Below are 72,089 nucleotides of genomic sequence, written 5' to 3' on the forward strand. Positions count from 1 at the left end.
CTACTCCCATCATCCCCGACACCGGAGCTCACAATCTAATCTCCTATCACACAGTGTATCACTACTCCCATCATCCCTGACCCCAGAGCTCACAATCTAATCTCCTATCACACAGTGTATCACTACTCCCATCATCCCTGACCCCGGAGCTCACAATCTAATCTCCTATCACACAGTGTATCACTACTCCCATCATCCCTAACCCCAGAGCTCACAATCTAATCTCCTATCACATAGTGTATCACTACTCCCATCATCCCTGACCCCGGAGATCACAATCTAATCTATCACACAGTGCATCACTACTCCCATCATCCCCGACACCGGAGCTCACAATCTAATCTCCTATCACACAGTGTATTACTACTCCCATCATCCCTGACCCCAGAGCTCACAATCTAATCTCCTATCACACAGTGTATCACTACTCCCATCATCCCTGACCCCGGAGCTCACAATCTAATCTCCTATCACACAGTGTATCACTACTCCCATCATCCCTGACCCCGGAGATCACAATCTAATCTCCTATCACACAGTGTATCACTACTCCCATCATCCCTGACCCCAGAGCTCACAATCTAATCTCCTATCACACAGTGTATCACTACTCCCATCATCCCTGACCCCGGAGATCACAATCTAATCTCATATCACACAGTGTATCACTACTCCCATCATCCCTGACCCCAGAGCTCACAATCTAATCTCCTATCACACAATGTATCACTACTCCCATCATCCCTGACCCCAGAGCTCACAATCTAATCTCCTATCACAGAGTGTATCACTACACCCATCATCCCTGACCCCAGAGCTCACAATCTAATCTCCTATCACACAGTGTATCACTACTCCCATCATCCCTGACTCCAGAGCTCACAATCTAATCTCCTATCACACAGTGTATCACTACTCCCATCATCTCTAACCCCAGAGCTCACAATCTAATCTCCTATCACACAGTGTATCACTACTCCCATCATCCCTGACCCCGGAGATCACAATCTAATCTATCACACAGTGCATCACTACTCCCATCATCCCTGACTCCAGAGCTCACAATCTAATCTCCTATCACACAGTGTATCACTACTCCCATCATTCCTGACTCCAGAGCTCACAATCTAATCTCCTATCACACAGTGTATCACTACTCCCATCATCTCTAACCCCAGAGCTCACAATCTAATCTCCTATCACATAGTGTATCACTACTCCCATCATCCCTGACCCCGGAGCTCACAATCTAATCTCCTACCACACAGTGTATCACTACTCCCATCATCCCTGACCCCAGAGCTCACAATCTAATCTCCTGTCACACAGGGTATCACTACTCCCATCATCCCTGACCCCGGAGCTCACAATCTAATCTCCTATCACACAGTGTATCACTACACTCATCATCCCTGACCCCGGAGATCACAATCTAATCTCTTATCACACAGTGTGTCACTACTCCCATCATCCCTGACCCCAGAGCTCACAATGTAATCTCCTATCACACAGGGTATCACTACTCCCATCATCCCTGACCCCGGAGCTCACAATCTAATCTCCTATCACACAACATATCACTACTCCCATCATCCCTGACCCCAGAGCTCACAATCTAATCTCCTATCACACAGTGTATCACTACTCCCATCATCCCTGACACCGGAGCTCACAATCTAATCTCCTATCACACAGTGTATCACTACTCCCATCATCCCTGACCCCAGAGCTCACAATCTAATCTCCTATCACACAGTGTATCACTACTCCCATCATCCCTAACCCCAGAGCTCACAATCTAATCTATCACACAGTGTAACACTACTCCCATCATCCCTGACCCCAGAGATCACAATCTAATCTCCTATCACACAATGTATCACTACTCCCATCATCCCTGACCCCAGAGATCACAATCTAATCTCCTATCACACAGTGTATCACTACTCCCATCATCCCTGACCCCAGAGCTCACAATCTAATCTCCTATCACACAGTGTATCACTACTCCCATCATCCCTGACACCGGAGCTCACAATCTAATCTCCTATCACACAGTGTATCACTACTCCCATCATCCCTGACCCCAGAGCTCACAATCTAATCTCCTATCACACAGTGTATCACTACTCCCATCATCCCTAACCCCAGAGCTCACAATCTAATCTATCACACAGTGTAACACTACTCCCATCATCCCTGACCCCAGAGATCACAATCTAATCTCCTATCACACAATGTATCACTACACCCATCATCCCTGACCCCAGAGATCACAATCTAATCTCCTATCACACAGTGTATCACTACTCCCATCATCCCTGACCCCAGAGCTCACAATCTAATCTCCTATCACACAGTGTATCACTACTCCCATCATCCCTGACCCCAGAGATCACAATCTAATCTCCTATCACACAGTGTATCACTACTCCCATCATCCCTGACTCCGGAGCTCACAATCTAATCTCCTATCACACAGTGTATCACTACACTCATCATCCCTGACCCCGGAGCTCACAATCTAATCTCCTATCACACAGTGTATCACTACTCCCATCATCCCTGACCCCGGAGCTCACAATCTAATCTCCTATCACACAGTGTATCACTACTCCCATCATCCCTGACCCCAGAGCTCACAATCTAATCTCCTATCACTCAGTGTATCACTACTCCCATCATCCCTGACCCCGGAGCTCACAATCTAATCTCCTATCACACAGTGTATCACTACTCCCATCATCCCTGACCCCAGAGCTCACAATCTAATCTCCTATCACACAGTGTATCACTACTCTCATCATCCCTGACCCCGGAGCTCACAATCTAATCTCCTATCACTCAGTGTATCACTACTCCCATCATCCCTGACCCCGGAGCTCACAATCTAATCTCCTATCACACAATGTATCACTACTCCCATCATCCCTGACCCCGGAGCTCACAATCTGATCTCCTATCACTCAGTGTATCACTACTCCCATCATCCCTGACCCCGGAGCTCACAATCTAATCTCCTATCACACAGTGTATCACTACTCCCATCATCCCTGACCCCGGAGCTCACAATCTAATCTCCTATCACACAGTGTATCACTACTCCCATCATCCCTGACCCCGGAGCTCACAATCTAATCTCCTATCACACAGTGTATCACTACTCCCATCATCCCTGACCCCAGAGCTCACAATCTAATCTCCTATCACACAGTGTATCACTACTCCCATCATCCCTGACCCCGGAGCTCACAATCTAATCTCCTATCACACAGTGTATCACTACTCCCATCATCCCTGACCCCGGAGCTCACAATCTAATCTCCTATCACACAGTGTATCACTACTCCCATCATCCCTGACCCCGGAGCTCACAATCTAATCTCCTATCACACAGTGTATCACTACACTCATCATCCCTGACCCCGGAGATCACAATCTAATCTCTTATCACACAGTGTGTCACTACTCCCATCATCCCTGACCCCGGAGCTCACAATCTAATCTCCTATCAGACAGTGTATCACTACTCCCATTATCCCTAACCCCAGAGCTCACAATCTAATCTATCACACAGTGTAACACTACTCCCATCATCCCTGACCCCGGAGCTCACAATTTAATCTCCTATCACACAGTGTATCACTACACTCATCATCCCTGACCCCGGAGATCACAATCTAATCTCTTATCACACAGTGTATCACTACTCCCATCATCCCTGACCCCAGAGATCACAATCTAATCTCCTATCACACAATATATCACTGCTCCCATCATCCCTGACCCCAGAGATCACAATCTAATCTCCTATCACACAGTGTATCACTACTCCCATCATCCCTGACCCTGGAGCTCAGAATCTAATCTCCTATCACACAATGTATCACTGCTCCCATCATCCCTGACCCCGGAGCTCACAATCTAATCTCCTATCACACAGTGTATCACTACTCCCATCATCCCTGACCCCGGAGCTCAGAATCTAATCTCCTATCACACAATGTATCACTACTCCCATCATCCCTGACCCCGGAGCTCAGAATCTAATCTCCTATCACACAATGTATCACTGCTCTCATCATCCCTGACCCCGGAGCTCACAATCTAATCTCCTATCACACAGTGTATCACTACTACCATCATCCCTGACCCCAGAGATCACAATCTAATCTCCTATCACACAGTGTATCACTACTCCCATCATCCCTGACCCCGGAGCTCAGAATCTAATCTCCTATCACACAGTGTATCACTACACTCATCATCCCTGACCCCGGAGCTCACAATCTAATCTCCTATCACACAATGTATCACTACTCCCATCATCCCTGACCCCGGAGCTCACAATCTAATCTCCTATCACACAGTGTATCACTACTCCCATCATCCCTGACCCCGGAGCTCACAATCTAATCTCCTATCACACAGTGTATCACTACTCCCATCATCCCTGACCCCAGAGCTCACAATCTAATCTCCTATCACACAGGGTATCACTACTCCCATCATCCCTGACCCCAGAGCTCACAATCTAATCTCCAATCACACAGTGTATCACTACTCCCATCATCCCTGACCCCGGAGCTCACAATCTAATCTCCAATCACACAGTGTATCACTACTCCCATCATCCCTGACCCCGGAGCTCACAATCTAATCTCCTATCACACAGTGTATCACTACTCCCATCATCCCTGACCCCGGAGCTCACAATCTAATCTCCTATCACATGGTGTAACACTACTCCCATCATCCCTGACCCCAGAGCTCACAATCTAATCTCCTGTCACACAGTGTATCACTACTCCCATCATCCCTGACCCCAGAGCTCACAAGCTAATCTCCTATCACACAGTGTATCACTACTCCCATCATCCCTGACCCCAGAGCTCACAAGCTAATCTCCTATCACACAGGGTATCACTACTCCCATCATCCCTGACCCCAGAGCTCACAATCTAATCTCCTATCACACAATGTATCACTACTCCCATCATCCCTGACCCCGGAGCTCACAATCTAATCTCCTATCACACAGTGTATCACTACCCCCAACACCCCTGACCCCAGAGCTCACAATCTAATCTCCTATTACATAATGTATCACTACTCCCATCATCCCTGACCCCGGAGCTCACAATCTAATCTCCTATTACTCAGTGTATCACTACACCCATCACCCCTGACCCCAGAGCTCACAATCTAATCTCCTATCACACAGTGTATCACTACTCCCATCATCCCTGACCCCGGAGCTCACAATCTAATCTCCTATCACACAGGGTATCACTACTCCCATCATCCCTGACCCCGGAGCTCACAATCTAATCTCCTATCACACAATGTATCACTACTCCCATCATCCCTGACCCCGGAGCTCACAATCTAATCTCCTATCACACAATGTATCACTGCTGCCATCATCCCTGACCCCGGAGCTCACAATCTAATCTCCTATCACACAGTGTATCACTACTCCCATCATCTCTGACCCCAGAGCTCACAATCTAATCTCCTATCATACAGTGTATCACTACTCCCATCATCTCTGACCCCAGAGCTCACAATCTAATCTCCTATCACTCAGTGTATCACTACTCCCATCATCCCTGACCCCGGAGCTCACAATCTAATCTCCTATCACACAATGTATCACTACTCCCATCATCCCTGACCCCAGAGCTCACAATCTAATCTCCTATCACACAATGTATCACTACTCCCATCATCCCTGACTCCAGAGCTCACAATCTAATCTCCAATCACACAGGATATCACTACTCCCATCATCCCTGACCCCAGAGCTCACAATCTAATCTCCTATCACACAATGTATCACTGCTGCCATCATCCCTGACCCCGGAGCTCACAATCTAATCTCCTATCACACAATGTATCACTACTCCCATCATCCCTGACCCCAGAGCTCACAATCTAATCTCCTATCACACAGGGTATCACTACTCCCATCATCCCTGACCCCGGAGCTCACAATCTAATCTCCTATCACACAGTGTATCACTACTCCCATCATCCCTGACCCCGGAGCTCACAATCTAATCTCCTATCACACAGTGTATCACTACTCCCATCATCCCTGACCCCGGAGCTCACAATCTAATCTCCTATCACACAATGTATCACTACTCCCATCATCCCTGACCCCAGAGCTCACAATCTAATCTCCTATCACACAGGGTATCACTACTCCCATCATCCCTGACCCCGGAGCTCACAATCTAATCTCCTATCACACAGTGTATCACTACTCCCATCATCTCTGACCCCAGAGCTCACAATCTAATCTCCTATCACACAGTGTATCACTACTCCCATAATCTCTGACCCCAGAGCTCACAATCTAATCTCCTATCACTCAGTGTATCACTACTCCCATCATCCCTGACCCCAGAGCTCACAATCTAATCTCCTATCACACAATGTATCACTGCTGCCATCATCCCTGACCCCGGAGCTCACAATCTAATCTCCTATCACACAATGTATCACTACTCCCATCATCCCTGACCCCAGAGCTCACAATCTAATCTCCTATCACACAGGGTATCACTACTCCCATCATCCCTGACCCCGGAGCTCACAATCTAATCTCCTATCACACAGTGTATCACTACTCCCATCATCCCTGACCCCGGAGCTCACAATCTAATCTCCTATCACACAGTGTATCACTACTCCCATCATCCCTGACCCCGGAGCTCACAATCTAATCTCCTATCACACAGTGTATCACTACTCCCATCATCCCTGACCCCAGAGCTCACAATCTAATCTCCTATCACACAGGGTATCACTACTCCCATCATCCCTGACCCCGGAGCTCACAATCTAATCTCCTATCACACAGTGTATCACTACTCCCATCATCCCTGACCCCGGAGCTCACAATCTAATCTCCTATCACACAGTGTATCACTACTCCCATCATCCCTGACCCCGGAGCTCACAATCTAATCTCCTATCACACAGTGTATCACTACTCCCATCATCCCTGACCCCAGAGCTCACAATCTAATCTCCTATCACACAGTGTATCACTACTCCCATCATCCCTGACCCCGGAGCTCACAATCTAATCTCCTATCACACAGTGTATCACTACTCCCATCATCCCTGACCCCAGAGCTCACAATCTAATCTCCTATCACACAGTGTATCACTACTCCCATCATCCCTGACGCCAGAGCTCACAATCTAATCTCCTATCACACAGTGTATCACTACTCCCATCATCCCTGACCCCAGAGCTCACAATCTAATCTCCTATCACACAGTGTATCACTACTCCCATCATCCCTGACGCCAGAGCTCACAATCTAATCTCCTATCACACAGTGTATCACTACTCCCATCATCCCTGACCCCGGAGCTCACAATCTAATCTCCTTTCACACAATGTATCACTACTCCCATCATCCCTGACCCCAGAGCTCACAATCTAATCTCCTATAACAGAGTGTATCACTACTCCCATCATCCCTGACGCCAGAGCTCACAATCTAATCTCCTATAACAGAGTGTATCACTACTCCCATCATCCCTGACCCCGGAGATCACAATCTAATCTCCTATCACACAGTGTATCACTACTCCCATCATCCCTGACCCCGGAGATCACAATCTAATCTCCTATCACACAGTGTATCACTACTCCCATCATCCCTGACCCTGGAGCTCACAATCTAATCTCCTATCACACAGTGTATCACTACTCCCATCATCCCTGACCCCAGAGCTCACAATCTAATCTCCTATCACACAGTGTATCACTACTCCCATCATCCCTGACCCCGGAGCTCACAATCTAATCTCCTATCACACAGTGTATCACTACTCCCATCATCCCTGACCCCGGAGCTCACAATCTAATCTCCTATCACACAGTGTATCACTACTCCCATCATCCCTGACCCCGGAGATCACAATCTAATCTCCTATCACACAGTGTATCACTACTCCCATCATCCCTGACCCCGGAGATCACAATCTAATCTCCTATCACACAGTGTATCACTACTCCCATCATCCCTGACCCCGGAGCTCACAATCTAATCTCCTATCACACAGTGTATCACTACTCCCATCATCCCTGACCCCAGAGCTCACAATCTAATCTCTTATCACACAGTGTATCACTACTCCCATCATCCCTGACCCCAGAGCTCACAATCTAATCTCCTATCACACAGTGTATCACTACTCCCATCATCCCTGACCCCGGAGCTCACAATCTAATCTCCTATCACACAGTGTAACACTACTCCCATCATCCCTGACGCCAGAGCTCACAATCTAATCTCCTATCACACAGTGTATCACTACTCCCATCATCCCTGACCCCAGAGCTCACAATCTAATCTCCTATCACACAGTGCATCACTACTCCCATCATCCCTGACCCCAGAGCTCACAATCTAATCTCCTATCACACAGTGTATCACTACTCCCATCATCCCTGACCCCAGAGCTCACAATCTAATCTCCTGTCACACAGTGTATCACTACTCCCATCATCCCTGACCCGGAGCTCACAATCTATTCTCCTATCACACAGTGTATCACAACTCCCATCATCCTTGACCCCAGAGCTCACAATCTAATCTCCTGTCACACAGTGTATCACTACTCCCATCATCCCTGACCCCAGAGCTCACAATCTAATCTCCTATCACACAGTGTATCACTACTCCCATCATCCCTGACCCCAGAGCTCACAATCTAATCTCCTATCACACAGTGTACCACTACTCCCATCATCCCTAACCCCAGAGCTCACAATCTAATCTCCTATCACACAATGTATCACTACTCCCATCATCCCTGACCCCAGAGCTCACAATCTAATCTCCTGTCACACAGTGTATCACTACTCCCATCATCCCTAACCCCAGAGCTCACAATCTAATCTCCTATCACACAGTGTATCACTACTCCCATCATCCCTGACCCCAGAGCTCACAATCTAATCTCCTATCACACAGTGTATCACTACTCCCATCATCCCTGACCCAGGAGCTCACAATCTAATCTCCTATCACACAGTGTATCACTACTCCCATCATCCCTGACCCCAGAGCTCACAATTTAATCTCCTATCACACAATGTATCACTACTCCCATCATCCCTGATGCCAGAGCTCACAATCTAATCTCCTATCACACAGTGTATCACTACTCCCATCATCCCTGACCCAGGAGCTCACAATCTAATCTCCTATCACACAGTGTATCATTACTCCCATCATCCCTGACCCCAGAGCTCACAATCTAATCTCCAATCACACAGTGTATCACTACTCCCATCATCCCTGACCCCGGAGCTCACAATCTAATCTCCTATCACACAGTGTATCACTACTCCCATCATCCCTGACCCCGGAGCTCACAATCTAATCTCCTATCACACAGTGTATCACTGCTCCCATCATCCCTGACCCCGGAGCTCACAATCTAATCTCCTATCACACAGTGTATCACTACTCCCATCATCCCTGACCCAGGAGCTCACAATCTAATCTCCTATCACACAGTGTATCATTACTCCCATCATCCCTGACCCCGGAGATCACAATCTAATCTCCTATCACACAGTGTATCACTACTCCCATCATCCCTGACCCCGGAGCTCACAATCTAATCTCCTATCACACAGTGTATCATTACTCCCATCATCCCTGACCCCGGAGCTCACAATCTAATCTCCTATCACACAGTGTATCACTACTCCCATCATCCCTGACCCAGGAGCTCACAATCTAATCTCCTATCACACAGTGTATCACTACTCCCATCATCCCTGACCCCAGAGCTCACAATCTAATCTCCTATCACACAATGTATCACTACTCCCATCATCCCTGACCCCGGAGCTCACAATCTAATCTCCTATCACACAGTGTATCACTACTCCCATCATCCCTGACCCCGGAGATCACAATCTAATCTCCTATCACACAGTGTATCACTACTCCCATCATCCCTGACCCAGGAGCTCACAATCTAATCTCCTATCACACAGTGTATCATTACTCCCATCATCCCTGACCCCGGAGATCACAATCTAATCTCCTATCACACAGGGTATCACTACTCCCATCATCCCTGACCCCGGAGATCACAATCTAATCTCCTATCACACAGTGTATCACTACTCCCATCATCCCTGACCCCAGAGCTCACAATCTAATCTCCTATCACACAATGTAGCACTACTCCCATCATCCCTGACCCCGGAGCTCACAATCTAATCTCCTATCACACAATGTATCACTACTCCCATCATCCCTGACCCCGGAGATCACAATCTAATCTCCTATCACACAGTGTATCACTACTCCCATCATCCCTGACCCCGGAGCTCACAATCTAATCTCCTATCACACAGTGTATCATTACTCCCATCATCCCTGACCCCGGAGCTCACAATCTAATCTCCTATCACACAGTGTATCACTACTCCCATCATCCCTGACCCAGGAGCTCACAATCTAATCTCCTATCACACAGTGTATCACTACTCCCATCATCCCTGACCCCAGAGCTCACAATCTAATCTCCTATCACACAGTGTATCACTACTCCCATCATCCCTGACCCCGGAGCTCACAATCTAATCTCCTATCACACAGTGTATCACTACTCCCATCATCCCTGACCCCGGAGCTCACAATCTAATCTCCTATCACTCAGTGTATCACTACTCCCATCATCCCTGACCCCGGAGCTCACAATCTAATCTCCTATCACACAATGTATCACTACTCCCATCATCCCTGACCCCAGAGCTCACAATCTAATCTCCTATCACACAGTGTATCACTACTCCCATCATCCCTGACCCCGGAGCTCACAATCTAATCTCCTATCACACAGTGTATCACTACTCCCATCATCCCTGACCCAGGAACTCACAATCTAATCTCCTATCACTCAGTGTATCACTACTCCCATCATCCCTGACCCCGGAGCTCACAATCTAATCTCCTATCACACAATGTATCACTACTCCCATCATCCCTGACCCCGGAGCTCACAATCTAATCTCCTATCACTCAGTGTATCACTACTCCCATCATCCCTGACCCCGGAGCTCACAATCTAATCTCCTATCACACAGTGTATCACTACTCCCATCATCCCTGACCCCGGAGATCACAATCTAATCTCCTATCACACAGTGTATCACTACTCCCATCATCCCTGACCCCGGAGATCACAATCTAATCTCCTATCACACAGTGTATCACTACTCCCATCATCCCTGACCCCGGAGCTCACAATCTAATCTCCTATCACACAGTGTATCACTACTCCCATCATCCCTGACCCCAGAGCTCACAATCTAATCTCTTATCACACAGTGTATCACTACTCCCATCATCCCTGACCCCAGAGCTCACAATCTAATCTCCTATCACACAGTGTATCACTACTCCCATCATCCCTGACCCCGGAGCTCACAATCTAATCTCCTATCACACAGTGTAACACTACTCCCATCATCCCTGACGCCAGAGCTCACAATCTAATCTCCTATCACACAGTGTATCACTACTCCCATCATCCCTGACCCCAGAGCTCACAATCTAATCTCCTATCACACAGTGCATCACTACTCCCATCATCCCTGACCCCAGAGCTCACAATCTAATCTCCTATCACACAGTGTATCACTACTCCCATCATCCCTGACCCCAGAGCTCACAATCTAATCTCCTGTCACACAGTGTATCACTACTCCCATCATCCCTGACCCGGAGCTCACAATCTATTCTCCTATCACACAGTGTATCACAACTCCCATCATCCTTGACCCCAGAGCTCACAATCTAATCTCCTGTCACACAGTGTATCACTACTCCCATCATCCCTGACCCCAGAGCTCACAATCTAATCTCCTATCACACAGTGTATCACTACTCCCATCATCCCTGACCCCAGAGCTCACAATCTAATCTCCTATCACACAGTGTACCACTACTCCCATCATCCCTAACCCCAGAGCTCACAATCTAATCTCCTATCACACAATGTATCACTACTCCCATCATCCCTGACCCCAGAGCTCACAATCTAATCTCCTGTCACACAGTGTATCACTACTCCCATCATCCCTAACCCCAGAGCTCACAATCTAATCTCCTATCACACAGTGTATCACTACTCCCATCATCCCTGACCCCAGAGCTCACAATCTAATCTCCTATCACACAGTGTATCACTACTCCCATCATCCCTGACCCAGGAGCTCACAATCTAATCTCCTATCACACAGTGTATCACTACTCCCATCATCCCTGACCCCAGAGCTCACAATTTAATCTCCTATCACACAATGTATCACTACTCCCATCATCCCTGATGCCAGAGCTCACAATCTAATCTCCTATCACACAGTGTATCACTACTCCCATCATCCCTGACCCAGGAGCTCACAATCTAATCTCCTATCACACAGTGTATCATTACTCCCATCATCCCTGACCCCAGAGCTCACAATCTAATCTCCAATCACACAGTGTATCACTACTCCCATCATCCCTGACCCCGGAGCTCACAATCTAATCTCCTATCACACAGTGTATCACTACTCCCATCATCCCTGACCCCGGAGCTCACAATCTAATCTCCTATCACACAGTGTATCACTGCTCCCATCATCCCTGACCCCGGAGCTCACAATCTAATCTCCTATCACACAGTGTATCACTACTCCCATCATCCCTGACCCAGGAGCTCACAATCTAATCTCCTATCACACAGTGTATCATTACTCCCATCATCCCTGACCCCGGAGATCACAATCTAATCTCCTATCACACAGTGTATCACTACTCCCATCATCCCTGACCCCGGAGCTCACAATCTAATCTCCTATCACACAGTGTATCATTACTCCCATCATCCCTGACCCCGGAGCTCACAATCTAATCTCCTATCACACAGTGTATCACTACTCCCATCATCCCTGACCCAGGAGCTCACAATCTAATCTCCTATCACACAGTGTATCACTACTCCCATCATCCCTGACCCCAGAGCTCACAATCTAATCTCCTATCACACAATGTATCACTACTCCCATCATCCCTGACCCCGGAGCTCACAATCTAATCTCCTATCACACAGTGTATCACTACTCCCATCATCCCTGACCCCGGAGATCACAATCTAATCTCCTATCACACAGTGTATCACTACTCCCATCATCCCTGACCCAGGAGCTCACAATCTAATCTCCTATCACACAGTGTATCATTACTCCCATCATCCCTGACCCCGGAGATCACAATCTAATCTCCTATCACACAGGGTATCACTACTCCCATCATCCCTGACCCCGGAGATCACAATCTAATCTCCTATCACACAGTGTATCACTACTCCCATCATCCCTGACCCCAGAGCTCACAATCTAATCTCCTATCACACAATGTAGCACTACTCCCATCATCCCTGACCCCGGAGCTCACAATCTAATCTCCTATCACACAATGTATCACTACTCCCATCATCCCTGACCCCGGAGATCACAATCTAATCTCCTATCACACAGTGTATCACTACTCCCATCATCCCTGACCCCGGAGCTCACAATCTAATCTCCTATCACACAGTGTATCATTACTCCCATCATCCCTGACCCCGGAGCTCACAATCTAATCTCCTATCACACAGTGTATCACTACTCCCATCATCCCTGACCCAGGAGCTCACAATCTAATCTCCTATCACACAGTGTATCACTACTCCCATCATCCCTGACCCCAGAGCTCACAATCTAATCTCCTATCACACAGTGTATCACTACTCCCATCATCCCTGACCCCGGAGCTCACAATCTAATCTCCTATCACACAGTGTATCACTACTCCCATCATCCCTGACCCCGGAGCTCACAATCTAATCTCCTATCACTCAGTGTATCACTACTCCCATCATCCCTGACCCCGGAGCTCACAATCTAATCTCCTATCACACAATGTATCACTACTCCCATCATCCCTGACCCCAGAGCTCACAATCTAATCTCCTATCACACAGTGTATCACTACTCCCATCATCCCTGACCCCGGAGCTCACAATCTAATCTCCTATCACACAGTGTATCACTACTCCCATCATCCCTGACCCAGGAACTCACAATCTAATCTCCTATCACTCAGTGTATCACTACTCCCATTATCCCTGACCCCGGAGCTCACAATCTAATCTCCTATCACACAATGTATCACTACTCCCATCATCCCTGACCCCGGAGCTCACAATCTAATCTCCTATCACACAGTGTATCACTACTCCCATCATCCCTGACCCCGGAGCTCACAATCTAATCTCCTATCACACAGTGTATCACTACTCTCATCATCCCTGACCCCAGAGCTCTGCATGTGAAGAGAGGGAGGATAACTTTAATAGAGGAAACTGCAGGCCTGATACTCTCACTCCCATTATACTGCCTGGCGCTGTCTTCTCTTTCTGTGGGCATCTGCAGCTGTCATCCACCTGTCCCTGTCACTTCTGGCAACTGCAGGGTTAATCATCTTCCCGTGCAGTTGCTAGGGGCGTGGCAGATCCGCCCCCTTGTTTCCGACAGCTGTCTGGCTGAGTCACGTGGTGCAGGGTTTGCGGCTTCAGAAGTTGGAGGAAAGTGACGGAATCTTAAAGAAGAAGAACTTAGAGTCCGAGGGAGACGAAGGCAGATTCAGGAGCCCCGGTGGCCACAGGACAGAGGTGAGGGGGCTACACGGAATCCTCTGGGGTCAGAGGTGAGGGGGCCACAGACTCACACTGAGAACAGAGGTGAGAGAGCCACAGACTCCCCCTTGGGTCAGAGGTGAGGGGGGCCACAGACTCCCCCTGGGGTCAGAGGTGAGGGGGGCCACAGACTCCCCCTGGGGTCAGAGGTGAGGGGGCCACATACTCCCCCAGGGGTCAGAGGTGAGGGGGCCACAGACTCCCCCTGGGGTCATAGGTGAGGGGGGCCACAGGTTCCCCCTGGGGTCAGAGGTGAGGGGGGCCACAGGCTCCCCCTGGGGTCATGGGTGAGGGGGGGCCACAGACTCCCCCTGGGGTCATGGGTGAGGGGGGCCACAGACTCCCCCTGGGGTCATGGGTGAGGGGGGCCACAGACTCCCCCTGGGGTCATGGGTGAGGGGGGCCACAGACTCCCCCTGGGGTCATGGGTGAGGGGGGCCACAGACTCCCCCTGGGGTCATGGGTGAGGGGGGCCACAGACTCCCCCTGGGGTCATGGGTGAGGGGGGCCACAGACTCCCCCTGGGGTCATGGGTGAGGGGGGCCACAGACTCCCCCTGGGGTCATGGGTGAGGGGGGCCACAGACTCCCCCTGGGGTCATGGGTGAGAGGGGCCACAGACTCCCCCTGGGGTCATGGGTGAGGGGGGCCACAGACTCCCCCTGGGGTCATGGGTGAGGGGGGCCACAGACTCCCCCTGGGGTCATGGGTGAGGGGGGGCCACAGACTCCCCCTGGGGACCGAGGTGAGGGGGGGCCACAGACTCCTCCTGGGGACCGAGGTGAGGGGGGGCCACAGACTCCTCCTGGGGACCGAGGTGAGGGGGGGCCACAGACTCCTCCTGGGGACCGAGGTGAGGGGGGGCCACAGACTCCTCCTGGGGACCGAGGTGAGGGGGGGCCACAGACTCCTCCTGGGGACCGAGGTGAGGGGGGGCCACAGACTCCTCCTGGGGACCGAGGTGAGGGGGGGCCACAGACTCCTCCTGGGGACCGAGGTGAGGGGGGGCCACAGACTCCTCCTGGGGACCGAGGTGAGGGGGGCCACAGACTCCTCCTGGGGACCGAGGTGAGGGGGGCCACAGACTCCTCCTGGGGACCGAGGTGAGGGGGGCCACAGACTCCTCCTGGGGACCGAGGTGAGGGGGGCCACAGACTCCTCCTGGGGACCGAGGTGAGGGGGGCCACAGACTCCTCCTGGGGACCGAGGTGAGGGGGGCCACAGACTCCTCCTGGGGACCGAGGTGAGGGGGGCCACAGACTCCTCCTGGGGACCGAGGTGAGGGGGGCACGCGCAATCGCTGGGGGACAGAGGTGAGGGGGGCCACAGGATACCTAGCAGTGTGGTCAGGCATTGTGATCGGACTACAACTCCCTGCGTGTCATCTAGTCTAGTGTTTGAGGTCCCTCCCCTTGGACGCCCAGAGCTCACAACCCTGGTGGCACTGTATGTGTGGAGCAGGGTGAGCATCCAGCCGTGCTCTGGTCATCACCTTTCATGGGGGGGCAGAATGACAAGGTGGGGCACTGTGTATGGGTGCCACCAAGCATTATTTTTGGGATGGCTGCAGAGCCATGTGTGTATTTGCGCCTGTGGATCACCCACGGAGACTGACATGCGGCATGTCAATTTCTTCTCCGCAAGAGAATTTACATCAGTAGAATGTATTAAATGCTGTAAATCCGCAGGGTTCATTGAACACATGCGGATTTACTTGTGTTCAATAGAAGGCAGCGAACATACGCTCTCTCACTTCCGAAGTTGTCAGAGGAAGCGGCTCTAACCCTGCTGCATCACTCTCTACTGAAAGCCTAAGAGGCTCCCTTGCTCTAAGAAGACTGGTCAGCGGGATCGCGCCACTGTAGGAAGGCTGGTCAGCAGGATCATACCGCTGTAGGAGGGCTGGTCAGCGGGATCGCACCACTGTAGGAAGGCTGGTCAGCAGGATCATATCGCTGTAGGAAGGCTGGTCAGCGGGATCGCGCCACTGTAGGAAGGCTGGTCAGCGGGATCGCGCCACTGTAGGAAGGCTGGTCAGCGGGATCGCGCCACTGTAGGAAGGCTGGTCAGCGGGATCGCGCCACTGTAGGAAGGCTGGTCAGCGGGATCGCGCCACTGTAGGAAGGCTGGTCAGCGGGATCGCGCCACTGTAGGAAGGCTGGTCAGCGGGATCGCGCCACTGTAGGAAGGCTGGTCAGCGGGATCGCGCCACTGTAGGAAGGCTGGTCAGCGGGATCGCGCCACTGTAGGAAGGCTGGTCAGCGGGATCGCGCCACTGTAGGAAGGCTGGTCAGCGGGATCGCGCCACTGTAGGAAGGCTGGTCAGCGGGATCGCGCCACTGTAGGAAGGCTGGTCAGCAGGATCATACTGCTGTAGGAAGGCTTGTCAGCATGACCGCTCCGCTGTGAGAAGGCTGGTCAGCGGGATCATACCACTGTAGGAAGGCTGGTCAGCGGGATCATACCGCTGGGCTGGTCAGCGGAACCGCACCGCTGTAGGAAGGCTGGTCAGCGGGATCATACCGCTGTAGGAAGGCTGGTCAGCGGGATCATACCGCTGTAGGAAGGCTGGTCAGCGGGATCATACCGCTGTAGGAAGGCTGGTGTCAGGAACACCGCACTGCACCTGCTCACTGAGCCAGTGCGCGTGTCCTGAGTACAAAACTGTGCACAAAGATACCTGTGGATTGGGGCAGCAGTGGTGACGATGCATGCTCCAGGCTCACAGGACCTGAAACATGTGACTGCTGAGGGCGTGGTCTAAACTGCAGAGAGCTAGGAGCTGAGGAAAACTCCTAGAACGGTAACAACAGGACAATGTTACCAAAGGGCATAGACAGAAACCAGAACAAACCAGGGTCAAAGCACAAGATAGCACGACAGTACCAAAGGGTTAGACAGAATGGATAGTCAGGACGTAGCAATAGATCAGAAAACCAGAACGGGCAATAGACGGTACAATAGGGACAAACTGTAACGGAGTAACGATAACCAAGCCAGGAGGTCAGAACCGGAGAAGACAATAATACCAAAACGAGAGACGGAGTACAGAGTGAGGGGACAGGCCTGGTCATACACGGGAAGCAAACAAGCTATGCAGTGCACACGCACACCAGGGGGGTCAGACACACAATCAGAACAACAGTATAGCTGATAGAGAACCCTGGTAAAGAGTGAGTATAAATACCCCTCCCAGATCCAGAAAGAGGCCATGTACACTTAACCCTGTGAGTGCAGGGCAAGTAAACTGTCCAAACCATGACAGCTGGTCAGCGGGATCGCACTGCTGTAGGAGGGCTGGTCTGTGGGATCCTGTCGCTGTAGGAAGGCTGGTCAGCGGGAACCCACCACTGTGAGAAGGCTGGAGAGTGGGAACGCCCCAACCTCATGTAACAGTTGCGCCAGTACCGCAGCACACTCAATAATCACAGTATCCATTTTTCGCTAGTACCTCCACGTGGCCTGGCTTCAGTGAACCCCTGATGGAGGAGTGGTGCACCTCCAGGAGCATTTTATAAATTAGCTGCCTTATGGCGATGGTGTGGAAACACAGGGATCAGCGGGCGCCCTTGTTCGCTCGCCAAAGCCGCATGGATCAGGGATGAACGCCTGTTTTCCTTTTACCATGGGTGCAATTCTGCTAAGAAATCACAGGGTGAGGGAAAAACAGTGTGGCAATATTTTATTGAACTACAAAACAGGCAAATAACACGTAGAACATCCCCAGCAAAATACCTAAGATGGTGCAAATTAGTCTCACCCATCCACTGACTCGCTGGGATAAGAGCTTCTGTGACTTCAGAGCTTCCAAGGCAGACACAGATAATAGGCAACAATAAACTTAGGAAGATGACAGTCCATGGAGATACAAGGCCAGGTGACCAGATTTTCATAATCTGACTTCTCCAAACATCTCCATGGAGCCGGGTGACTGGTGGGTCCCATTCCTGGCTTTTACAAGCGTATCCATGGGGCTCAGGTGACCGCTGGGTCCAAATCATGACTACCCCAAGCGTATCCATGGTTCTGCAATGGTCAGTGGAGCAGATGTTTTCTTTCAGCCGGAGCCGTGGTCCTTTAAACTGGCATCCTGTAGAATGACAAATCTGTATCCCTCCTTATGGAGCCTTGATGTCTTGGCTGCTGTCCTGTAGAGCGTCTCTGGTTGTTGTTGTTTTGGATGTATTTTTGTATGTGGAGATATCTTTTACAGAGGTGCATATATCGTCTTTTCATAGTTAACAACTGTCGTTCAAACCAGCATCCAGAGGTAAAGGGGAAGAATGGTGACAAGATCAACTTGCATTCTTTAATTATTTCATATATTTGCATAGTCTTTCTTCTGTCTTGCAAGTCAGCATGCTAGCTGGCCTGGACAATGTGTAATCAACGTATCAGCAAACATCATTGTTCAATTATCCTGAGTCTCAGTCATCCAGGATAATGGCTATGTTACATCAAATGTCAAATTACAAGTCAATATTACAGGCTTAAACGAACAAAAGTATGTGTTTTCTTGACCAACCAGAAAGAAACACACAAATTCAAACGTCAACATGTAGATAAGTCTATTCCTCCCAGGCTTACTGAATATAGACGTCTAGTTAATTAAGATAAAATGCTGTGTCGTCACAGATGAGTTAACTTTATGATATTGCATTGGTTTTGTTGTGACGTTGGGTGTTACGCATGTGGTTGTAGAACCACTGTGCCACTGTCTGAGGAGAGCCTGGAGGATTGTAACTAAGTGACCACTTGATTCTTCACTAGAGTCCCTGATAGTATGGTTAGACTTGGATCTAGATGGATGCCAGGTACCACCCCAAGACAGACCCAGAAGCCGCAGCAGCTGACCCCCTAAGGGGTGTAGGGAAGCAAGGATGGATTCGGAGAGTCATGACGGACAGGAATTGGATAGTAGGCGGATGGATACTACACAACTGGTAGACAGGACGGGAACTGGAACAGATGGGAAAGGTTGGAGGAACCTGGTTCAGACAAGACAGATTAGGAAAGCCGTAACTGGTGCAAAGCAGACAGGTCAGGATCAGGACTTGAAATGGGCAGGATGGGCTCAGAAGCGGGTTCAGACAGGACAGACTGGAACAGGATGGTGGGTAGAATTGGGTACAGACAGGGTGGACTGTAGCAGAATTTGGGGTCAAGGATACAAGGACCTTACTACTTAGATGGACGTATACGACACTAATGGACTAGAATAAGTAATTGAACTCCTTTTAGGGGAGGGTGCCTTAAACACCTGATGTCTCCCAGCCATTGACTGGGGACATGTTCAGAAGCACACGTTCTGCCCCTTTAAGAAACTGGGAGCGTGTGCACCCCAAGCACACTCCCTGGAGAAGTGTGTAGGTCCTTGGAAGAAGCAGACGCTGCGGGGACCAGAGCAGCACGAAATGGTTAGTGGACACACTGGTGTCCCTGCCAAGAGGAGAAAGGAGAGTTAGTTGTGCAAGGGCATTGGCGCTGTTCTAACATTGTTGTGATGTACTGGTCTCGTTGTCAAGATGGACTACCCTTGTGCTTTTGGGATGGTCTCTGTAATTTGGATCTTCGCTTATTGTGATGATGGGATGTTCACTGAGATGGTGAGTTGGTTTTGTGATGATGAGATGCTCTGTGAGATGTATTGGTTGTGTTGGTGAGTTAGCCTTGTGATGATGGGTTGGCTTTGTTGTGTTGGTGAGTAAGCCTTGTGTTGGTGGGTTGGTTTTGTGATTTTGTGATGATGGGTTGGCCTTATTGTGTTGGTCTCGTCATGATGGATTGGCCTTGTTGTGTTGGGTAGATGGCCTTGTGATAATGGATTGGCCTTATTGTGTTGGTGAGTTGTCATCGTGATGATGAGTTGGACTTGTTGTGTTGGTGAGTTGGTCTTGTGGTGATAGGTTGGACTTGTGCTGGTGAGTTGATTGCTTTGAAGATTGGGTAGTCTTATAATGTTGGCCTCGTGACAATGGGCTGCTCAATGTGTTGATGAGTTGACCTCATCATAATGCTGTGTTGGCTCTGTTGATGGTCCCGGCCTTGTCTTGCCAGCGTTCCTGTCTGTCACCTCCACATGTTGAGTGGTCTCGACGATGGCATTTTCAGGTGATGATTGTGGGTCTGGTGCAGCTGTTGTGTGCTCTCATTATTATGACTGAGATAAAACACTGAAGGGCAGGAGTAGAATTGTGTATTGATCGTTAGCCAAGAGCCATGTGAGGCTATGTCCCTGATTGCCGGGTCCTTTGTATACTTCGAGGGCCCCACTATGCTGCTCTCTTCATGTTGGAGTCCATCCTGATCCTGGTGGCATGTATTTTGGTGTAGAATCACCTGTTCGCCTTCATCTGTGCAGGCTGCTGCCAGGCTGCTCCGCCGTTCTGTAACATTTGCATAGACACCGCTCTGCCCTCACTCAGCTCATTTGGATGAACTTACAAGTGAGATAAAACATAACGAAAGGAAGCGGACGACTTCTCCTGGTCCAGTAAATAGAAGAATAATAAAGGGGTCGCAGTCATCGCACTGGCGTCATCACACTAGTGTAAGTCCTACCTACGATGAGCTGTAACTCTGCGAGGATGGCAATAAGAGTTTCCAGGAAGTAATACAATCAGCAAGTAGGTTAGCTGCCTAAAAGCAATTAAAAGATGGGGTGCATTCTTGGAGAAGAACTATTTCTGCTTTCTGTACATGTAGATACACAGTCCGGGGGTCCACGCAATAATCACTACTGGAGGATGATGGGGGAGGGTGGTGATGGTGGCCAGGAGCTTAATGTTGTTCATTCTTAGCAGGACTGTTGCTTCCATATTGGGGTGAAAGATGTCGGAGAGTCACGATGGCCGTGACTCGGAAAATAATTGGGTGATTCCCAGTGCGGAGGTAAGAGAAGACCCTGTCTGTTACAGTGTCCTGTGTCCAATGATAGTGCTGACATTCTGGTGATATCCACAGTGACGCTGTCCCCAGGAGCTCACAGTCTGGTGATATTGGCAGTGACGCTGTCCCCGGGAGCTTACAGTCTAGTCCCAGAGTTCACAGTCTGGTGACATCCCCAGTGACGCTGTTTCCCGGAGCTCACAGTCTGGAGATATTGGCAGTGACGCTGTCCCCTAGAGCTTACATTCTGATGATATCTCCAGTGACACTGCCCCCTGGAGCTCACATTCTGGTGATATCGATCCCCAGTGACGCTGTTCCCCGGAGCTCACACTCTGGTGATATGGGCAGGGACGCTGTTCCTGGGAGCTCACAGTGTACTGATATCCCCAGTGATCACTAGAGCTCAGTCTAGTGATATCCTCAGTGAAGCTGCCCCCCCCGGGAGCTCACAGTCTGGTGATACTGACAGTGGTGCTGTCCCCCAGAGCTCACTGTCTCGTGATATCCCCGGTGACGTCGTCCCCCCCCGGAGCTCATAGTCTGATGATATCCCCGGTGACGTCGTCCCCCCGGAGCTCATAGTCTGATGATATCCCCGGTGACGTCGTCCCCCCGGAGCTCACAGTCTGATGATATCCCCGGTGACGTCGTGCCCCCGGAGCTCACAGTCTGATGATATCCCCGGTGACGTCGTGCCCCCGGAGCTCACAGTCTGATGATATCCCCGGTGACGTCGTCCCCCCGAAGCTCACAGTCTGATGATATCCCCGGTGACGTCGTCCCCCCGAAGCTCACAGTCTGATGATATCCCCGGTGACGCCGTCCCCCGGAGCTCACAGTCTGATGATATCCCCGGTGACGCCGTCCCCCGGAGCTCACAGTCTGATGATATCCCCGGTGACGTCGTCCCCCCGGAGCTCACAGTCTGATGATATCCCCGGTGACGTCGTCCCCCCGGAGCTCACAGTCTGATGCTATCCCCGGTGACGTCGTCCCCCCGAAGCTCACAGTCTGATGATATCCCCGGTGACGCCGTCCCCCGGAGCTCACAGTCTGATGATATCCCCGGTGACGCCGGAGCACACAGTCTGATGATATCCAGTCTGATGATATCCATGGTGACGCCGTCCCCCGGAGCTCACAGTCTGATGATATCCCCGGTGACGCCGTCCCCCGGAGCTCACAATCTGATGATATCCCCGGTGACGCCGTCCCCCTGGAGCACACAGTCTGATGATATCCAGTCTGATGATATCCCCGGTGACGCCGTCCCCCGGAGCTCACAATCTGATGATATCCCCGGTGACGCCGTCCCCCCGAAGCTCATAATCTGATATCCCCGGTGACGCCGTCCCCCCGGAGCTCATAATCTGATGATATCCCCGGTGACGCCGTCCCCCCGGAGCTCATAATCTGATGATATCCCCGGTGACGCCGTCCCCCCAGAGCTCACAGTCTGATGATATCCCCGGTGATGCCGTCCCCCCGGAGCACACAGTCTGATGATATCCCCGGTGACGCCGTCCCCCCGGAGCACACAGTCTGATGATATCCCCGGTGACGCCGTCCCCCCGGAGCACACAGTCTGATGATATCCCCGGTGACGCCGTCCCCCCCGGAGCACACAGTCTGATGATATCCCCGGTGACGCCGTCCCCCCCGGAGCACACAGTCTGATGATATCCCCGGTGACGCCGTCCCCCCGGAGCACACAGTCTGATGATATCCCCGGTGACGCCGTCCCCCCGGAGCACACAGTCTGATGATATCCCCGGTGACGCCGTCCCCCCCCGGAGCTCATAGTCTGATGATATCCCCGGTGACGCCGTCCCCCCCCCCCCCGGAGCTCATAGTCTGATGATATCCCCGGTGACGCCGTCCCCCCGGAGCTCATAGTCTGATGATATCCCCGGTGACGCCGTCCCCCCGGAGCTCATAGTCTGATGATGTCCCCCCGGAGCTCATAGTCTGATGATATCCCCGGTGACGCCGTCCCCCCGGAGCTCATAGTCTGATGATATCCCCGGTGATGCCATCCCCCGGAGCTCACAGTCTGATGATATCCCCGGTGACGCCGTCCCCCCCCGGAGCTCATAGTCTGATGATATCCCCGGTGACGCCGTCCCCCCCCCGGAGCTCATAGTCTGATGATATCCCCGGTGACGCCGTCCCCCCCCCGGAGCTCATAGTCTGATGATATCCCCGGTGACGCCGTCCCCCCGGAGCTCATAGTCTGCTGATATCCCCGGTGATGCCATCCCCCGGAGCTCACAGTCTGATGATATCAGCAGTGACGCTGTTCCCCGGAGTGATGCTGTCCTCGGGACCCCCCACTGCTGGCCGTCTTCTATATATAGCGCTGTGTCAGATAAAATTGCTGAGTGTGGGCTGTGAATGCTACAGTCATGTGCCCTCCCCCCCTCCAGGAGCTGCTATCTTCACCACCACCACTGTAATAGTGGCAGATAACATTAAAGCTGGGTAGTGAGCAGATGTTTAAAGGGAATCTGTCACCTATTTTTCGGTATATAAGATGCGGCCACCGCTATCAGGGGCTTATCTACAGCATTACAGAAGGCTGTACATAAGCCCCCTATGTAACCTGAAAGAGAAGAAAACAGAGTTATATTATACTCACCCAGGAGCGGTCCGGGTCCGGAGGGTGTCACGGTCCGGCACCTCCCATCTTCTAGCGATGACGTCCTCTTTGCTTCCCGTCGTGGCTCTGGCGCAGGCGCACTGCTCTGCCCTGTTGAGGGCAGAGCAGAGTACTGCAGTGCGCAGGCGCTGGACCTCTCTGACCTTTCCTGACGCCTGCGCACTGCAGTACTCTGCTCTGCCCTCAACAGGGCAGAGCAGTGCGCCTGCGCCGGAGCTGCGACGGGAAGCAGAGAAGAGGACGTCATCATTAGAAGATGGGAGGCGCCCACCGCCACACCCTCTGGACCCAAACCGGACCACTCCTGGGTGAGTATAATATAACTAGTTTTTATTCTCTTTTCAGGTTACATCGGGGGCTTATGTACAGCATTCTGTAATGCTGTAGATAAGCCCCTGATGGCGGTGGCCACATCTTATATACTAAAAAATAGGTGACAGATTCCCTTTAAGGACACACTGCACCCACATCTGTCTCCACCATCTGCCATCTCTCCCTGTTGTCATCTATTTTATATTCCACTCTGCTTGACAGAGCAGACCCCTTCTCCTTCGTTGGCGGTGCTCCTCATTATTTGGGTGGGTGCAGTGTGCCCCATTCTGTATGGCATCCAGTAGTCGTCCCTCTCTTCTGTCCAGCGCTTCCATGGCATCCCGGTGATGATTGTTTCTGTTCCTGCAGAGTTTCCCTGTGGAGACGGTGGGAGCGGAGGAGGACGGGGCTGCAGATGAGGAGACGTGTGGGGAACACCTGTCTGGTCACCACTCCTCTGTCCTAACGGCCTCCAAACCGGCAACTGCCCCTGACAACAAGGAGACCGCACAGCCGCCATATGTAAAGCCCGGCACGGTAAGCCTCCCCTATCCGACCAAGGGAGCCGTGGCGCCATGTTAGTCATAATTGTGCAAGTGTGTAAGGAAGTGATTCTGTCTCCCAGGAGCTCGGAGAGGGCCCCACACAGCAGGAGGAGCCGCGCACTGAGGGGCCCCAGAGGTCGAGTGAGGAGCAGGTGCCAGATCCAGTTACAGGGGCCCCGAGAGGTCCCAGCACAGTGGGTGAGTGCAGCGCCAACCGTCTGACCAGTGCATGGACTGGCATGCCCCTCATTAGAATGACTCCACCTCTAACTCCGCCCCTCTGTCTTTTTTTTTTTCTCGACTTGAAGCGAGTTGTTTTCAGAAAATTGCACAAATCCTTCCTGAGCCCCTGTCACTGGGTGTCTTGAGGAGCTGGGGCCCGCGCTCAGCTAGTGGAACAGGTGTTGCATGCTATGCGGCTACAGCATGGCACTGTTACACTGCACCTACATAGGAGAGGCTTGTGCTGCTCCCTCCTGACACAAGGTTTACTATAGCATGGCACTGTTACACTCCATCTACATAGGAGAGGCTCGTGCTGCCCCCTCCTGACACAAGGCTTACTACAGCATGGCACTGGTATACTGCACCTACATAGGAGAGGCTTGTGCTGCTCCCTCCTGACACAAGGCTTACTACAGCATGGCACTGTTACACTGCACCTACATAGGAGAGGCTCGTGCTGCCCCCTCCTGACACAAGGCTTACTACAGCATGGCACGGTTACACTGCACCTACATAGGAGAGGCTTGTGCTGCTCCCTCCTGACACAAGGCTTACTACAGCATGGCACTGGTATACTGCACCTACATAGGAGAGGCTCGTGCTGCTCCCTCCTGACAAAAGGCTTACTACAGCATGGCACTGGTATACTGCACCTACATAGGAGAGGCTCGTGCTGCTCCCTCCTGACACAAGGCTTACTACAGCATGGCACTGGTATACTGCACCTACATAGAAGAGGCTTGTGCTACTCCCTCCTGACACAAGGCTTACTACAGCATGGCACTGGTAAACTGCACCTACATAGAAGAGGCTTGTGCTGCTCCCTCCTGACACAAGGCTTACTACAGCATGGCAATTGTATACTGCACCTACATAGGAGAGGCTTGTGCTGCTCCCTCCTGACACAAGGCTTACTACAGCATGGCTCTGTTACACTGCACCTACATAGGAGAGGCTTGTGCTGCCCCTTCCTGACACAAGGTTTACTACAGCATGGCACTGTTATAGTGCAACTGTTATACTGCACCTCCATAGGAGAGGCTCGTGCTGCCCTCTCCTGACACAGGGCTTGCTACAACTTGGCACTGTTACACTGCACCTACATAGGAGAGGCTTGTGCTGCCCCTTCCTAGAATCAGAGAATGGTGGGAAGGGACCTCCTGGGTCATCTGGTCCAACTCCCTGCTCAAAGCAGGATTCCCTAAATCATCCCAGACAGATGTATGTCCAGCCTTTGTTTGAAGACTTCCATTGAAGGAGAAATCGCCACCTCTCGTGGCACCTGTTTCAATCATTGATCACCCTCACTGTCAAAAAGTTTTTTCTAATATCTAATCTGTGTCACTTCCCATTCAGTTTCATCCCATTGCTTCTAGTCTTTCCTTGTGCAAATGAGAATAAAAATGATCCTTCTACAATGTGACAGCCCTTGTGATATTTGTAGACAGCTATTAAGTCTCCTCTCAGTCTTCTTTTTTGCAAGCTAAACATTCCCAAATACTGCAAACGTTCCTCATAAGACATGGTTTGCAGACCGGTCACCATTCTGGTCGCTCTTCTCTGAACTTGCTTCAGTTTGTTGATGTGTTGTTTTTTTTTAAAATGCGGTGCCCAAAATTGGACACAGTATTCCAGATGAGGTCTGACCAAAGAGGTGTAGAGGGGGATAATGACTTCACGTGATTGGGACTGTATGCTTCTGTTAATACATCCCAGAATTGTATTTGCTTTTTTTGCTGCTGCATCACTCTGTTGACTCATGCTTAGTTTATGATCTATTAGTATACCCAAGTGTTTTTCACATGTGCTGTTGCTTAGCCCTATTCCTCCCATTCTGTATATGCTTTTTCCATTTTTATTGTCCAGATGTAGTATGTTTTTTAACAGGGAAAAATGCATTCTGTTAGTTGCTGCCACTTATCCAGTTTATTTATATCTTTTTGGATCCTCTCTCTCTCTTCTTTACTATTAGCTATCCTTCCTAACTTTGTGTCATCAGCAAATTTAATCAGTGTACCCTCAATTCTTTCATCTAAATCATTGATAAAGATGTTAAACAGTACAGGACCCAGGACAGAGCACTGTGGTACCCCACTTGAGACATTCTTCCAACTGGATGTGCATCCATTTACTTCTACTATTTGGGTCCGATCACTAAGCCAGTTATGAATTCACCTAACAGTTGCTTTTTCCATTCGATCCTTAGTAATTTTTTTCAATAAGGATGGTGTGAGATACTTTGTCAAATGCTTTGCTGAAGTCAAGATATACTAAATCTACAGCATTTCCCTGATCCACCCAGTCAGTGATTCTGTCATAGAAGGAAATTAAGTTAGTCTGACATGACTTATTAGTTACAAACTGACTCTGGTTAATCACTTCATTCTTATCCAGGTACTTACATACATGTTGTTTAATAATTTGTTCAAAGTTCTTTCCTGATATAGAAGTCAGACTCACCGGCCTATAGTTGCCTGGGTCCACCTTCTTCCTCTTTTTGAAGATAGGAACAACATTTGCTCTTCTCCAGTCTTCTGAGACTTTTCCTGATCTCCGAGAATTTTCAAAGATTTTGGAGAGTGGTTCAAAAATTTCTTCTGCTATCTCATCAGTACTCTGGGGTGTAATTCATCTGGACCTAGAGACTTGAATTCATTTATGAGTATTCCCTCACTATCTTTCTGTTTATAGATAGCCTAGATTTTTCTATTCCTTTAATAGGACAGTGAAGATCAGTTGATGTTACATTTCCTTTCTGAGAGAAAACAGATGCAAAATAGGAATATAAAAGTTCGGCCTTCTCAACATCCTTTCTTACCATTTCATCATTTTCATCTTGTAAAATTCCTATAGCATCTTTGACTTTTCTGTTACTTTTGACATATCCTTCAAATCCTTTTTTATTGCTTTTGACATATCTTGCAAGCCTTAATTCATTGTCAGCTTTAGATAATCTGATGCGTCCCCTGCAGGTTCTGCAGACAGCATTATATTCTTCTTTAGATATGCCACCCTCTTTCCATTTGATAAACATTTTACTTTCTTCCTTTTTAGCATGTGTTTAAGTTCTGTGTTCATCCATCCTGGTTTCCTTAAATGCTTCCTATTCTCCCCTCTTCTTGGAATAAGTTTCCAATCCTTCCTGAAAAATATTTAGAATTGAGAGTCCTCAGTGGTTGATACCTTTTAATTGCTAACTGAAAAGATGGTAACAAATTGCAAGCTTTTGAGACTACTCGGGTCTCTTCATCAGGTAAAGACTAATACAACATCTGAAGATTTCTATATATATGCTATATATGTGTTTTCAACTATGCAAGCTTATATCTGGTAACCAGCTCTTTCAATCTCTGCTTTGAATCAACTCCTGTGTTTCTCCACTCCATTCAATGTCAGCAAGCAGTTAATCCTAAATGCTATACATGTGTTTTCAACTATGCAAGCTTATATCTGGTATATAGTTATCTCAACTTACTCTGCTTCTCCCCTTATGTTGTGAGGTCAAGAAACTTTTCAAAGTGCTTTATGATCCATGTAGTGCTGGTCATCTGTTTATCTGACCACAACATTTTATTGGGTCCTGCTGTCTCAATTTAGTTTGATTAATGAGAAGAGAGAGAGCACAAAAAAAAACCAAAAAAACAATCCTTAGCCTCCTATATATTCAGACATAGCTTGGGGAAGGCATTTATGCAGGGGGCATTTATGCACATGTAATGGAAGTACATGTATCAAAGTACTGGCAGTTATAACATGGCAGTTAGACAGGGCAGGAGACTGGTAAGACATTTATATACATCTACTCCCTGTACACTTGGAATTCAACAAATATATACCATATGCATTTGTGTAATTTATATCCTGACCGCTGCATTCACACACATACACCGCCCTGGCATTAACTCTCCACACTCCATCCATATCGGCCCCTCGCTTCTTTCCTCTCCTATGTATAGCACTCACGCTCTTTTCACATTGTTAAATTGCACAGATTCAGTCAGTCCCACCATTCAACAAAAGAGATGCTCTCACAAATCACTTAACCATCTGCTCACTCTTTCTATCCTCCTCCTAGTCGCAGGAGACATTGCTCCCAACCCTGGTCCCCCATGTTATAGAACGTCAACCCCCCCCCCAACTGCTACACTCAGAAACCCCTTTAATCTTATTAATATTCCCTGCATGCCATCTGTCTCTCTTAATTGTGCACTTTGGAATTCTCGCTCAGTGTGTAACAAACTCTCCTTCATTCATGACTTTTCCTTTCTAATTCTCTTAACCTCCTGGCTCTTACTGAAACCTGGATCCAGCAGTCAGACACTAGCGCTGCTGCTGCTCTTTCATACGGGGGACTACACTTCTCTCATACCCCAAGATCAGACAATAGAGCAGGTGGAGGCGTTGGTCTGCTCCTATCTCCAAAATGTACCTTTCAGGTTATCCCTCAACTACCCTCACTAGTCTTCCCTTCTTTTGAGGTCCATGCCGTCACACTCTACACCCCCTTCTCCATGCGAGTGGCGGTGGTATATCGTCCTCCCGGCCCCTCCCATCAGTTTCTGGATCATTTTGCCACTTGGCTTCCACATTTTCTCTCCTGTGACATCCCTACCCTCATCATGGGCGATTTCAACATCCCCATTGCTCTTCCCCTCTCCCATCTGCTACTCACCTTTTATCTCTAACCTCCTCGTTTGGCCTTTTGCAGCTTACTAATTCTCCAACGCATGAAGACGGAAACTCCCTCGACTTGGTCTTCTCTCGGCTTTGTGCTGTGGATGATTTTGCAAACTCCCCTCTCCCGCTCTCTGACCACAATCTTCTTTCATTCTCTATCAAGAACTGCCAGGCTGCTCAGGTCACCCCCACTGTCCATACTTATAGAAACATACAGGCCATTAACACCCAGAAACTTATGAAGAACTTTCAGTCTTCATTGGCCCCTATCTCCTCCCTCTCATGTCCTGATTCTGCACTGAAGCATTACAATGAAACACTTCAATGAATTTGCACCCCCTATAAACAGAACACCACAACACAGACGGCGACAACCTGGCACACCCTGCAAACACGTTTCCTGCAGCGGTGCTCCAGGTGCGCCGAACGTCTGTGGAGAAAATCCAACCTACACGAAGATTTCATCCATTATAAGTTTATGCTTAGAACATACAACACTGCCCTTCACCTCTCCAAACAAACTTATTTCAACAGCCTCATCACCTCACTGTCCAATAACACAAAACGTCTCTTTGACACTTTTCATTCTCTACTCAACCCAGGAGTGCAGGCCCCAACCACGGAGCTCCGAGCAACGATCTGGCCAATTACTTCAAAGAAAAAATTGACCAGATTCGACAGGAAATTATCTCCCAATCACCTCATACCATGCACTGTCCTCCCTCCCCCAATGCATCTAGCTCACTCTCTGATTTTGAACCAGTCACAGAAGAAGAAGTGAGCAGGCTCCTTGCATCTTCTCGCCCAACCACTTGCATCAGTGACCCATTTCCGTCACATCTCTTCCAGTCCCTTTCCCCTGCTGTCACCCCTCACCTAACTAAAATAATTAACCTCTCTCTCTCTTCTGGTAGCTTTCCCTCCTCATTTAAGCATGCCATCATACATCCACTTCATAAAAAACCATCCCTCGACCAAAACTGTGCCACTAACAATAGACCTGTCTCTAATCTTCCCTTCATCTCTAAACTCCTGGAACGCCTGGTCCACTCCCGTCTTATCCGCTATCTCTCTGATAACTCTCTTCTCGACCCTCTCCAATCCGGTTTCCACTCCTTACACTCTACTGAAACTGCCCTCACTAAAGTCTCTAATGATCTACTAACAGCTAAATCAAATGGTCATTACTCCATGCTAATTCTCTTGGATCTCTCTGCAGCATTCGACACTGTGGCTCATCAGCTCCTCCTCACTATGCTCCGTTCCATTGGCCTCAAGGACACCGTTCTCTCCTGGTTCTCCTCCTATCTCTCTGACCGCTCCTTTACTGTATCTTTTGCCGGTTCTTCCTCCTCTCACCTTCCCCTTACTGTTGGGTTCCTCAAGGATTGGTTCTAGGCCCCCTCCTCTTCTTGTACACTGCCCCTATTGGTCAAACAATCAGTAGATTTGGTTTCCAGTACCATCTCTATGCTGATGGCACCCAATTATACGCTGCTTCTCCTGACATCACGCCAGCCTTTCTAGAAAACACTGGTGATTGTCTAAACGCTGTGTCTAACATCATGTCCTCATTATATCTGAAACTGAACCTGTCAAAGACTGAACTCCTTGTCTTTCCTCCCTCCACTAATGTACCTATACTCGACATTGCCATTTCTGTGTGTGGCTCCACTATTACTCCCTAGCAACATGCCCGCTGTCTTGGGGTCATACTTGATTCCGAGCTTTCCTTTGCCCCCCACATTCGATCACTGGCTCGCTCTTGTCATCTGCACCTCAAAAACATTTATAGAATTCAACCTTTTCTTACTTTTGACTCTGCAAAAACTCTTACTGTTTTTCGTATTCATTCTCGTCTCGACTATTGTAACTCTCTTCTAATCGGTCTCCCTCTTACCAAACCCTCCCCTCTCCAATCTGTCTTGAATGCTGCAGCCAGGATCATATTCCTCACCAATCGTTACACCGATGCCTCTACCTTGTGCCAGTCATTACACTGGCTACCCATCCACTCCAGAATTCAGTATAAACTTATTACCCTCACCCACAAAGCCCTCCATGGCTCAGCACCACCCTACATCTCCTCCCTTGTTTCAGTATACCACCCTCCCCACGACCTTCGTTCTGCTGATGACCTGAGGTTAGCATCCTCAATCAGAACCTCCCACTCCCGTCTCCAAGACTTTACACATGCTGCGCCAATTCTTTGGAATGCACTTCCCAGGTCAATACGATTAGTCCCCAATCCCCACAATTTTAAGCGTGCCCTGAAAACGCATTTATTCAGACTGGCCTACCGCCTCAACACATTAACCTAATCTATCCCTGTGTGGCACAGCCAAAAGTTTTACCATAACCAGGTTCCCCGCATCATGTTCCCACATGCTTTATACATCAATTAGCCCTCTGTGTCTGTACTGTTACACACTTAACATTATGGCTGGTACATACAATCAGGGCAACTGTTACCACCCACCTTTCGTGTCTACCTCTTTCCTCATAGACTGTAAGCTTGCGAGCAGGGCCCTCATTCCTCTTGGTATTTGTTATAATCTATGTGATTATTGTTATGCTGTAATGTCTATTGTCTGTACAAATCCCCTCCGAAATGTAAAGTGCTGCGGAATATGTCGGCGCTATAAAAATAAAATTTATTATTAGATTGTCTTGAAAGATTGCAATTTGTTACCGTCTTTTCAGTTAGCCATTAAAATGTATCAACCACTGAGGACTCTCAATTCTAAATATTTTTCTATCTACTGGCCAACACGGTACAAAGATGTATACAGGGGGTGGCCAAAATAATGGAAACACCTAACGTTTTGGCATCATAATCTTCGAACATGTTATAAACATGCAAACCGTGACATATGGTAATGTTTTGTAGTTGATTATTTGTGATATGTGTATGTAAATTAACTGTTTGTTTTGCAGAATTGTAAGAACATTGATGAGAACCTGATACCAATGGCAGACCTCTAGGATTTTCAGAGAGGCCAAATTGTTGGTGCTTGTATGGCAGGCGCTAGTGTAACAGAATGTGCACTAGTGTAACAGAACGTGCCCGAATGCTTGGCGTGTCAAGAGGTACTGTCTCCAAAGTAATGACTGCATTTGAAAGAAAAGGAAAAACGTCTGCAGCAAAGCACAGGTCCGGCCGAAAGTCGAAGTTGACTGAGAGAGATCATCGGACTCTAAAGCAAATTGTGAGAGAGGATCGCATGACCACAGCTCAGAAAATCACTGCTGAGCTCAATGAACACCTACAGAACCCAGTTTCCACGAAAACTGTTCGTCGGGAGCTGCACAAATCTGGATTCCACGGAAGAGCTGCAATTAGAAAACCGCTGCTCTCAATGACAAATATTTCCAAGTGTTTAGAGTGGTGTAGAAACCTCCAGAATTGGTCCCTCGAGCAGTGGAAACGTGATATTCTCAGACGAATCATCGTTTACCCTGTTTCCGACCTCTGGCCGAGTGTACGTTTGGAGACAGCCGAAAGAAGCATTCCATCCAGACTGCCTTCTCCCAACCGTAAAACATGGCAGAGGTTCTGTGATGATCTGGGGTGCTATTTCGTGGAGATCCACCGGGCCAATGATATCCCTTCATGGAAGAATTTAACAGCTGAGATTATTTAGGCATTTTGGGCGACCAAGTGCATTCTATGGTTCAAGCACTGTTCCCGGAGGGGAACGCCATCTTTCAGGATGATAATGCACCAATTCATACAGCTAGAATCGTTTAAAGCATGGCACGAGGAACATTCTAATGAAGTTGAGCATCTCATCTGGCCCCCACAATCCCCAGACCTCAACATTATTGAGCATTTATGATTTTAGAGATTCAAGTTAGACGTCGATTTCCGCCGCCATCATCGCTCAAAGAACTGGAGGGTGTTTTAACTGAAGAATGGGCTAAAATTCCTTTGGAAACAATTCACACCTTGTATGAATCCAAACCTCGGAGAATTGAGGCTGTAATCGCCACAAAAGGTGGACCTACACCATATTAAACTAACTTTTGTTGATGTTTCCATTATTTTGTCCAACCCCTGTATCTTTCCTGTACCATCCTTCCTGGACATTTTTGTCCTTAAGGATATCTAGCCATTGGATCCCTCCGATTCCCTTTCTGAGTTCCTTAAAATCTGACTTTCTGAAACCTAACCTTGAAGTTTGAGTCAGGTCTTCCTCCTCTAGTTATCCAAAATTCTAAAATAGCATAGTCGCTACCTCCTAGGGTTCCAGCCACTCAACCATGTCCTCCCTGTTTATGAGGATTAGATCCAAGGTAGCAGATCCCCTTGTTTTCTCCCCTACCTTTTGGAAGATAAAGTTGCAAGAGAGGATAAGAATTTGCTTGACCTGATAGTTTTGCCTGAGAGAGAATCTCAACCAATGTCTGGATAGTTGAAATCTCCCATGAGATTATAAGCAGCGAAATATAACGTGCATACACAGGATTGACCCATATACCCATATAAGTCAATATAGACCCATATAAGTCAATATAGAACTTATTGGAACGCTCTCACCGGGTATTAGGGGGGGATTTGGTCTTTCCCACATTCTCTCCCATTTAATCATCCGATAGGCATCCTGATCGTGGCATCCCTCCCGACGCGTTTCGTCATGACACTCATCAGGGGAGCCGCATGCGGGCCTACATTTCAGAAGCTGCTAGCAGTTAGCAGGTCCGGATGTGGCTCCCCTGATGAGTCTGGCATGACGAAACGCGTGGGGAGGGAGGCCACGATCAGGACGCCACAATCGGGACGCCTGTCTGATGATGAAATGGGAGAGAGTGTGGGATATTACTAAATCCCTGCCCCCCAATGCCCGGTGAGAGCGGTCCAATAAGTTCTATGTTGACTTAAATGTATATGGGTCAATCCTTTGTATTCACTTTATATATCGCTGCAAATAATTAAAAGTGTTATTTTTGACTTGCATGTTTATAGGTCAGCAATTTAAATGCACTTTATAAATTGCTGCAAATATCTTTTATAAAGGGATGCCTGGCTGGTAAGTGCCAGGGTTCCGATTTTGAGCATATTGTGATTACCTACATAGGAGAGGCTCGTGCTGCCCCCTCCTGACACAAGGCTTTTTACAGAAAGGCTTCTACTTAGGACCCCCATACCACTTGAAAATCATTCTTAGTGACATCTGCGTGCTTTCTTGTCTCTCATGCCGCCCAAATATTCTGCCTCTGCAGGAGCGGATCTAGAAGAAGTGAGCTGCTCCAGTAGTGATGATGATGTAGAGGGTCTCAGGAAGCGCGTGGGCCGCGGAGCTGCTCCTACCACTTTTGGTGATTGCGCAAGAGAGGTTGTACAGCAGGACACAGACGCTGGCTCCTCCACAAACCTCAATACATTATTCATTGCAGCCATTGGCCTCATCTGCATCGGTCTTCTTGTATTCTCCGGTAAGGTGTGACCAGAGCTCCCCCTTCTGGCTGCCTCCCATCTATACAGCAATCCGTGGCCTGTCCTGGGAGTGGGTAATGGGGGGTCAGGTCTCTAATCTGTAGCTCATGGTCTCTTTCCTATCTGCAGGCAGCATCTTCAACACTGATGAGGGTGAGTTCAGCCTCCTCCATATCCAGTGAGTACAGGGCAGGTTGTAGGATGTAGGCTCATCTGAGTGTTCTTCCTTCCCAGATCTTCCACAGACTGTTGTGTCTCGAAGCGTGAAGGGAGGAGATAAGCAGCCTTTACAAGTCATCTCTGACATTCAGGTGAGTGTTTCCATCTTACAGGTGGTGTGGAGATGGATCCATATTTATATAGAGTACTTCTGTGTGTGGCCCCCTATGTTCGGGCACGGTGCTCCTGTGTTCTGCCTCTTTTTTTTTTTTTTTTTTTTTCTTTTCCAGGTACGGTGCTTCTGCATGTGTTCTAGGGAGGTACGTATTTTCATTGTTGCTTCTTTGTTTGGCTTTCACCTCTTATCTTCGGCTAGGAGTGGATCGAGCAGCATGCGGACCAGTTCACTGGGGATACAAGCAGCCTACAGGTTATGAGTGGCCTGCTAGACAAGGTCGCTAAGGAAAATCAGGATATTCGGCACATGCAAGCCAAACTTCAGGTGACCAAAGTTCAAAATATGCTTCACTGTTTTGTGCAGGGCTTTGGAGTCTGTGTTATGGAGTCGTTGTCTATTTTGGTGGAGTCATTCGGTATAAAATGGACAAATTCCAATTTCTAAAATATATAATAAATTGGTACAGTAGAACAGTGCTGTGAATGTGCTGTAAATGTTTTCATAATTTGGGAAAGTTATGAAATATGCTATAAATGTCTGTTCTGTCCTTAGCTTTAAAGGGAATCTGTCACCCATATTTAGTGATATCATGTAAAGACATCACCCACTTGTGCGTCCCATAAGGATTCTATTAGGGCTTTTGACTCCCCGGACCCCGTACCTTTGAGGCATAAATACCTTTTTTATCTTGTTGGGGATGTATGCAAATCGCCGCTGTCTGGTCCAAAGCATACTGCACAGGCGCCAGAGGCCTTTACAATGCGCAAGCGCGGAAACCAACGTTATCTGTGATATTCACAGAAGAAGATTACGTGCAGCAAGCCGAGGAGGGGGGGGGGAGAAGGCGACTAAGCCACGCCCATCAGACCGGACCGCGGCAATTTGCATACATCCGCAACAAGATAAAAAAGGTATTTATGCCTCAAAGGTGTGGGGTCAGGGGGAATAAAAAATCCTAATAGAATCCTTATGGGCGCACAATTGGGTGATATCTTTACATGATATCACTAAATATGGGTGACAGATTCCCTTTAAGGTATATCTCTCTACCTAAATATAATTCCAAATTATTCTCTTGGAATGCAATTTTTTCTCCAAGAAGAAAAGCCTCTTTATTTGATGCCTTATTACTTTGCCAGAATACTTTTAATCTATATTTTATTTTATGTTGTTTTTGCACTTGGTATGTTAATTGTTCTGGTGCAACTATGTTAAGATGATCTTCATTTCCCTTAACTTTCCTTCTCTCCCATTTCCTCTTTTCCTTTGTTTGGTTACCTTTCTTTCCCTTCATTGCTTTCCTGACCCATTATCCCCTATACTGTAAAAATCCCCTAATAATGTCTGTTCTGTTCCTGGTCTCAGGATCTCGGCTTCTGGTGCAGATGAATCTGTGCTACACTTTATGTTCAGTAGTGATCGGGGCTGTGGAGTCAGGGAAATTGAGGAGTCGAAGGTTTGGCATACCGACTCCACAGCCCTAGTTTTGTGTCTCTTCCAAATCACTTTTGTCTCCTGAACGACATCTTGTCTTGCCCTTCAGCGCTGCAGTCACCATTCTGCTCTTACATCACGTGTCATTACATCATGTCTTATCCACCAGTCCAGTGCTCTTTGCCATTCTTCGTAGCTTGGCTGACACACTGTATCTAATTTCTCTGGGAAATATGATAATGTAGGTGATTTGTGTAATTACCCCCATAATGGAAACCTGTGTGTCCTGTACATGTGTTTGAGAGGGAAATTTTTGAAGTCTTCTCATAGGTAAACCACCGAGGGGGTTGGTGAGTTTGTGTACATGGTAGACTCTGTGTGACTCTGTTTCCATCTATAGGTGCAGAAAGAGGAGTTAGAAGACCTGCTATCTGTCAGTGATGGGGTGAACGTGACTTCAGGACCCCAACATCAAGCAGTGACAGAAGAGAACGTCAGACTGAAGGAAGCCCTCCTCAAAGAGGAGACCACACACTTGTCTGCTAAGGAGGAGCTGCAGAACCTACAGGAGAAGCTAGAGGTCCTGGAGAGCATCGGTGTGGAGAAGGAGTCTCTGGTGGTGGAGAACTCCCAGCTGAAGGTGGAGCTGGATGCCCTCCGGAGGCAGATTGAAGGCTTTTTACCTCAGAAGGAAACCTTAGTGGCTGAGTCCCAAATGCTGCGGCAAGAGCTGGATAAACAGCGGCTGCTGGTGACCTCCATCAGACAAGATCTAGACAACCTAGTGACAAAAAGCTCTGAAGGTGAGAATGAGAAGTTACTTAGAGAGAGGATCTCGGAGATGAGCAGCAAGCTGGCCATGGAGGCTCAGAGGTCGGAAACATGGGAGAAGAAGTATGTGGAACATGCACAAATAAGGAAAAAGCAAGTGGGAGAAAAAAGAAGGGACCATCACCATAAGGAGTGGAAGAGGGCGGACAAGTTTGGCAAATCCACAAACATCTCCAGTCCAGGAGACTTGAAAAAGCCACATTACAAGCACGGCAAGGGATGGACGGAAGAGAGCCTCAGAGAGTCACAGCATGAAGAATGGAAAAGCAAAAAGCAGGATGACAGGCTTTGGCAGGACAAGAAGCATCGGCATTGGGAGGGGGAGAAAGCTAGAGGTGAGGTCCCAGAGGACAGAGAGAACTGGAAGAGAAAGACCAGAGAACACAAGAGCAAGGACTCTTCGCACTACCAACATAATCGGGAAGAATCTGGCGAAGGGTTCCATCCTCGCAAGGGGCAGAGGGACTTCACAGATAGTTACAAGAGACAGGAGGGTGGCGATAAAGGAAAAGATCATCGGCACCATGACCATAACAAGTTCTGGAAGAAGCTCTCAGACCATCAGTACCGGGTTCCTGAAGGATGCTCTAGCCTAGAAGACTGCGCCCGCAAGGACGGTATGGATTTGTTCAGTGCGGAGCTGAAGCCGGTGCAGAGAAAGCACTTTGAGGAGATTCTGCTGAATTTCTTGACCAAGTCCCAACTGTCACAGCACCTCCCTGAGCTCACACCTCTTCTGGATGGCTTCTTTGAGGGGCCACTCTTCTCCCATCACAAGATCCGCTTTAAGGACTTTGTGGATGATGTGGAGGATTTTCTGGAGGATCTAGCCAGAAAAGAGACCGGAGATGATGATATTGTGGACGACTTTGAAAGATATGTCTATACCAGCTTCTTTGGTGAAGCCGCCACCAAGAAAAGGTGAGTCTATATGCCCCTGACCCTAAATGTGGTTAACTGTGTTCCTGTTTCAACCAGTACAGCTGCCATTATGGTACCCACGGGGATTTGGTAGTCTGTAGAGGCCATATTGGTTGTCGTCGATCCCTTGACTCCAGCTAGAATCCTTTAAAAGAAAGAGACAGCGTCCAGTTCAGGTGAAAAAAAACTCAAAGCTCCATATGTTCTGCCATGTATGCATCTAGGCTGAATAAATGGAGATTTGAAAAATTGTTTCACTTTATCTGGACCCGGTTTTTCTTATATTGAATTTTTCCAAGTGGACTACTTAGGACTCTAATGGTGCATTCACTATTTGTGCCTGTGTGCCCTCTTTTATTGTCCAATGTGGAAGTGCTGTGAGCCACCTTTTTATTTTTATCCGGTTAGAATCCTGTCTGCACCAGCTGATTCCTCCATAGACTGTATGCACACCACACATTAATGAGTAATTAACCCTTTGAAATCAGACATTACTGGGGAATACATTTCTACATTGTTTTTATTTAGCCATCTTCAGTCATGAGACCTTCAGCCGTTCCGGCTCAGCCACATCTTCCTTTTCCTTTGTTTCCTAAGTTGGAGGTCAGCAATACTTGTAGATTATCTGATTATCTTTTGTTCTGTGACCAGTCAATGGCACTTCCTCTAATAACATCTCCTAGGTCTTAATTCCTCTTCTAGATTTGCCAAGAAGTATGAGCAGTGGAAGACCAAGCACCACAAACAATCTGGAAAACTGGAGAATTATGGCCAAGCCCTTAACAGTTCTGATGACCGACATTTTGTGAAAAGCCAACCCTTGAGAAATGACCACCATGTAGACTCCTGTGATTTCAAACATATGAAAATGCACATGACGTGGCCTACGAACACTTCAAACAAAGACATATCTGATCACAAATTTGACATGCAAGACCAACACAATCCCAAACCCCATCACCGATCACCCAAATACAACAACCATGCTGAGAACGATGGTTCTTTTCATCATAATGGCCACCAATCTGAGAAGAAATCCAAATACCCGCACAAGTCTGGGGCTGGCAAACACAATGATCGCCACTTTCACAAACCTGATGAGGAAGACGGAGACTGGCAGAAGCACAACTCCAAGTCTCACAAGAAGCAGAAGTCTCCTAATGAGGGGTTTAGAATAGATTCTTACAAATATAAAGTTAAGAACCCCAATAAATCCAAGGAAGACATAGAACGTAAACACTGGTCTAAGAAACATGAGACAGATTCCAACAACAAACGGCATCAGTCATCCCAGGGTTATGGAGACCATCATGATCACAAACTATGGAGAGATGGTGACCACAGACATGGACAGCCTGACTCCACTCACAAATTTTATCTAGGAAACAGTCAACATTACCCTTCAAAGAGTTACTACCAGAAGCCTGAAAATGATGGCAGATGTAGAGGCTACCACTGCAAATATGATGAACCTGAGAATGGGCAGGAGAATTACCAAAAGCACTGCAAGGACAAACATGGAAATTACCTTAAAAAACATGATGTGGCCAAGGATCGGCACTGGGACTATCACAACAAGCAGGACAAAGGCCACAAGAATGGAGACAACAGGGATAGGGATTACCACAAGCATGACAAAAACTATAAGCATGCAAATGACAGGGATGGAGATTACAAGAAGCACGACAAAGACCATAAGCATGGAGACGACAGGGATTGGGATTACCATAAGCATGGAGACGACAGGGATGGGGACAAAGACCACAAGCATGGAAACAAGAAGGATAGGGACTATCACAAGTATGACAAAGACCACCATAAGCATGGACATTGCAAGGATAAACATAGTAACTGCTACAAACAAGATGAAGAGAGAAGACCAAAAGACTACCACCACAAGCACTATGACACCCATAATTCCCCCAGGAAGTATTAGACACTTTGCCACCGTTTCCATGGTCTGGGGTGAGGGGTGTTTACGATAAGGAGATGGTAGAATTGGGAAGATGTTGTGTTGCTCATTGTCTCACGTTTGCATAGTTCCCACTGTTTATGACCACGTGACGTCTTCCAGGACTTGGTTTGCTTAGAAGGACATTTGCATGTTTTGTTGGTTTTGCCCCTCCTGCCTTCAGCATGGATTTGGCAATTATTTCCACATTTCGGTTGTCCTCCTCCAGTTTTCCATCTTGTTACAACTTTGCTGTGTTTTTTTTTCTTGATCTTCCGTATATGAAGACAATAGAAAGTGGGTTAATAGCAGTTCTTACCAGTAACCTGTTCGGAGACCAGGAAGGGTCAGCTTGTGGAGAGGCTCTGTATCCGGCCCCCAGAGAAGTGGCCAATCAGTTCATGGTGGAAACCTAAAAGGAGTCCATTTGGTTTATCACTTGCGTTCCTGGCCTTAAGTCTGTAGATGAATGACAAGCTGTCCATATGTGTAGACTGCCACGAATCATGTCGCCAAGGCAATTATCAGAGGAAAAGGTTTGCATTATTTCAGTGGCAGTCACTGCCCTTACTGGACACATGTTCGAGACTAACTGCAGATGAAGGTCCAATTAATAGAAGTGCCGTCTAGAGATCTCAGTGTCTTTTACAATCTTTATAGACCATCCCGAAATGTCAGGTAGTAGAAGAATGGCTGTCTAAAATCTGAAATATGCAATAAGAAAAAACTCCAGCCCACGCCCTAGGAGGCTAGAGCCACTTAATCCATGGGACTAGATGTAATCCAATGTACGCAAAAAAGAGGATTGATCCAGCTTCCAGCGATTTTGCAAAATTTATTGGAGAAGGTGTAAAAATATACCAAGTGCTAATAAAAAGACAGCATAGCAGCAACTCGTTACAAACGCACCCGGCGTTCTTTGTCAGAGCTGCGATCATCCACCAATAGACACACACATAGAACATCACATAATCAACCTAAAAACAAAACTCATCAGATGTGAATAAAATACAGAAAGGACATTTCATTGGATAGAACCCCCCCCTCCCATGCCAGTATATGACCCCATAATGACACTAGGAAATAAAGGAAACAAATCAAAAAATGATTTTTTCCATAGTGGAACATACATTCGTTGTGAGTTTTCATACCCTTGGGGCTGCAGGTGTCTATATGGTTCATCCAATATACCTCATGGTCACGGAACCGCTTTCCAGTGTCCTCGCCTTTCAGTGTGGAGAAAATCTTTTCTATTGCATAGACCTGAAACAGCTGTCTCGCCGGGATGTAACTGGACAAAATGCCTAGTGTGAGACATGGAACGGTTTTATCCACGGTACTGCAGATACCTGAGACATGTTGGTGGTGAGCTGTTGGGAGAGGTGCTCTTTCACGCTTCTGGTGGTGAGATGTTTGGAGATGCACTCTTTCACACTCCTAGTGGTGAGATGTTGGGAAAGGTGCTCTTTCACGCTCCTGGTGGTTCGGACTACATAAAGTTTGTTGCATAACATACAGTTGATGACATATATAACATTCACTGCTACAATGGTATTCTTTAGTCTGCACGATAATTTTAGCACTGTGACGGGTCCAGCCAGGATATCCTGGGGACACTGGAAAGCAACTCTGCGACCATGAGGCAAATTGGATGTACTATCTAGACACCTGCAGCCCCAAGGGTCTAAACACTCGCAAAGAACGTATATTCCACTTTGGAAAAAATATTATTTTTATTTTTCTTCATTTCCTTGTGTCATTATGGGGTCATGTACTGGCATGGGGGGTTCTATCCAATGAAATGTTGATTCTATATTTTATTCACACCTGAGGATAGTTGTTTTTAGGTTGATCTTGTGATGTTCTATGTGTGCATCTATTGGTGGATGACTGCGGCTCTGACAAAGAACGCCGTGTGCATTTGTACCGCGTTGCTGCTATGCTGTCTTTTTATTAGCACCTTGTATATTTTTGCACCTTCTCCAATAAATTTAGCAAAATCGCTGGAAGCTGGATCAATCCTCTTTTATGCCTAAAATCTGCATTGTCTTCTCCACCATGGAGTTGGGAAATTGGCAGCAAGGACAGACCCTCACAAAGCAGCAGCGGGGACAGTGGTTTTAGCCAAAGCCAGAAGTGGATCTGAAAGAGAGAATGTCTGTCTTGTTCCATCTGTCCCCTTTCTTAACTACACCCCAGTTTTTATTCTTCCACCTTCCTATGTACTCCATTTTCCTCTTCTCTCAGGCTTTTTCCTTCGTCTTCTCCTTCCATGGTTCATCCTTTCCTTTTTCAGGCTGCTCTGTCCATTGTCCCTCTCCTTGGTGTGTACTTCTTCTCGCACCTCCATCCTTATCCCGTTTTTATTTTTATTTTTCCTTCTATCTATCCTTCTTTTATACTTCTTCGTTCTTTCTGCCTCTTTTTTTTTTTTCCCTCCTTTGTGCTGTGCTTTTTTCCTTTCCTGTATACCTCTCTGCCTCTCTCCGTGCTTGTACACTTGTGCTTCTGGTATTTTCTTTTCTGGCCTTTGTGGAGAGTCTGTCCTCCCTGCAGATATTGGTAGTGTGGCAATGATGGCTGCCCCGGTTGTTTTGGAGCTGGTCACTGCTGCTCTTCTCGTCCATTCACTGGGTTGCTTTTTTTATCCTTTTGTGTGTTTGTTGCGGTTTGCTGTTTTAATTTAATTCTCACTGAACTAATGCATTTTGGAAATAAAAGTTTGAAAATATTGTAGTTTTTTTAAGTATAAACTAAGGGGGGTCCTCTTCAGAGTGAGCAGAGGTGGGCGTACCATTGCACGGCTTGAGCAGTCAGCTGGCATTCAAAAGTACCGCATCCTGGGCAGTGCTAGCAGTTGCTTGGGTCAAGAAGAGGACAGAAGTTCTGGGTCCTAAGGTTGGCGGTAGCTAGACATCCCAAATACGATGGTTGAGAACAACCAGGAACTCCTGGTTCACTGAGAGACGAAGGCCGGAAGTCTCCGTGGCGAGGGACAGTGGCAGCTGGGAGACATTGTTGCGAGGGGCGGTGGCTGCTGGTTATCACCGGTACAAGGAGAAGCAGGAGCCAGGTGTCTCCACTACGAAAAGAGGCGGTGGCTTGGAGTCCCTGGTACGAGGGTGGACCAGTAGTTGCAGGTGTGAGGAGAGGCGACGGCTGTTAATCCTTCAGTTACAGGGCCAGCGGTCCTGGTGCTTTCAGGTTACAGGACCTTTTCCTACAACAAACATTTGACACCATGCGATAAACATCTGCCTCCCATAGGCCTGTATGGTCTGTACTCCGGAGGTCTTATGCTCCTGTTCCTGGAACTTGTCACAAAGCCCACAGAATGTGAGAACGGTAGTCACCATGGACACCCATATTTCAATCTGGCAGCGCACATTTCAGGACACAGATGGCCCAGTTGGACACGCTCAGGATTTTTCATCAGTATTGGGGCACGTGCCCACAATCCGGAAGTTGCAGTGTATGTACCCTGTGTTCAAAATGCTGTCTGCGATTGAATGCAGGTAAATGTGCATGAGTTCACTGAATCATTACCGCATTCAATACATTCCATCGGTTACAATTCCGCTAACTCCTCATCCTGGGTGCATGGCCCAATACGTTCTATCAGCAACATTTCCGCTAGTTCTTGATCCCGGGCACACGGCCCAATACATTCTATCAGTTACATTTCCTCTAGCTCTTGGGCACACAGCCTGATACGTTCCATCGGTTACATTTATGCTAGCTGCTGTCACAATCCATTTTTGGATTCCTGGCAACTCTGGTTCCACTATGATGTAAATGAAGCTTTTATCCTTTCAGGACCAGCAGGGGGTTAATATCAGTTTCCCTCTGGCAATCTGTTGTAACAGCAGAGTTGTTAGGTCAGCTGATGTGGGTGGTGACCACTCCCACCATCCTTTAAATGGTCACCTGATTCATCAGCTGACTGTCGGTGATAGAGTAATCTTCAGTGACCAAGCATGGAGTAAGGAGCTTGCTGGCTGCTGTGATGTATCAACTGGTTTCGTGAGTTTGTGATCCTGGTGCCTTTATTCTTCTGTGCGGTGCTTTGCAGCAGAGGAAGTTGTGTTATTACCCCGTCAGTCTCGCGTTTGTTACTGTCCCCTGTGTTGTACTATCTGCAGTGGTGAGGCTAGCAACCTTGCCGGCCAGTGTACTAGCCAGGGCGTGTGAAGTGATAGCGAGGGACGAGGTTCCTGACGGCAGTGATGGGGGGAGGACCCACTTAGGGTGTTAGGGGAATGCAGGGTCAGGCTCAGGTTTGAGCAGGAGGTGAACTATACTCATTTACCTATCGGTAGGGCCTTCCTCACCCCATTACCATCTTGTGTGTCGTCCGCCGACCGACACCCCCCCCACGTTGGGTCACTATAAATATCGTGACGTTCCTGATAAGTAGAGCCTGCCACACCCCTTTACCATCCCGTTGTCATGCCGTCCGTCCACCGACACCCCCCCCCCGCCCACGTTGGGTCGCTATACATATCGTGACGTGATCACCGAACGATACTCTTGTGGTGAATCGATGGCCCAAGCACAGGCTTTTGCTCAGCTGATATAGACCCTCAAAGATGTGGTTAAGGAGCTGCAGTGTCAGGTGGTGCAGCAGCTTCAGCAGTTGTCGGGGTACTGGATTTCAGCTTATTTGCAGGCTCAACAGGAACCCAAGATAGGAGGCTTGTGAGCTACATGTCAGGCTCTGCCCTCGTTCTTCAGGGAGTGAGGAACAGCGTGTGGGGATTATAGTCTCCTTTCTCAAGGGTGATCCCCAATCCTGGGACGAGTTTTTGGTGGCGTTGGCGCTGTTGTATGGGGATCCCGATGGCGTTTCCATGGTTGAGTCTAGACTCCGTAAGATCACGCAAGGGGGCCAGCCTGCTGAGGAATACTGCTCAGAGTTTAGGAGATGGGCCACTGACATCCAATGGAACAACCCTGCTCTTAGGAGTCATTTCTGTCAGGGTCTGTCACCTAGGCTACAGGATACTCTGATGCAGTACGCTACTCCTGGGTCGTTGGAAGCTGCCATGGCCCTTGCTATCCGGGTGGATAGACTCCTTAGGTAGAGACATACACCAAATCTGCCCCCTGTTCTTTCTAGGGAGGAGACACCGATGCAGACGGACATACCTATGAAGGTGGGAGGAGTCTCTTCTCAAACGGGGTTGCTTGCGGTTCACCGTGGTATGGGGGCAAGTTTCTACTTTGGACTTACGGGCCATTACATCAACGGCTGCCCAGCTCGTGACAAAGTATGTACACCATCCCAAAAACTGTGTCCCCCTGGTCATATGGACAGAGGCGACCAGGGTACTGTCACACCCACAGGGCGTGATGATGTATAGTGGACTCACTAGTGCAGTGCTAGCTGTATACCCGATACTCAAGAGACAGGAGAATGAGCTTCATAGAACCAAAGATATTTATTAAAGAAAGTTTAACAAAAAGGAAAAAGTGCCTGAAAGGAGAACCCTCTGGATCACGACACTCTACCAAATAGTGAAGCACCGGGCAAGGTATGTACAGGATTCCCCTGTCACTACACCAAAAGGCCTAAATGCCGTGATTCACTCTCTCCACTTGGCCGTTAGCTTGTGGGTGATAGGCCGAGAAGTCCAGGCTGACATCGAACAGCTTACAAAGGGACGGACCGCCAGAATCGGGAGATGAATTAGTCTTCGACAGAGGAGTTCATGTGGAGCGGAAGTCCGCAAAGCCGAAGGACATGCTGGACAAAGAGCTCTGCGAGTTTAGGAGCAGAAGGGAGACCCGACAGTGGGGTGAAGTGTCCTATCTTGGAGAACTGGTCAACCACCACCCAAATAACTGTACACCCGGACGATACTGGCAGATCTGTGATGAAGTCCATGGCAATGAGTTGCCAGGGAGCGGGAGGAGGCGACCGGCTGGCAGTTTTTTTTGGGTGTTTTATTACGAGCACAGGAGGGACAGGCTACAACGAAGTCCAGAACATCTTGACGCAAAGAGGGCCACCAGTAGTGTCGAAATATTAGCCATAAAGTCTTTTGACTGGTGTGACCAGCAAGCTTAGAAGAAAGACCCCAGTGCTTCTTTTCTCTTTCAGTTACAAGGGTCTTACGGGGGGGAAGCAGCGACAGCCTGATTGAAGCCTCCGTGATCATCTTAGACGGTTCAGTTATATGCTGAGGCTCCTCTTCAAAGTTGTCTGACAGGAAGGACCTGGAAAGCACATCAGCTTTGATATTCTTCTCTGGAGGACAGAAATGGAGATAAATTGAACTGAACAAAGAATAAAGACCAACGAGCCTGGTGTTGAGTCTTTGAGCAGACTGAAGATAGGAAAGATTCTTATGATCAGTATAAATGATCGGATGAACTCCGCCTTCAAGCAGATATCGCCATTCTTGTAAGGCTAGCTTAATTGCCAGTAACTCTCTATCCCAAATTGAGTAGTTACGTTTGCAGGGCGAGAATGCCTTGGAGAAGAAACCACAGGTCACCATCATACCGATAGGCAGTTTTTGTGTGAGGACTGCTCTGGCTCCGGATGACAAAGCTTACACTTCAAGGAAAAACTGCTTGTTGATCATTGGTCTGTGAAGAGCCGGGGCGATTGAGAAAGCTTGTTTGAGGGAGGCAAAAGCTGCCTCAGCAGTCCAATCCTTAGGTTTGAAACCTTTACAAGTCAGGGAGGTGAGTGGACTTACCAGAGAGAAGTGGGAAATGAATTGCTGATAGTAGTTGGTGAGTCCCAGGAACCGCTGAACGGCCATGACACCTTCAGGTCGGGGCCACTTAAGCACGGCGGAGACCTTCTCTGGATCCATCTCGAGACCTGCATCAGAAATTATATAGCCAAGAAAGGGTAAAGATCTGTGTTCAAACAGACATTTCTCAAACTTCGCCTAGAGACGATTCTCCCTCAATCTTTGAAGAACGAGACGAACATTCCTCCTGTGAGTTGGTAAGTCAGCAGAAAACACCAGGATGTCGTCCAGATACACCACCACACAGATATAGAGCAGGTCACGGAATACGTCATTGACAAACTCCTGGAAGATGGCAGGTGCATTGCTTAACCTGAAGGGCATTACCCGATATTCATAGTGACCATCTCGTGTGTTGAAGGTGGTTTTCCAGTTATCCCCAGATCGTATCCTGATGTGGGTGTAAGCCCCACGAAGATCCAACTGTGTGAAAATCCTGGAACCTCGAAGACAATCAAAGAGCTCTGGAATTAAGGGAAGGGGATATTTGTTCTTTACCGTTATTAGATTGAGGCCATGGTAGTTGATGCACGGGCGAAGAGACCCATCTTCTTGACATAGAACCACACAGCTCCAGCCGAGGAGAAGGACTTCTGGATAAACCCTCAGGCCAAATTCTCCTTGATGTAATTGGACATGGCTTGAGCCTCTGCGGAAGACAGAGGGTAGGTCCTTCCTCCTCCTACTATTCGATTGATGGGACAATCGTAAGGTCTGTGAGGCGGAAGAGTCTCAGCCTCCTTCTTGTCAAATACATCATCGAAGGGCCAGTAGGCAGAAGGTAACCTGGGTAAAGCTGCAGGAGGCCGCGGGGTAGAACCAAGCCAAACTGGATTGAGGCAGTGATCATGACAGGACTGACCCCATCGAAGGACATCTCCAGATAGCCAATCCAGGACAGGTTCATGGAGGTGCAGCCACGGAAGACCTAGTAGAAATGGTGGCGAAAGATTCGGTAAAAGATAGAAGGTAATTTTCTCCCTGTGGAATGCTCCGATTTGAAGCTCCACCTCTTCAGTGATACCAAGAATGGTATTTTTCAGGGGTCTTCTGTGTACGGAGACTATGTGCTGGCACCGCTGCAGTGGAACAATTGGGATTCTGAACCGCCTGGCCACAGCTTGCTGAATGAATTTTCCACCAGACCCTGAGTCCAGATAGGCTGTCTTGGAGAATCGCACCTTTCCGAAGATCACCTGAATGGATATAGTTAGTGGGGGAGAGGAATCATTCTCACTAGGGAGACCTCTCTTATCTGTCCTAGGCGGAAGAGTTTTCCAGTCTCTGTTCCACTGCATTGACTGGAAGCAGAGCGTCCACCATAATGATGCGGTTTCCTAGAAAGCTTTTCCTCCTGTTGATTCCTCTTCACGTTTACGCGGTCAAGCTCCATGGGTTCATCCTCAAAGACCGGTGCGGGACAAGGCAGAAACCGAGGGTTCGTGAAGATGCTGGACGAGGAAATTGCTTCTCGAGAATCCTCTCTCGAGTGCTCCTGGAGACGCAGGTCAATACGAATGGTGAGGGATATGAGATCATCCTGAGTCTTGGGTTGGCCCCTGATTGCCATCTTCCGGATAATTCTCACCAGAAGGCTCCGACCAGAGGCTCATTGGTCCACTGGAGCGCCGAAGCCAGGGTGCAGAATCTGATGGCATACTGACAGACAGTGAGAGAGCCCTGGTACATGGCAGATGTGGCATGACCAGGCTCATAAACTATCTTGTGGAATGTGTCCATGAATTCCTGCAGATCAGACACGATGGGATCATTCCGCTCCATTAGGGGGTTGAACCAGGCTAAGGCCTCTCCCTCCAGGTGAGAGGCAAGGAAAGCCACCTTGGCCATGTCAGTTGGATAATGCTGAGGCAATAAATGAAAATGCAGCAAGCATTGGTTGAGAAATCCTCTGCACAACTTGGGGGTCACCAGCGTAACAAGGAGGTTTGCAGAGACAAGGACAGAGTCCCATAGTGGGCACAACCGTCAGGTGCTGTATCGGGGGGCTGACGGAGTGGGGGGCCGCAACCAGCTGTACCTTAGTTAACCGGTCATCCACGGAGGTCATGTAGTCCAACAAGTGGGTCTGTATCTCAAATTGGCGATTGAGTTCCTGATGGAGCTCTGCAAGCTGGTTTGCGTTGGTGGGTTCAGCAGCCTGTAGAGTAGACAGGCGAGTATCCGTTTGCATGAAGGCCACTAGGTGATCCTGGCTCAGAGAGTTGGCTGCGCTTGGTCAATGGGCTGAGAATGTGGTATCAGCGGAGTCCATGGCCTGGACAAACTGTCACACCCACAGGGTGTGATAATGTATAGTGGACTCACTAGGCACTAGTGCAGTGGCAGCTGTATACCCGTTACTCGAGACAGAAGAATGAGCTTAATAGAACCAAAGATATTTATTTATTTTAAGTGTGACAAAAGGGAAAAAGTGCCTAAGAGGAGAACCCTCTGGATCACGACACTGTACCACGTAATGGCGCATCGGGCAAGGTTTACCCCTATACAGGGATTCCCCCGTCACAACACCAGGAGGCCTAAATGCCGCGACTCCCACACCAGAGGAATGACCCGAACAGACCAGATAGAAGAGACTGGAATATTGGATCTGTCGGTGGAGGAAATCCCGAACGCTCCATGTAATCCCGGAAAGGCTCATCCAGCCAGTAGTGGCACCTAGATGGCTCCGTGAGGAGAGTTTGGTCAGCCTGGAGTGGGATCTGGAGTGTCCATAGGGATCCAGGACAGGGAACTGCCAGCAGAGAATTCTGTGGAGACAGATGTATTAGTAAAATGCAAAGCAACAGTCTTCAAATTGTAGAGTGTGGCCTGAGCCGGAGGCAACAATCCTACAGAATGAACATGTTGTCCAGGCACCTCCCTTAAGGGGAGGATGCTTTTTATGCACAGAGCACCACATCACAGACAGCCCTAATAGATAACAGGTGCCCTGCTGCTTTAAGTATGCACAGCAGGGACAGCGGGTGAGGCGCATAGCGCCATGTGATGAGCACCAGTTTCCCTGTCCATGAGAGACCGGACCCGCGACTGAGGGCATGACAGTACCATTCCTGCTGAAGTGGTTGGTGGGGTTACTGAGACTGTACCGGTGCTTGTGGATCGGGAGTCAATTTGGTGGATTTTCACTTTGTTCTGACCCATGGTCTGATGGGTAGTGCCCTGGCGAGGCCCATTAATGTTCAGGCTTTTGATGCTGTTCCTCTCAGCCAGGGGAGAGTGACCCAAGTTGTAGATATTAAAACTGCGTATAGGGACTCTCCATGAGGAGTACCTGTCGTGCTGCGTCTTGGAGGGTATGCCAACTCCCATCGTCCTAGGCCTTCCCTGGCTGAAGAAATACAACCCGATCATAGATTGACGGTCCAGGGAAGTAGTCAGTTGGGACCAGTCTTGCAAGGACTGCTGCCTGAGAGCTACTGTGTCTGCCATCCTTCTTAAACCTGCTTCTCCATTGGTGGCAGCTAGAGTTGAGCGACTTTTGGTTTTTTATGGTCGAGTTTCGTTTCGTGAAACCCGACTTTTCCAAAAGTCGGGTCGAGCAAGATCGGCCGATTATAGGGAAAAGTCGGGGTTGTCCCGAAACACGAAACCCAATGTAAGTCAATGGGGAATAAAAGTCGGCAGTGAGAGGAGGACAGGAAACACACCTACAGTGCTCATTTGAATGCCAAAAGCATCAATTCTTCTTACTTAAGCTGGTCAACCTTAATTAACTTTATAATACAAGTTACGCACTGAAAAATGGGGGTTATTTGGCTAAAGTTGTGGGGGGGTAGGGCTGGCTCCAGGTTTTCATGTGCCCTGGGCAAAAGAGCGCCCCTTTAACACATACCACAACTCATCATGCTCCGATACGGCAGAGAAATAGCGGTATAGTACAATGAAAAATACTTCACTTTTTACATCTCATGACGAGGCCCATCTATTTCTCCATACAGAATCATTGGTCCCATATAATGTTTGAAACAGTATATGATGAGCTCCACATAATGCTACAGTATATGTTGGTCCCCATGGATGAAGCTCCACTGTCTTATGGGCCCAAATAATGCTCCAAACATAATGGGCCCCATTTCTAATGCTCTAGTGTATAATGGGCCCTGTAAATGCTGCTCCAGTGTCTGATGTCCACCTTTGGAATGTTCCAGTGTATGGTGGGCCCCATCTATCATTCTCCAGAGTATAGTGCTCCCCAAAAATTGCTGTCCCAACATTGAAAACAATCAAATAAGTCTCCTCGCTAGGGAATCCCTGTACTAGTCTGGACTCCTCGTCGTCCCCATCTTCCATCTCACTGCACAGTATTTCAACCTTGCAAGTGCTGTGATCCTGAGCAAGCAGGGGGGGCCCACTCGTTGGCGACGGCACTGGCACAGGGCCCCTGATAGTACGGTGGTGTGTCTGATGGCGGGTGGGCCGAACCTGCACTTTCATCTGCAGCTTCCTCTTTGTCACCGTGTAAGATGGAACTGTATATGGGAAGGGTAACCTGAGTTTCATCAGGGTCAGATTCAAGCCGTGTAGCGTGCGAGGGGAATGTAGTGGTCTGGGTCAATGTACCAGCAGATTCATCGAGCAGTGGCTGGGCATCAGTGCACTTGTGTCGCCCCCAGGAGTACGGTCGCCACAGTGGCATTACCTTCCTCCTAGGGAGTGTGATGTCATGCTTGGGAGCAACGAAGGATCTCTCTAGCAGGTTAACTGATTGGGCGGCGTTATTCCCATGAGTCATGACCCTCCAAACAGCGTTCATGAAGGCAAAGTGTTTGTTTTACATGGGCAGTATGGTTGCAAAGCTGAACCTTAAAGGAATGTCCAGAAGGGAACCACCAGGAGTGGAGCCTACGGTTAAATTCGACTCCACCTGGGAAACCTCAACCATGCCAGCTACAGAACAGATGCACACATTGCAAGCTTAATTCCGTTAACGAACGAGACTCCGTCATGCCCCGCGGTCCGAGTCCGGCTTACTAGAGGGACACGTGAGGCTCTGGCACATGAGATTGGCCAATAACTGGTGTGTCATGCCCTTACATGTCCGTGGCTGCATGTGCGCTACACTGAAAAGGCCAGCGTTTGTTGCTTACAGGTGCAGATAACCCGCTGAACAACGTTAGTGATGGGGATCACTGATTACAATTATTACCCGCGAACGATGATTTCCCAGTAAGTGCAGGTCAACCGCAGTTCCGGAATTAGGCCTAACCGTCATTCCTGAAAAAATGAAAAACTTACGTGTGCAAACCACAGGTGCTGTAGCTTGCTTAACAGCTCGCCAGCCGTTCTCACGCCCAGTATGGATTACATGTGATTGCACAAAGGTGAGAAAGGGTACCGTATCCCCGGATAACATGTATGGATAGCGTACACATTCAAAATATATGTCTATACATCAGGAGGCAGGCTCAGACGGTGTTAGGCCCAGTATGGCTTGCACGTGATTGCACAAAGGTGAGAAAGGGTACCATATCCCCGGATAACATGTATGGATAGCGTACACATTCAAAATATATGTCTATACATCAGGAGGCAGGCTCAGACGGTGTCAGGCACAGTATGGATTTGACGGCCCAGACTACACAGCGGAGGAGTAGGGAGAGGTAAAGATTGCAAATGCTGGGGCCCTGCCCAAGCAAGGGGGGACCACTCGTGGGCGTCGGTACTGGCACTGGGCCCCTCATAGTACGGCGGTGTGTCTGAAGGCGGGTGTGCACCACCACCGTCAGAGACACTTGATTGCACTATGAGGGACCCTGTGCCGGTGCCCGCGCCCAAGAGTCAGCCTACCCACCTGTCCAGGGCAACGGCACTCGCACGGTGTCGTGCGCTAGGTGGTGACCCCGGCCATGGGGGGGGGGGAGGCAGCACAGTTAGGGAGTTTTAGAAAGTGGCATATGCTGATGTTGGACATTCAGCTGATGCAAAAGGCGAAATAGGTCAAGTCCCAGGAAGAGGTGGACCAAAGCAAGCCATTTTTCTGTCACCCTATGTGTCATCAGGGGAAGGTGGGACAAAATCCTTGGAAACCCATGCATGGTTCATTTTAATGAAGGTTAGATCATCCACATTTTGGGTTGACAGACGGGTCCTTTTTTCTGTCAGGATTGATCCAGCTGCACTGAAGACTCTTTCCGATAGCACACTTGCAGCTGGGCAAGCGAGCTCCTGTAAGGCATATTGTGCCAATTCAGGCCAGGTGTCCAGTTTAGCAGCCCAATAGTCAAAGGGGAATGACCTGTGTGGGAGAACATCGATATGGGAGGAAAAGTAGTTTGTAACCATAGTTGACAACTGCTGTCTCCTGTCACTTTCCATCGATGCTGTATTACCAGTTGTGTGAGCGGTACTTGAAAAATCAGTCCACAACATTGTCATGAAACCCCTGTCTCCAACGCCACTTCTGCTGTGTGCACCATGAACACCTCTGCCAAGCTGCCCCCGGCCCGTACGGCTCGTGTGAGAACCATCACCGCTGCTGTGTGCTGGGAATGCCTCAAGCAACCGATTTACCAGAGTTGCTTGTTTATTAGCCAATATTAGGTCAAGGTTCTCCTGTGGCATGATGTTTTGTAATTTGCCTTTATAGCGTGGATCCAGGATGCTGGCCAACCAGTAGTCGTCATCGTTCATCATTTTGGCAATGCGGGGTCCCTTTTTAGGATCCGCAAGGCATAATCTGACATGTGGGCCAATGTTCCCGGTGTCAATGATGCACTACGAGTGCTGGTTGGAGGAGCACTTTCTGGCAAATCCACATCCCTCCAGTCACGCACAAACCCTGTACCAGACCTTGCCACGCCAACATTTTCACTTGCCCCACGAGATGCATCCTCCTCCCCTAAGTAATCATCCCCTTCATCATCCTCCTCCTCCTCTTCTTCCTCCAACTCGTCCAGGAGAGGTCCCTGAGCAGACAATGGCTGAATGTCATCAAGGATTCCCTCCACCTCTTCCTCCTCGTCAACATTGGCTGCAGATGCCTGCTCCTTAAGGTGCGTCAAAGTTTGCATGAGCAGACGCATAAGTGGGATGCTCATGATTAGGATGGCGTCGTCTGCGCTTTACCAGCCGTGTGCATTCCTCAAAACACTGAAGGACTTTACAGAGGTCTTTCAGCTTCGACCACTGCACACCTGTCAACTCCATGTTTGCTCTCAAAGTGCCTGGCCGTGTATCCTCCCACAAATGCATTATGGCCTGCCTCTGCTCGCACAGCCGCTCCACCATGTGCAGGGTCGAGTTCCACCTTGTTGCAATTTCGATAATGAGGCGGTGGTTGGGAAGGTGGAGCAATCGCTGCAGCTTCTGCATACGAACGGAGTCTACATGCGACCGTCGGATGTGCGCGCACAGTCTTCGCACCTTATGGAGCAGGGCTGTTAACTCCCGGATAATTTTTGAGGAAGCACTGCACCACCAGGTTCAAGGTGTGAGCCAAGCAAGGTATGTGGCTGAGTTTTGAAAGGGCTATGGCTGCCACAAAATTACGGCCGTTATCACTAACTACCTTGCCTGCCTCAAGATGTACACTGCCCAGCCATGACTCAGTTTGTCGCTTCAAGTACTCGGCCAGCACCTCGGCGGTGTGTCTGTCGCCCAAACACATCATCTGCAACACAGCCTGCTGACGCTTTCCACTAGCTGCTCGATAGGGGGACACCTCGTGTGCAACAGTGGCAGCTGCAGATGGAGTGCTCGTACGACTGCGCTCTGTGGACGAGCTTTCGCTTCTGGAGGAGGAGGAGGAGGAGGGTGGAACGCCTACAGCCAACTGTTTCCTATACCGTGGGCTAGGCAGCACTGTCCCACCACCGCTGTCCCCTGTGGACCCTGCATCCACCACATTAACCCAGTGCGCAGTGATGGACACGTAACGGCCCTGGCCATGCCGACTGGACCATGCATCAGTTGTGAGGTGCACCTTTCCACTCACTGACTGCTTGAGTGCATGGACAATGCGGTCTTTCACATGATGGTGGAGGGCTGGGATGGCTTTGCAAGAGAAGTGGCGACTGGGTAGGTCATAGCGTGGTACTGCATAGGCCATGAGTTCGCGGAAAGCTGCGCTTTCCACCAACCGATAGGGCATCATCTCAAACGAGATTAGTTTGGCAATGTGGGCGTTCAAACCCAGTGTACGCGGATGAGAGACTGAGTACTTTCTTGACCTACTCATAGTGTCTGGGAGGGTGAGCTGGACTTGAGAGATGCATATGGTAGAAGTAGCGGTGGACAGGGCGGACTGAGAGAGGGTTGATGATGGTGATGGAGTTGGTGTTCTTTCTGATGGCCTAGATTCAGTATTTTGTTGATATAACAGTGGGCTTCCCTGACTGCTGTGGCCTTGCAATGACACCTCAACATTTGCTGCTGTGCTAACCGGTGGGCTTACAGTGGGGGAAACAATGTAGCGTTGCTGACTACCTTCTTTGTGATCAGTTGCACATGTGGCACTTGAGGTTTGGTGTTGTGTCCACGCTTGCAAGTGCATGCTGGTTAAATGTCTAAGCATGCAACTGGTATTCAAATTTTTCAGATTTTTCCCTCGGCTAAAGGTCTTTGCGCACTTCTTACAGATAACCTTGGCCTGATCATGAGGATTTTGTTCAAAAAAGTGCCACACTGCAATCTTCCTACTTTGGCAGACATTTTGCGGCCTAGCACGCTGTGATGTTTTGACCCTCTGGACAAGCTGTCCAGCAACTCTTTTGATTTTTGGAACCTGTCTTTGGAGTGCTCCAGGCCTGCCAGATAACAGCTGTTGCGATGTTGATGTCTGCTGTGGATGCTCCTCATCTGAGCTATTGGAAGCAGCACCCTCTTCCCCCAATGGATGCCAATCTGGGTCAACAACTGGGTCATCCATCACCTCCTCTTCAATGTCATGTGCACCTTCCTCTGTGTCACCGTGTATGGTGGTATAGTGTGCGGGAAGGGGCACCTGAGTCTCATCAGGGTCAGAATCTGGCTCTGTACACTGCGAGGACAATGTAGTGCTCTGAGTGAATGTACCAGCAGTATCATCTATCAGCGGCTGTGCATCAGTGCACTCCATGTCAGATTCATCTTGGCCTGGGTAATTCACCATTTCACTTGATAATCCAGGCATGGTATGTGAAAACAGCTCCATGGAGTAATCAGTAGTATGGCCTGCATCATCCTTCAATCTTGGTTGGGGTGAAGGACACAAGGAAAGGTGTGGTTCATGAACATGAGCCTCCAATGACGACTCAGTGCTTTTACTTTTTACAACTTCAGAAGAGGAGGCGATAGAGCTGGAGGCTGAGTCAGCAATCTAAGACAAAACTTTTTCCTGATGCTTTGGCGTTAAAAGCGGTTTGCCAACTCCTAGAAAACTAAGCCATCGAAGCCTTATGGAGCCAGACGATGACGCAGGCTCAACACCTGCATTCGGTCCTATTTTGCTTTTGCCACTACCATCAGATCCACCACCAACACCATCATTACCAGCTGCCAACCCCCGCCCAATTCCACGGCCTCTTCCACCAGCCTTCCTCATTTTTGGTAGAAATGTAGACAAAATCCAACAAACTATATAGTAATGTAAAACAAGGTGTCTATAGGACAGGGGAGATTCAGATTTTCTGCACACACTAGTGGACACTGGACACTTTTGGATTGTGTGAGGCCCACTGAATATCACAGCGCTATGTCACAGGCTCGATGCAGCAGGTGTGAAAAAAGTGACTACAGGATAAGGGAGATTTTGAATTTCTGCAGACACTTGTGGACACTGGACACTTGGATTGTGTGAGGCCCACTGAATATCACAGCGCTATGTCACAGGCTCGATGCAGCAGGTGTGAAAAGAGTGACTACAGGATAAGGGAGATTTTGAATTTCTGCAGACACTTGTGGACACTGGACACTTGGATTGTGTGAGGCCCACTGAATATCACAGCGCTATGTCACAGGCTCGATGCAGCAGGTGTGAAAAAAGTGACTACAGGATAAGGGAGATTTTGAATTTCTGCAGACACTTGTGGACACTGGACACTTGGATTGTGTGAGGCCCACTGAATATCACAGTGCTATGTCACAGGCTCGATGGCACAGGTGTGAAAAAAGTGACTACAGGATAAGGGAGATTTTGAATTTCTGCAGACACTTGTGGACACTGGACACTTTTGGATTGTGTGAGGCCCAATGAATATCAGAGCGCTATGTCACAGGCTCGATGCAGCAGGTGTGAAAAAAGTGACTACAGGATAAGGGAGATTTTGAATTTCTGCAGACACTGGACACTTTTGGATTGTGTGAGGCCCAATGAATATCAGAGCGCTATGTCACAGGCTCGATGCAGCAGGTGTGAAAAAAGTGACTACAGGATAAGGGAGATTTTGAATTTCTGCAGACACTGGACACTTGGATTGTGTGAGGCCCAATGAATATCACAGCGCTATGTCACAGGCTCGATGCAGCAGGTGTGAAAAAAGTGACTACAGGATAAGGGAGATATTGAATTTCTGCAGACACTTGTGGACACTGGACACTTTTGGATTGTGTGAGGCCCACTGGATATCAGAGCGCTATGTCACAGGCTCGATGCAGCAGGTGTGAAAAAAGTGACTACAGGATAAGGGAGATTTTGAATTTCTGCAGACACTTGTGGACACTGGACACTTGGATTGTGTGAGGCCCACTGAATATCACAGCGCTATGTCACAGGCTCGATGCAGCAGGTGTGAAAAAAGTGACTACAGGATAAGGGAGATTTTGAATTTCTGCAGACACTTGTGGACACTGGACACTTGGATTGTGTGAGGCCCACTGAATATCACAGTGCTATGTCACAGGCTCGATGGCACAGGTGTGAAAAAAGTGACTACAGGATAAGGGAGATTTTGAATTTCTGCAGACACTTGTGGACACTGGACACTTTTGGATTGTGTGAGGCCCAATGAATATCAGAGCGCTATGTCACAGGCTCGATGCAGCAGGTGTGAAAAAGTGACTACAGGATAAGGGAGATTTTGAATTTCTGCAGACACTGGACACTTTTGGATTGTGTGAGGCCCAATGAATATCAGAGCGCTATGTCACAGGCTCGATGCAGCAGGTGTGAAAAAAGTGACTACAGGATAAGGGAGATTTTGAATTTCTGCAGACACTGGACACTTGGATTGTGTGAGGCCCAATGAATATCACAGCGCTATGTCACAGGCTCGATGCAGCAGGTGTGAAAAAAGTGACTACAGGATAAGGGAGATATTGAATTTCTGCAGACACTTGTGGACACTGGACACTTTTGGATTGTGTGAGGCCCACTGAATATCAGAGCGCTATGTCACAGGCTCGATGGCACAGGTGTGAAAAAAGTGAATTGTAGAATTGGGCAGAATAGGAATCTCCCTAGAGTGTAGGTCTGTAAGAACGGAACAAGTCCTCCACAGTGACACACAGATAGCTTCACTGTGGCTGTGATAACAGCCGTTACACGGTACTGTGTGAGGAGCGTACACCGCTGTATGGTGTGAATAAATGCACACTCAGTACCTTAGCAGGACAAAAAAAAATTGGGATTGCTTTTAAAAAAGCAGTTTGCAGAGCAGTGGGGAAACAGCAATGCAGCTGTCAGGAAGCCTTAGAAGGCAGCCTAACAACCAACACCGCTGATCCACCACAATATAGCCTCCCCTTGCACTGCACACACAGTGACTGGTGTGTTGCACAGGCAAAATCGCTAGCAGCAGAAGCAGTTTTTTTGTCTTCTTCCCTGCCTAACGCTCTCCCTACAGAATCAGCAACCTCTCCCTATGCTAAGATCGGCAGAAGTAAGATGGCGGTCGGCGTGCACGCCCTTTTATAACCCCTGTGACGCCCACCAAAGCAAGCCAATCACTTGCATGCCCTTCTGAAAGATGGTGGCGACCCCTGCCTATGTCATCACGTTGCCCACAGTGTCCGTGGATCCTGATTGGCTGAAAAAGCGCTAAACAAACTTTTGAAACGCGACTTTGGCGCGTAAGTCGCCGACCTCGTGGCCAACCTCATCCTAGGGTCGGGTTTCGTTTCATGAAACCCGACTTTGCCAAAAGTCGGCGACTTTTGAAATTGTTCGACCCATTTCGCTCAACTCTAGTGGCAGCTAAGGAGCTACCTGGGAGTAGGGGCAGGATTCAACCCTCATCACAATTAAACCCTGAGTTTCGGTGTCCTCCCAGGAGGAGGGATCAGGGGATTGTGGTGGATCCCTCTGTATGTAGTGAGGGTATGGGTTTGGTGACACGGGGATGCCTCTGTTGTCGGTTCCTCAAAGAGTTCACCATCCATTAGCAAATGCATGCGTGGAAATAAACGTCCAGGTCTGGACCTGTGCGTGAATGAATACGTGTGGGTGTCCACCAAAACATCAGGTGGAAGTATGCTTCTGGTACCTGGAGTTCTAGGGTGATCAGGCCTTGTCAGGTGTCAGCCGTTCTCAGCCCAGGGACTTTGCAGCTGGAGTTACCCCCAGTAATGCACGTTCACAATGTATTCCACAGGTGGGCGCTCAGGAGATTTGTTCCACCGCCGGAGCTTACATTATTGCCATCTTCATTGGCTGCCATAAACCTGAGGATCAGGTGACTGCAGAGGTGAATCTTTGTGGATCGAGCCGTTCTCACATACATCGTTTCCGGTGAGGTGTGGTGTTGAGGGTCCAGAGGCCCCCTTAATGAAAGGGGTGGTACTGTCACGATCCATTTTTGCATTTGTGGCAGCTCTAGTTCCACTATGATTTAAATGAAGCTTTTTTTCAGGACCAACGGGGGTTAATCAGTTTCCCTCGCTGGCAATCTGTAGTAACAAGAGTTGTGATAGACTAATCAACGGTGACCAAGCCTTGAGTAAGGAGCTTGCTGGCTGCTGTGTTGTATCAGCTGGTTTCCTGAGTTTGTGATCCTGGTGCCTTTATTCTGCTGTGCGGTGCTTTGCAGCAGAGGAAGTTGTGTTATTACCCCATCAGTCTCGTGTTTGTCACTGTCCCCTGTGTTGTACTATATGCAGTGGTGATGCTAGCGCCTTCGCCGGCCAGTGCACTAGCCCAGTGCAGTGTGAGGTGACAGTGAGGGACGAGGTTCCTGATGGCGGTGGGGGGGAAGGACCCACTTAGGGCGTTAGGGGAGTGCAGGGTTAGGCTCAGGTTTGAACAGGAGATGACCATTACTCATTTCCCTATCAGTAGGGCCTTCCTCACCCCAATACCATTCTGTTGTTTGTCGTCCGCCGACCGACCCCCCCCACACACACACACGTTGGGTCGCTATAAGTATCGTGACATTCCTGATCCTGGAGGCATGGCCCGATAGGTTCCATTGGTAACATTTCCGCCAGTTCAGGATCCTGGAGGCATGGCCCGCTACCTTCCATCTGTTACATTTCGGCTAGTTCCGGATCCTGGGTGCAGGTTCCGATACGTTCCATTGGTTACATTTCCTCCAGCTCTGGATCCCGGGCGCATGGCCCGATACGTTCCATCGGTTACATTTCTGCCAGTTCCGGATCCTGGGTGAACGTCCCGATACGTTCCATCGGTTACATTTGCTAGTTCCGGTGGTCGGGCATGTGAACAATTTGCAGGGGGGATATATTTGGTTATCCCACTGCTGCCACCAAATGTGATTTGCGGGGGGGATATATTTGGGAATTCCACCGCTGCCACCAATATGGTAATGTATGAGGAAAAATACGACATAGTAGGAATAACTGAGACATGGTTAGACAGCTATTACTGGGCGGCTAACTTGCAAGGATATGATTTGTTTAGGAGGGATCGTAAAAAAAGGAAAGGGGTGGAGTCTGTCTATATATAAAGTCCACTTTAAAGCCCACACTAAGAGAAGATATACAAGAGGGAAATGAAGAGGTGGAGTCTCTATGGGTGGAGATACAAGGAGAGAAAAGTAATAAAATCCTCATAGGGGTTTGCTATAAGCCACCAAATATAACAGAAACCACTGAAAATGTATTATTGAAACAAATAGACAAAACAGCAAATCACAATGAGGTGATTATTATGGGGGACTTCAACTACCCCGACATAGACTGGGAAACTGAAACCTGCGTATCTCAGAAAGGAAACCAATTTCTGTCAGTAACCAAGGATAATTATCTGTCACAACTTGTGCAGGGCCCAACTAGAGGGACAGCCCTTCTGGACTTAATTTTAAGCAACAGGCCAGATAGCATAACAGAAGTACGAGTCGATGGGCACCTAGGGAACAGTGACCACAATATAATACAATTCCACTTGTCTTTCAGTAAGGTGCCCTGGAAGAGGGTTACAAAAACGCTGGATTTCAGGAAAGCAAAGTTTGATCAGCTTAGAGAGGACCTTTGCCGAATTGATTGGGACAATGTCCTCAAAAATAGGAGCACAGAAAATAAATGGGAAATATTTAAGTCAGTTTTACACACCCACTGCGAGCTAGCCACACTGTACAGAAATAAAAGGGCTAGGAACAGGAGAACACCAATGTGGTTAAATAAGGATGTAAAAAGGGCAATAAATAACAAGAACAAGGCATTTAAGAAGCTAAAACAAGAAGGCAATGAAGAAGCATTAAAAAGTTATAGAGAAAAAAATAAAATGTGTAAAAAAACAAATACATTTAGCAAAAGTGGAAACTGAGAGACTCATTGCTAAGGAAAGTAAAACAAACTCCAAACTATTCTTTAATTATATAAACAGTAAAATGATTAAAATTGATGGCGTCAGCCCTTTAAAGAACAATGAGGGTGAAATCAGAGAGCGATGTGGGAAAAGCAAATGTTTTAAATACATTTTTCTCAACAGTTCACACAGGAAAAGGATTTGCCAGGGGAAATGCAGAGTGATAATGTAAACTCCCCATTAAGTATTACCTGCCTAACCCAGGAAGAAGTGCAGAACCGCCTTAGTAAGATTAAAATTGACAAATCACCAGGCCCTGATGGCATTCACCCTCGGGTATTAAGGGAGTTAAGTAATGTGATAGACAGGCCTCTATTCCTTATATTTAAAGACTCTATAGAAGCAGGGTCTGTTCCTTTTGATTGGAGGCAAGCAAATGTGGTACCAATATTCAAAAAGGGGTGTAAAAGGGAACCTGGAAACTATAGGCCGGTAAGCTTAACATCTGTTGTGGGTAAAATTTTTGAAGGGATTCTAAGGGATACCATTATGGAATATCTCAATATTAATAAATGTTTAACTCCATATCAACATGGTTTTATGAAGGATCGCTCCTGTCAAACTAACCTGATCAGCTTCTATGAGGATGTAAGCTCTCAAATGGACCAAGGAGAATCATTGGATGTCATTTATCTCGACTTCTCTAAAGCATTTGACACTGTCCCACATAAAAGATAGGTAAGTAAGATGAGAAAGCTTGGGCTAGGAGAAAATGTGTGTAGATGGGTATGTAGCTGGCTTAGTGATAGAAAACAAAGAGTGGTTATTAATGGTGCATACTCAGATTGGGCCAGGGTTACTAGTGGGGTACCACAGGGTTCTATATTGGGCCCCCTACTATTTAATATATTTATTAATGATCTAGTGGATGGCTTACACAGTAAAATATCAGTATTTGCAGATGATACAAAGGTAGTTAACACAAAGGAGGACAGTTTGCAACTACAGACAGATTTGAGTAAATTGGAGAATTGGGCTGAAAAATGGCAAATGAGGTTTAACACAGATAAGTGTAAGGTTATGCACATGGGAAGGAGAAACAGATGCTATAATTACTTACTAAATGGGAAACTGCTGGGGAAATCAGCCCTAGAAAAAGACTTAGGCATCTTAGTCAATAAGAAGCTAAATTGGAGTGCCCAGTGTCAGGCAGCTGCCACCAAAGCAAATAGGGTCATGGGATGCATTAGAAGAGGTCTGGGGACACGAGATGAAAACATAATTCTCCCTCTGTACAAATCATTCGTCAGACCACACTTGGAGTATTGTGTGCAATTTTGGACGCCGGTGCTCAAGAAAGACATTACTGAACTTGAAAGGGTTCAAAGGCGGGCTACTAAAATGATAAATGGAGTTGGTTCACTACAATACCCAGAAAGGTTATCAAAATTAGGTCTGCTTACTCTAGAAAAGAGAAGACTTAGGGGAGACTCAATATATATGTACAAGTATATCAGAGGGCAATACAGAGATCTCTCCAATGAACTGTTTGTACCAAGGACTGTGACAAGAACAAGGGGGCATTCTCTTTGTTTGGAGGAAAGGCAATTTCTGCACCAGCATAGAAGAGGGTTCTTCATGGTAAGAGCAGTGAGGCTCTGGAATTCTCTTTCTGAGGAAGTGGTGATGGCCAACTCACTGAATGAATTTAAGAAAGGAATGGATGCTTTTCTTGTGAGTAACAGTATAGAAGGATACGAATAACAGAATATTATAGGTAGATGTTGAGCCAGCTTAGGGGAAGGAATTTTTTTCCCTATGGAGAAAATTGGCTTCTACTCTGTGGGTTTTTGCCTTCCTCAGGATCAACAATGCAGAACAGTTGCACTAAAAATAGGCTGAACTAGATAGACATAAGGTCTTCCTTCAGCCTTCAAAACTATGTTACTATGTCACGAACTGCAGGGCTGTTTGGTTGCCTCCAGTTCAGCAGGGATTTATGTATATCCCACTTTTCAATTCCAGTCTGGAGCTTACAGCTCTCCGGCACCCGCCTTACCCTCAGGTCAGTCAGAACTGCACCTAGGATAAGTAGTCGCCAGACAGGCCGGCTCACCGTGTACAGGCTAATGAGAAGGCTGCAGTGAGGGAGATGACTAATCCCGGTCCTCGGCGGGATATACCCTTATCAAACTCCGTCCATCACTGCCAGGGTCTCCCCCAAAAGCCCAGAACCCTTTATGCCACCACTAGCTCCTGGTTCTAATTAAGATATTAAGATCGAGTCAGGAGCCACCCGTGCTGTAGCGTTGGCTTGATTTAGCATGGAGGTCGTGGGGATACATTATAGAGCAAGGAGAAATGAAGCTAGTAATATTATATTTTACTCTAAAAAGTAGGCAGTGTTTACAAATATACAAAAAAGATGTTAGAATTTGAGACCATTATAGAATGGACAGGTAATTACAAAGTAAAGAAGGATTAAAGGTGAAAATAAGCACTTACAGATATCGCAGTCCATGGTAAGCATGTGGTTGAACGGGGGAGGTGTTTCCAAGGGCAAGGATTCAGCCTACAGCATGGATGGTATACGCTGTCTCCCCCAGGTCTCTGTGACCTCAGACTGAGGGGGGAGGAGCTATGGAAGCCATCCCCTTTTTGGCAAAGACAACTTGCAAAAACCTTATTAATTTCATATCTTGGGCTGAGAAGCTCGTAGAAGGACGACAAAATGATCATCTTACTCAGCCCGAAATTGGCGTTCATTTAAGTCTAAACACGCACCATCTGCCAGCTAGGGATAAGCATAAATCCATTCCACAGAAATTTCACTGGTGTGTAGATCTATCGGTGGACATTCGGAATATTTAATTCTTATATCTCTATCACTAATTGGGGTCAAGTTATGCCATACTATTAAGTTTTTTAAATTAACTCTCTTAAATAAAAGAGCACATGTTTTCAGACAAAGGATTGTATTCTAACCATCAGCAGATTCTTGAGGGAGGAAGAGGAAGGAGTATAGGATTACACACGCAGGCATAGTGTGAAGAAGAGCTCCCCTGGTGCAGGTGGCTGTAAGGGGGGGGTCAAATCTTCCGGAGTGTGTTTGTCAGAAAAGCCATGGAACGTTCTAGAAAGGTGTGATGATAAAGAAAACCATACATCATATTTATATTATTCTGACAGGGCGCACAGCCCAATACGTTACATTTCCGCTATCTCCTAATCCTGGGCTGTCAGGAAAATATAAGTATTTCCTAAATAACCGAATCACCCATCCAGAGCTGCCTGTTGCCTTTCATGGGTTTGTGAATGACAAGCTTCACAAACAGTCCCCCTCACAGCTTCCGGTCCCCTGTTATGAATGAGTCACCGTAGGAGGCAAAAACAGAAATACTAGCTAAGTCCAGAAACCCAGAGAAGTTGGCAGCTATCGGATTGCAGACCCCTGAACCTATCAACAACAACTAGCAGTAGCCGTGGGGGGTTCCTACGGTGCCCTAGACCCCTCGATCACAGCCGGAGAACTAAATGGCCTAAAGACAGAAAGGGAAATCTAAACTGCCCCAGAGCAGACCCCAAAGCAATAGGCAGCCCCCAACATATAATGACGGTGAAGCAAGATGAAAAAACACTCACACAGATAGAAAGATAGGCTGAGCAAATGATGGGGCCAAAGCTAACTAAATAGGACAGGATAGAAAAGCTGCTGTCTGCAATCCGCCAAAACCCTATCAAAACAAGAGTCAACAGACTGATAGGGAAAAAAGCCCTGAAGACGCTAGGCTTCAAAAAGACTATATCAATACTCAGGTATTTTCTGAAGACAGAGCAAAAAGGAATTCAGCTCACCCCAGCAGGGAATGGCAGAAATCCAGAAAAACAAGGCAAAACAAAACCAAAACACAAATGCAAAAAGCAGAGCAGAAAACTTAGCTTTTGAGGAGCAGGAATCAGACTGGTCTCCTAGAATCCCTCAGGGAAATCACCAGCAAGGCAGAAGGGCGTCGGCTGCCTTATATCCAGTCAGCAATTCCAGTCACCCAGTCATCATCATCCTGCTCAGGTGCTTGGTAATCAGCCTCACTACCTTCCGTCACCAGAAGAGGGAGTTCATCAGACCTCAACGGAGAAGGGGAAAATGAACTCACAACAGTACTACCCCCTTGAGGAGGGGTCACCGAACCCTCATCCACGCCACCAGGGTGATCAGGGTGAGCCCAATGAAAGGCACGCACCAATCTTTTGGCATGAATATCAGAGGCAGAGACCCATGAATTATCCTCCTGACCATAACCCTTCCACTTAACCAAATACTGGAGTCTTCGTCTAGCCAGACGGGAATCCAGTATCTTCTCTACCTCATATTCCATGTTACCTTCAACCAATACAGGGTCCGGAGGTGCCACCCCAGGAACAACTGGTTCAACAAACCTCTTCAACAAGGACTTATGAAACACATTATGGATTTTAAATGTGACAGGAAGAGCCAAACGAAAAGAGACCGGATTAATAATCTCCAAAATCTTGTAAGGTCCAATAAATCTAGGCTTAAACTTAGGAGAAGCCACCTTCATAGCGATATTTTTTAATAATAACCAAACCATATCACCAACCTTAAACTGGGGACCAATGGTCCTATGTCGGTTGGAAAACCGCTGGGCCTTTTCCTGGGAGAGAGATAACTTATCCACACTTGGTCCCAGATCTGATGCATTCTCTCCACCACAGTGTCAACACCTGGGCAGGCAGAAGGCTCCACCTGCCCTGAAGAAAATCGAGGATGAAACCCAAAGTTACAAAAAAAAGTGACATCAAAGTGGCAGAACTAGCGCTATTATTTAAAGCAAATTCGGACAAGGGCAAAAATGAAACCCAATCATCCTGATCAGCAGAAATAAAACATCTCAAATACGACTCCAAAGTCTGGTTTGTTCTCTCCGTCTGCCCATTGGTCTGAGGGTGAAAAGCAGAGGAGAAGGACAACTGAATTCCCAGCTTGGAACAGAAAGTCCTCCAAAATCTAGACACAAACTGAACTCCTCTGTCAGATACAATGTTCTCAGGAATCCCGTGCTAGCGAACCACCTGTTGCAAAAACAGGGGCACCAACTCAGAGGAAGATGGCAACTTAGGGAGTGGTACAAGATGAACCATCTTTGAGAACCTATCACAAATTGCCCAAATAACAGTCATTCTCTGAGAGACAGGCATATCAGAGATGAAATCCATTGAAATATGGGTCCATGGCCTCCCGGGGACCGGCAAAGGCATCAACAACCCACTAGAGCGAGAACAAGGTTTAGACCGGGAGCAAGTCCCACAGGACTGCACAACAGTCCTTGCATCACGAGACAAGGCGGGCCACCAAAAAGACCGACTCACCAGATCTCTAGTACCAAAAATACCTGGATGACCAGCTAATGCAGAGCAATGAACTTCAGACATCACTCTCTTCTTCCACTGGTCAGGAACATACAACTTTCCACTGGGACAACGCTCAGGTTTGTCCTCCTGGAATTCTTCCAGAGCACGTCTCAAATCGGGCGAGATGGCAGAAAGAACTACCCCTTCGCCTAAGATGGTAGCAGGCTTGGTCACCACAGGAGAATCAGCAAAGAAGCTCCTAGAGAGAGCATCAGCCTTGACATTCTTAGTGCCAGGAAGAAAAGAGACCACAAAAATCAAAACGTGTAAAAAAACAAGGCCCACCTAGCCTGTCTAGGGTTCAAGCGTTTGGCCGACTCCAGGTAAATCAAATTCTTGTGGTCAGTGAGGACCACGACTTGATGTTTAGCTCCCTCCAACCAATGTCTCCACTCCTCAAATGCCCATTTCATGGCTAACAGTTCCCGATTCCCCACATCATAGTTACGTTCAGATGGAGAGAACTTTCGGGAAAAGAAAGCACAGGGATTCATTTTAGATGTTACAGTATCCTTTTGGGACAAAACAGCTCCTGCACCAATCTCAGAAGCGTCCACCTCTACCTGGAACGGGAGTGAGACATCAGGTTGCCGCAAAACCGGGGCAGAAGTGAATCTTCGCTTCAGCTCCTGAAAGGAAGAAACAGCCTCCAGAGACCAATTCAACACATCAGCACCCTTCTTAGTCAGATCAGTCAATGGCTTGGCAATACAAGAAAATTTTACTATAAATTTCCGATAAAAATTAGCAAAACCCTAAAACTTCTGGAGGGCCTTCAAAGAAGTGGGCTGAACCCAATCATAAATGGCCTGTACCTTGGCCGGGTCCATTTCAATAGTTGACGGAGGCAAAATAAATCCCAAAAATGAAATCCTCTGTACCCCAAAAAGGCAGTTCGATCCTTTGACATACAGGGAATTCTCCCTCAAGATCCGGAACACAGTCCGAACATGTTCCACATGAGAATCCCAATCCTTGGAGAAGATCAAAATATCATCCAGATAGATAATCAAAAATTTATTCATAAAGTCTCGGAAAATGTCGTTCATGAAGCACTGGAAGACAGAAGGGGCATTAGTGAGCCCAAAAGGCATCACCAGGTACTCAAAATGTCCCTCCGGAGTATTAAACGCCGTCTTCCATTCATCCCCATGCTTAATGCGGATAAGATTATACGCCCCCTGAGGACAAGCTTGGTAAACCAGCAAGCACCTTTAACTCTGGAGAATAGATCCGAAATCAGGGGTAACGAACCATCCTTTTTGGCCACGAAAAAAAAAACGGCACCTAAGGGTGAAGAGGATGGTCTAATATGACCCTTCTCCAACACCTCCTTAATATAGGATCGCATAGCCTCGTGCTTGGGTACAGATAAATTGAAGACCCGACCCTTGGGAAATTGACACCCCGGGCTCAGTTCAATTGCACAGTCATAACTCCTATGAGGAGGCAAAGACGCAGACTCATTCTCACTAAATACATCATAAAAGTCCGCCAAATAGTCAGGAACATCATGCGACTGAGGAGAGGTGGAAAAAAACGGAGCCTCACTAAGGGCACACCGACAACCCCAACTCACCACAGACACAGATTTCCAATCCAAAACTGGATTATGAATTTGCAACCAGGGAAACCCCAGAACAATGGTATCATGCAAATTATGCAACACCAAAAATCTGCAATTTTCTTGATGGTCTGGGGCGATCCGCATTACCACCTGGGTCCAAAACTGAGGTTTATTTTTCGCCAAAGGAGTAGCATCAATCCCCCTCAAAGGGATAGGCGTCCGCAGAGGTGTAATCGGTAATCCACATCGTTTAGCAAAATCCAAGTCCATTTTGTTCAGGGCTGCTCCTGAATCCACAAAAGCCTTGGCGGAAAATGTGGACAGGGAGCAGATCAGATTAATTGCCAGTAGAAACTTAGGTTGAACACCACCCACAGAAAACATGTGTGCAAAACGTTTCTCTCATTTAGGACAGACAGAAATAATATGCGAGGCATCTCCACAAAAAAAACAGCTTATTACGGCTTCTGAACTCCTGACGTTGCTTCCTGTACAAAACTCTATCACATTGCATAGGTTCAGACACCTGTTCAACAGGTGGCAACACCTCTCGTGCAGTCCTGCGTTCACATAAACGCCGATCAACCTGAATGGCTAATGACATAGAATCGTCAAGACCAGAGGGAACAGGAAATCCCACCATAGTATCTTTTACGTCTTCTGACAAACCCTTCCGAAAGAGAGCTGCCAAGGCATTATCATTCCAGGTAGTAAGGACCGCCCACTTTTTTGACAGTACAATTCTGCAGAATCTCGACCCTGGCTCAATGCCAACAGGGTCTTTTCAGCCTGATCAATAGCATTAGGTTCGTCATACAACAACCCCAAGGCTTGAAAAAATGCGTTCACATTAGTCAGAATAGGATCATCTGGTTTCAAAGAAAACGCCCAATCCTGGGGATCGCCACGCAGCAAAGAGATGACAATTTTAACCCGCTGCACGGAGCTCCCTCACGAGTTAGGCTTCAAGGCAAAAAATCATTTACAATTATTTTTGAAATTCAAAAATTTAGACCAATCCCCAAAAAACACAGGAGTAGGGATCTTTGGTTCAGCAGCATGTGAATGAGCAAGTTAGGCGGAAATTCCCCGCACTTCCGCAGCGAGCTGCTCCACACGATCAGACAATTGCTTTATCTCCATTGAGAGAAAAAAAAATTCCACCTCCGGCCTCAGAGATATAGAGGAAAAAATATACACACTTTTACAATTCTTTCCTGCTATTGAGTGCCCTAGGATCTGTGGTATGGCTGGTGATTCTGTTATGAATGAGTCACCGTAGGAGGCAAAAACAGAAATGCTAGCTAAGTCCAGAAAACCAGAGAAGTTGGCAGCTATCGGATTGCAGACCCCTGAACCTATCAACAACAACTAGCAGTAGCCGTGGGGGGTTCCTACGGTGCCCTAGACCCCTCGATCACAGCCGGAGAACTACATAGCCTAAAGACAGAAAGGGAAATCTAAACTGCCCCAGAGCAGACCCCAAAGCAATAGGCAGTCCCCAACATATAATGACGGTGAAGCAAGATGAAAAAACTCACAGATAGAAAGATAGACTCAGCAAATGATGGGGCCAAAGCTAACTAAATAGGACAGGATAGAAAAGCTGTCCGCCAAAACCCTATCAAAACAAGAGCCAACAGACTGATAGGGAAAAAAGCCCTGAAGACGCTAGGCTTCAAAAAGACTATATCAGTACTCAGGTATTTTCTGAAGACAGAGCAAAAAGGAATTCAGCTCACCCCAGCAGGGAATGGCACTAATCCAGAAAAACAAGGCAAAACAAAACCAAAACACAAATGCAAAAAGCAGAGCAGAAAACTTAGCTTTTGAGGAGCAGGAATCAGACTGGTCTCCTAGAATCCCTCAGGGAAATCACCAGCAAGGCAGAAGGGCGTCGGCTGCCTTATATCCAGTCAGCAATTCCAGTCACCCAGTCATCATCATCCTGCTCAGGTGCTTGGTAATCAGCCTCACTACCTTCCTTCACCAGACCTCTATGGCGAAGGGGAAAATGAACTCACAACAGTCCCCCACCTCTCTCTGCCTGTGTGAAATACTATCCATCTTCCTCCCTCCCCGTCTTTCTAAGCTGCTGATCACTTTTACAGCTTCTGACAGCTAAATGCAGTTTTGTCTCCAGCCACATGGTAATTTGTTCAAACTCAAATTTAATAACGCACATTTATCCTAGAGACATGAAACGCATATCTTCAAAATCAACATAATTTAAGCTACACCCAGCAACGTTTTTGCACCATGTGCGCCATCAGAAACCGAGAAAACAGTTTCTGCTCCCCTGTGACAAGCAGACATATCATGTTTGGTCTCAAGCGAAAGATAATTTTGTAAGAGAAAATATGATACCCCTGGCGTCACTCTGTGATTCCCCCCCGGCCAGAGATATGTAAGTAGAAGTTTTAATATCTTTTAAAAAAGGGGGGTATATCCCCTAGCTCAGCCCACCAAGTGAGGTCACCAAGAGAAAGGCATAAATATCAGATGCTCCTTGAGGAAGTTGTCATTTGCCCAGAGAAACATGAGGCTGCGCTGATGTACCATTTCACTTGGGACGATTCTCCTCCCCCTTTATCAACACGTCATATCTGTGACTGAGAGTAAGCTTTCTATCTTAATCACTTTTATTTGTAAGTGTTTGTATATACTGTATTTTCTCTCTTTTTGTA

General features: G+C 48.0%; 1 protein-coding gene across 1 annotated transcript; it reads left to right on the plus strand.

Annotated features, from left to right (window-relative positions):
* Positions 1-14,601: 14,601 nt before the first annotated feature.
* Positions 14,602-40,785, plus strand: PBXIP1 (PBX homeobox interacting protein 1). Its single transcript, XM_073552389.1, is given in 11 exon segments — positions 14,602-14,757; positions 21,581-21,671; positions 25,012-25,179; positions 25,268-25,385; positions 35,313-35,525; positions 35,656-35,679; positions 35,761-35,837; positions 36,062-36,187; positions 37,698-39,049; positions 39,752-40,760; positions 40,763-40,785. Coding segments are annotated over 10 exon segments (3,165 nt in total). The 5' UTR covers positions 14,602-14,757; positions 21,581-21,611; the 3' UTR covers positions 40,781-40,785.
* The last annotated feature ends 31,304 nt before the right edge of the window (positions 40,786-72,089 follow it).

This window comes from Dendrobates tinctorius, unplaced genomic scaffold, assembly GCF_039654945.1.
Source record: "Dendrobates tinctorius isolate UK_male_01 unplaced genomic scaffold, ASM3965494v1 ptg000189l, whole genome shotgun sequence".
In the NCBI taxonomy this organism is placed as follows: domain Eukaryota; kingdom Metazoa; phylum Chordata; class Amphibia; order Anura; family Dendrobatidae; genus Dendrobates; species Dendrobates tinctorius.